The 72,089-nt window shown below is 40.5% G+C and overlaps 2 long non-coding RNA genes across 2 annotated transcripts in view; one reads left to right on the top strand and one right to left on the bottom strand.

Moving 5' to 3' along the window:
- Nucleotides 1–20,251: 20,251 nt before the first annotated feature.
- On the bottom strand, nucleotides 20,252–52,750 carry LOC111755445 (uncharacterized). The gene is made up of 5 exons (XR_010045852.1): nucleotides 50,268–52,750; nucleotides 48,913–48,967; nucleotides 48,006–48,241; nucleotides 36,477–41,994; nucleotides 20,252–22,036 (listed from the first exon to the last, which is right to left on the bottom strand). It is a non-coding gene; the product is annotated as an uncharacterized LOC111755445 (long non-coding RNA).
- A 13,686-nt stretch (nucleotides 52,751–66,436) lies between these two features.
- LOC134474931 (uncharacterized) overlaps nucleotides 66,437–72,089 on the top strand; it is a 20,611-nt gene continuing 14,958 nt past the window's right edge. Inside the window, exon 1 of the long non-coding RNA XR_010045863.1 lies at nucleotides 66,437–66,538. This is a non-coding gene — a long non-coding RNA (uncharacterized LOC134474931). The remainder of the gene's footprint in view (nucleotides 66,539–72,089) is intronic.

Here is a 72,089-nt window from a genome sequence, read left to right on the forward strand (position 1 = left end):
CTTAGAAAAGATTGGAAACCTGGCACTAGCAGGTTCCTTATGAAATTCCAGCAGATTAATTGGCACATGGTCTTTGTTACAACCTCCATATTTGCAAAGGCACTTTATTGGTCTTAAAATTAAATAAATTCTGTTATAAATGCACTTTGGATTCCTGAGTGTTTTTGTACTTACAAGAAGAGATGGTACCTGAATTTTTGCCATTCTGCATTTGTGTTACTGTACTATCACTGTGAGAAAGTATCTGAAAAATTCAGATACTGGAAATGATATATTTTAGTGGAGCTGTATTTTCGCTCATACATTCCAAAGATCAGACCAGGGTGGGAGTATTAAACAGAGCACAAGAGCTTAAATCATATTGGTAAGATATAGAATAATACTCAAAGTAGGTACTTCAAAAGAGAAAGGGTCCAAGCACACTAAGTGTGCCTGTGTGTCTCTGTGTGTCATTCTTCCTGTCTAGGTGTCTGTGTCTGTGTATGTGTCTTTGTCTGTGTGTCTATGAGCACGCAGAAATTCTACAGTCCCATCAGGAATCCCCTTGCCATTCTAACTCTGCACGGATCATGGCCTGTGTTACAGTGCAGCATAGATCCTCAGTGCACTAAAGCTCAATATTCTGTATTCAGATGGTTTTTCTGTCTCAGTGTATACTGATCACACTCACTGTGTCTCTCACACAGTGGTACACAGCAGGGTCCTCAGGGGCACAGAGGGCAGCTGCTACAATACAGGCTCTTTGACTACTCTCTGGAGTTGAGTGCATGTATTGAATTAAAGCCTGTAGTAATCACAAACTCCAGAACCTGTGTGCACAAATCATTTGGACCCTAAATTGTTCAGGAGTAACAAGTAGGAGACAACACAGGATGATAACTTACAATGTTATATAAAAAGCTAGAATAAAATTAGTGCCTACTGACTAGAAATGCTCTGTACTGCTGCCTTTATCCAAGTTGAGCACTCTGAAATGGGATACCTGACATGTCTTAGATCTAACTCAGATGGTACTATGTCCAGCTCCCACCTAATCTGTCCTCTTTTTGTCACCTATCCATCATTCCCAGGGAATCACCATGATTGGAGTGTTGGGATCCAGAGAAAGCCCAGAGTCATTTAGCAGGGCATCCTTGAGAAGGAAGTGGCCTCTACAGGGGGTTTATGCCTGGCTTTCCTGACATAGTCTCAGTGTCCATTTTTTTGAAGAAGTGTATCTATTCTGGGACACAAGGCTGACATAAGGGAAAGCTACTTTTATGGGGCCCTACAGCTTCTTCTGCTCTGTGCCCTCCTGTTTCAAAACCAGTGTCCTCAGGGCCTTTCTTCATGTAACTGCAGTCCATTCAATGTGAGAATTCAAAAAAAACACATGAAATTGTAAAATATTTTAAATTGCAACCTGGGTTTCCTACAGTGTGCACTGGGGTCCTGGAAAATTATCATCCATCTGTGAAGAAAATGACTTCTCTAACTCAGACTCCTGCTTGTGTTGCCAAAAGAAAACTAGAACATTTGTGGATGAAGGAGTCCTATATTCCCCTGATTGTCCCTACCAGAGCTCCTATAGAAGAAAGATAAACGAAGGATTGCCATCTTTACAGGCTTCTAATTTTACATCATGAAAGGATCCATGTCCTGGAGGCACATGTCCATTTTTTGGAAGCAGCTCTTGATTGAGGTGCAGGGCAGGTCCAATGTCAATTTCCCTTATGCTCTCCCACATAGACCAGGACCTGTCTTGTTCTTATGCATGTCATAGAGTGTCTCCTACACAGGGCAAGAGGTGACTGAGTATCAGCATTTTGGCCCACTGACCATGGTAATGTGGTTTCAGGGTCATCAATTGGATGTAGCAGTTGCCTTGTGAAAGAGTTCACCTGCATGTAGGAGACCCACACTCTACAGGACACATTCTAACCAGGAAGAACACAATGCTGGTTTGGTGGGCTCCGGATACTGTTCTTTTCTCTTCATGACATTAGAAATTAATATAGACCTGGACACAAATATCCTTGAGTCTGTCAAGTGTGTGATCAGTTGGTTCAAAGAACATGTCTGGCAGATGTGTTCTTCTGGGTCTGTGACTCTAGCTGCATCTCATGGCAAATCTGGATGTCCCAAATACCCAGATGAGAAAAATCTTGCAGTGATCACCAAGGGGGAAGGGAGAAATGGGCTTGAGGCCTTGGGGGCTCTGAGCATTTTGAAGGAGATGGTGGAGGCGAAGGTTTCTCAAGGCTGTCCTGTCCTCTCTTCTGTCTCTGCTGCTGTCTGCAGGTTCACTGAGTTCTCTCAGATGAATGTGGGTCCTGCAGCTCTCTCTGCTCTTGTCCTTTTTCATTACACTGTGTTCCAGACACTGTGGGTGGGATTCAGTATTTGCTAGGATTTCCTATCATGTGACACTCACAAGAAAAGTCTAGGGATTTGGATTGTTATCATCTGACAAACATTCCCTTCTGTGGGACAGCTCATTTACTTTCATTTATTTCACCTATAAACTATTTTAACACATAAAGATGATATTTGAAGGCTGGGTGATTGTTTTCTACTTGTTATATTTTATCACCATATGGGCTCTATTTCTGGAAATGTCCTTCCTGAGCACCTTCCATCTGGTCCAAAGTCTGTATCCATTTCTCAATGATCAGCCCTGTCCTTTTCCTGTCAGGGCCCTGCATGATATTTATTAATAACCCCCTTAAGATTCTGAGAGATTCTGGAGGTAACATGTGATCTGTGTGGTGCATAGAAGCATGATGTGACCTTTTCATGGAATTCTCCTCTCCTCCAGTCATCCATCATCTCCTTAGCAGTGTTCCCTACTCTGGTTTTGAGGCTCCTGCTATACCAGATGGCAAGACTCCACTGGGGTTCTGGATATCCCAACACTCTTTGTTAATGGGTTAACATTCAGTCTGCAATTTTATTTCTCTCGTTGGTTAATTAAATGAGCAATGGTGTTTTATCTAGATTCTTGTAAATTTGAATACGGGAGTAATAATTTTCTATTCATTTACAGGTTGAAGCAAATGCTAGGTACAACTGCAGTAGCAAAATTTGATCTCTTGTTTGAATCAGGGTTCTAAGATCAATAATGGAAAATGGCATTTGCACATCCATGACTGAACACACAATAACAGAGAAAGAAACAATCGGAAATTCATTAAAATTTTATACATTTCAGGGATCTGTTTTTAGCTGGAATTAAGAAGATCCATCAAAGGGGGTCTGGCTAAATCTCAGGTGATGATCTGCTTTGGAAGAAGTCCTTGTTTTGGCATGGAAACAACAGATGGACCTGAGACATCACATCAGGAATAGGAAATTCTGGTCCTTAACCAAAGGACACATCATTGAGGATGCTTGTCCAGCTGAGGTGCAAGGCAGGGAGGGGAAGTGGAGGTGCATCTGACTTCCCAGGATAAATGTGACAAGAGAGTCCATGGTCACGTCAGAGGGACAGTGGCAAGTGTGTTAGAATCTTATCTCAGCTCTGATTTCAGGAGAAAAGCAACTGGGGTTGTGGGTGTGCAAAGCTGTTGTTCACTTCATTAGGAACCTGGTTGAAAGACCATAGCCTTTTTTTTTTTTTTTGTCTTTTTCATTTTTATCGTTACCAGGGATCGAACTCATGACTGCCTGCTTGAAAGGCAGGCACTTATGCCACTGAGCTAAATCCCCAGCCCCGAAGACCATAGTCTTATGAATATTACTAGCTATATAGTTACATTTGAATATAGGAATCCTTGGATATATATGGCTGATAAATACAGAATTAATTGAGGCAACCTGAGATAAAGTAAAGAAAATACATGAAGGAAAATGTATGAGAATCTGTTTAAGAAATAGTTAATGTCATGATACTGAAGTATTTAATATTGAACATGATGCAGAAAGAGAGAGGGAGAGGGAGGGAGAGAGGGAGAGAGAGAGAGAGAGAGAGAGAGAGAGAGAGAGAGAGAGAGAGAAAGAGAGAGAGAGAGAGAGAGAAAGAGAGAGAGAGAGAGAGAGAGAGAGAGAGAGAGAGAGAGAGAGAGAGAAATGCAGTGAGGCAGAAACCGAGACAGAGACAGAGAGAGTCAGAGAAACATGCTGCATTTATGAATCCCTAATTTCTAAAGTCTAAAAGAAATTTTCAGGCCAAAGTCCGGCTCAATGCACTGTCGCAGGATGAGAACACTGAACCCCCTGGACACTGCCCTGACTGTAATCATGGTGCCCCCTCCCATCCTTCCTGAGGTCTCCCTGTGGTGCTGGGGCTGAACTGGGGACCAGGTCTTTTGAAGATACTGAAGAGAAGGGAGGGCTGCAACTTCTCAGAATTTAGGACCATGTCAGATTTAATTTACTAAAACGAAGCATTTATGCCTAAATGAGACAAGCCTTTCTCATCCAAAAAAAATATAGTGCATTCATTTTTGGTGATGACTAATTGCCCTATTAAACACAGCAATTGTATGTATGAGTCTAGAGTAAAGCTGCTAGATTGCTGGGGAGAAATCTTTTTCTGCACAATGAAAGAGAACTCCATAGCCTTGGAAAGCCCAGGTGTAGTTTGTGCTCTCTAAGAAATATCCCACCTTACTGTAGAGCTTTCTCAGGAGGCTGGTGTGTCCAACCCAGTAGTAACTGGAGACAGAGGCCCTGGCGACAGTGCGTGTGAGGGTTAGGGTCTCCACAGCTTCAACAGGCTTGCTCCTGACACAAAAAGTATCAGATCAGACAGCATATATGAGGACAAGGGAAGTCATGAAGACTCTTCCATTCCCACACATAGACCATTAAAATATCTAGAGAAGCCAGGACCCTCTCCCAAGGGAGTAGCAGTCAAGCATAGAAGGGTCCATAGTGTTTGCATGTCGCCTGCAGGATGAATACCTCCCCAGTAGCCTACCTGGTGATTGTAATTTATTCTGCTAGCCTCTAGCCTAGTTTGAATGTATGTGTTGAGGGGGGACATATAGGATGCTGACATATAGGATGACAAACTGGTGTCCAAGATCTGGCATTACTGTGTATGGGAGCTGCCACACTTGGCATTGCTCATGTGAGATTTATCCCTGTCTAAACTGTACTGTGTTCTGTGGCTTTGCATGGGTGGTTGAGGCAGTTGATGGACATGGAAAGAAAATGTTGAGGCTTTCCCTCCTGACTTCTATTGTTGCAGAAAATACAATTTCAAAGCAGATAGAAAACTCTGCCCTAGTGGATCTAGCAGGCAACTTTAGAGATCTCAAAGTGATTGGGCTGGGAGACTATAGTCTCCAAATCACCAGTCAGGAGCCAGCTTTGAGTTCAGATTAAATAGTTTGCAAGCAGGAATACAAGGCAGATAACTGGTTAATACATGATTAGTTACCTGAATTGAATTAGTCACATATTGTTAGGCAAGTTAACTCAAAATAGATTTACTTAAAAGCAATCATTTAATGTTATGTAGGAACATCCTGGGGGCAAAGAGACGGGACTTGAATGGGGCAAGTAAAGTTAAAAGTATCCTTGATTCTGTCACTTTGTTCCACCAAAGTCCTTGAAACAAGTTGGAAATAATATTCATGGCCTTTGAACTAAGGGAATCACAAGCTAGGAATAGTCAGATCAGTGCACTGTCAGAAGAAATAAAGTCAAGGGTGAGTGTATTTAGCAGGGTGGTACATAACAAGCAGCAATAGCATAGGCAGAGGCCACTATTTAACTTTTGACTTGCTATCAGGTCTGTTATATTGCTACACTTACTGTGCCTTTACTAATTTATAATCATGCTCTTACACTGTGCAGCCATCAGGCTGTGGCTGCAATTGCAATGTCCAGAGAACACTTCATGCAGGTTCTTTACTGGTGGATGTGCAAAGAGAATATTTGCCCGTCTGTCTGGGACTATAACAGCCTACCTACATCAGATAAGAGTTTACAGAATAAAGATTGATTTCCTCTCCAGCATCTCCATCATTCTGTTTATCATATGTGCTCCACATCACTTGCATTGCTCTTCTATATTCTGTTTAGGTCTGCTTTTTAAATTGTTTAACCAGCACCATGTCTTATTACTTATGCCTTCTGGCATTGTGCCAGTTTTCAGATTGAATGACTTTGTTATCTGTCCTAAAACCACACTGATTGATTCCCTTTGAGGCTTTTGGATTGTTCGTCAACAGTGCCACATTGATGAGTTTTGGGAGAGTTGGGAATTCTGGGAAGAATTCCATTTGATTGCCTTCTTATGTTTCTATTTATGTTTGTTTTGTGTAGAGAGTAGTTAGTTTATTGCAGGGGACTATTTATTGTAGGCATGTCTTTGGTTAATTTCAGTTTTTCAGTGATGTTCCCTGGATGTGGTTAACTAGCATCTTTTGCCTCTGTCCCAGGATTCAGCAACATCTGCCTAATTGGTATATGAGGGTATAATATGCTGGGCCTTGTACACAGGTCTCCTGAAGTGCAGCAGAGTATTATTAATGACACCAATTGTGTGTAGATACTTGCATGTCAATGAAAGTCAGTTCATAATAATAAATATGTTATTTTGGTGCAGTAATTAAATCATTTATTATGTCATTAAATGAAAATGAATATTGACTTTAAGGACCAATAAAGTATTACACTTATTTACAGAAAAGAGATCTATATTTATGGTATGGACACTAAGAGAAACAAAATATTCACCAGCTATTCACCTAAAGTAAATATCTACTAAATGGAACACAATTACCTCTATAAACTAGAACATTATTCAATGGCAATACTGTAATGTACACTAAGGATATCAAATTTAGTAGGCTATATTGGTTAAGGAGGAGGTGTGTGAAAGTAGAGAATGAAAAAATCAATTAATACTAATAAACAGTATATGAGAAATATTAGTATTTGGAAATGTAAATATGGAGTGGCGAAGAGGTCTTGAGAACCCGATCATAGCTTGATCACCCTCTTATGGAACAGTGAATTAGTAGGTTGTATGTGAGGAACTTCATCATAAGAGGGGTATTTTGGTGGCCACTTAGTTTTTCAAACAGGATGCCACCACTTTATGTAGACACAGTGTGACATGCTCTCCTTAAATCAGCACAGTCTTGTGTTGAGCACTTGAGTCACTGTACAAATGATTACAATGAATCCTGATCCTTTAGAACTTACCCTGTTACACACATCCTGTTGCCACCACAGGAAAAGGAAGCAGATACCTACCAAGTGCCATCAGTTGGAGAACATTTTCCATATAAAATTGCAAGGGTGGTGACCCCCATTCTCTTATTGCATTAATGTGGACAAAAAAAGTATGTATGATAAAATTATTATCAACTTCCATTTCCCCAAAATTACAGATACTTGTTCACTGATGAGTTTTGGACTAAACCAAGATATTAATGAGTTGGACAACTGTGTCACAGTGGAGATTTTAGAGAGGGAGGCTCTCAAATAGTTGGGCCAAAATATATACTCTCTGGCACGTACAGGTAATTCTCCCTCTATGCTAAGTAATCCTTCAGGTAATATTTCTCTGATGTTTTAGATTCTGTGAATAATTAATTATAATTCTTCCAAAATATTTGGCCTGTAACTATGATTATGATGTGCTTTGTGCACATCAGGAATTTGTCTCCATTCTCTTATGGATTTTATGTCACTAGAACTACACTTATGCATTTTCTCTTCCTTGCCATTTTCTCACTTCTAAATGTTATAATTAATTCTTTTCCAGGAAAAGATATCTTCTTAGGAAGTGTCCTGCTTATTTGAGGACACACACTAAAGCACTGGGTGAATTGCTCCACATATTTCCACCAAAAAGTGATCCTGCAGTGAGCAAGACAAAGACACAATTATAAAGGATATTTGAATTCAGAGTGAAAAGTCTGGAAAAGAAGACACTTTAGAAGTGTGTCTCTTACACAGGATAGGCACAGAAATGTGGCTGTGGGATTGGAATGAGGTTTCCACCTCAGAGAGGATCTTTGTGAAAAGTAAATTTAGTTACTGTCAAATAAGAGAAATTGTGTTTTCAAAATAACATGCTGTTTTGAAGTGTTTCTTTATAGTGAAACGCTGCCACTGAACTAGTTAATACCCACACTATGTGCTTAATGTTGTAGAGTTTTAAGAATTTTCAGACATAAAACCAAGGAAATACAGTGCTCAGGAAGTGCATGTATGACATGATAGAAATCTCTGATCCCCTCTTCCCACAAAAGTGCATCAGTGCCCAACTAAGACATAACTAGTGAAGGATGCCATGAGAAGATGGGACTCTAGGGGTAAGGGGTAAGACACCACCAATGTGATGCCTCTGTCCAGGGATGACTGCACCTCTAATAACATCTTGAAATTAGAAATCACATCAAAAAAAAAAAAAAAAAAGGAAAGAACATTGTACTGTCTGAAGACCAAATGACACAAGGTGCACCTGTACAGGCCTCCTACAAAGTATTTCTGAATTTTTTAATATAAAACAAATAAAAGACAAAACCCAAAATGAATGAAAAGTAGAAGAATCAATTTTAATGAAGAAGAACTTTCTGAAGTTTCAAAAGTCAAAAAACAGAGTAAAACTGTAGGTCCTGACATAAGTAAACTCTCAAGGAAGAAATCACACCACATTTAAAATCCAAAATGGAATGAATGGCATTATTATCAAATGTGGATGAGAAGAGAATACACTATATTTAATGCAATGTAACCATTGTTCTATGTTTCAAAAATATAAGCAATAGCAAATATTTTTAAAACCGCAAGGGTTTCATCTATGTGGAATTCGCTGGTGCTGAGTTTAAGCAATATTCTTGTGCAGAGTGTTGGTTTGTGTGTGGATGTGGGGGTGTGAAAAGAAGCACAAGAATGAGGGCAGCCTCGATCTCCATACAGCACAGGCAGGGTACTGCAGAAGTCACAGGGAGGAGCATTCACTCAAAACAGATTCTATTCAAATTCACAAGTGCATGAATTAGAATTGACCTCTGCTCCTCACAAGTGCAGCTCCAAGAGCAGAAGCCCATTGCCTTGATGCTGGCCCCTTGTGAAGTCCTCACAACACATTGATTTTGTCATCTGGCTCTTTGTGACATGCTTCCAAATATGGACAATCTGCCACTGTCAGGACTTCTTACATGTCTCCACACAAACACTAGTGTGTAACAGAAGAGTAGGAAAATGATTTGAATAGAAAAAAGACATTTAGGGAGCAAAGTGTTCTGGAATAATGTGTGTAATTGTATTCAGACAGTAAGAGCAATCTCAGTTTTTCAAGTGAAAGCACTATATCAAGAGAATTAAGGTGGATAGAAGAGCTAACAAATTGACTTTTTTCTGAGAATAAAAAGTATTGACAACCATCTGGCTAGCCTCATCAAGAAAAATAAAGAAAAATCCCAAATTCATACAATAAGGACTTAAAAGAGGAAAATTACTACAGGTCACATGGAAATTCAAAGTATCATAAATACATACTTTGAAAATCTCTACTCATATAGAGAGAAAAACACAGAAGAAATGGGGTAGATATATGAACTTCCAAATCTCAGCCAAGAAGAAATAGCAATTTTGAATACCCCAATATTAGCTATTGAAATTGAAAATGTAATTAAAAACTTACCAACAAAGAAAAGCCCAGGTCTAGATGGGTTCAGGGCTGAATTCTACAAGAAATTTAGAGAAGATTTGATGCCAACACTCCTTTAACTCTTCAATGAAATTGTAAAAAAAGCAGCCCTCCCTAAATTTTTCCTGGAGGCAAGAATTACTCTCATACAAAACCCAGAGAAATACCCAATTAAAAGGAGACTATCAGCCAATCTCACTAATGAACACTGAGGCAAAGATACTCAATAAAATACTGGCAAATAGAATGCAGCAAATCATCAAGAAGATTACACACCATGATTAAGTGAGATTCATTCCAGAAATGTAGGGATGGTTTAGCATATGCGTAACAATAAATGAAATACACTACTCCATCAGAGCCAAAAACAAAAACCACATGATCATCTTAAGAGATGCAGAAAAAAATCTTTCAATAAAGTCCAACATATGTTCATGCTAAAACCCCTTGAGAAACTCAGAATACATGGTGTCTACCTCAATTGCACATGGCCATCTATAACAAGCCAACAGCCAATGTTATACTAAATGGACAAAAACTGAAAGTTTTCACTATAAAATCAGGAACAAGAAAAGGATGTCAACTATCACAACTCCTGAATTCAATATAGTTCTGAAAACACTTGCCAGGACAATCAGAAATTAGAGACAAATAAAAGGAATAAAGATATGAAAGGAAGAAGTTAAATTATCACTATTTTAGATGACATGATACTCTAATAGAAGACCAAATAAACTCCATTAAAAGACTACTAGAGGTAATAAACAAATTCAGCACTGTAGCTGGATACAAAGTCAATGCTCAAAAATCAATAGCATTACTGTAAAAAACAAAAATCTCACTGAAAGAAAACTTATGGAAATATGTCCCTTCACAACTTCATCTAAATAATGAAATACTTGAGAGATAACTCAACTAAGAAAGAAAAGATCTATATGCTGAAAATTATACTGCACTGAAAAAGGAGATTAAAGAAGATATTAGAAAAGGGAAGGAGATTGCTTGCTCCTGGCTAGAAAAATACCAACATTGTGAAAATGGCCGTACTCCCAAAACTCTTATGCAGATTTAACACAATCTCAGTGAAAATACCATTAACATACCTCACAGATCCAGAGAAAATATTCCTAAAATTCATTTGGAAACAGAAAAAAACCTAAAATACCAAAGGCAAATATTGGCAACAAAGGTAATGCAGGAGACATTTCAATTTGTGACTTGAAACTATACTAAAAACCGAAGTGATAAAATCAGCATGACATTGGTGAAGAAACAGACCAGAGGATCAATGGAACAGATTAGAAGGTGCAAACACAACTACAAAGGCACTCAACCATCTGAATATGACAAAGGGGCTAAGCACGTTCACTGGAAGAAGGATAGCCTCTTTAATAAATGGTGTTGGAGGGGGGCTGGGGATTTAGCTCAGCAGCATAAGTGCCTGCCTTGAAGGCAGGCAGTCGTGAGCTCGATCCCTGGTACTGATAAAAATGAAAAAGACAAAATAAATAAATAAATATATAAATAAATGGTGTTGGAAAAATTGGTTGTTCACATGTCGCAGACTGAAATTAGATGCATGCCTATCACAATGCAAAAATCTAAAATCTAAATGGATCAATGATTTAATATTAAAACAGAAACATTAAAGCTACTGAAAGACAAGATAGGGAGAAAACTTAGAGCCATATGGAGTAGTCAGAGAATTCATGAACAAAATGTGAAATACATGGGAAACACTTGAATCAACAGCTGGTATTGTATAACATTAAAAAGTTTTGCACTTCAAAAGAAATCATGAACAGAGTGAAATAAAATCCACAGAATGGGAAAAAATTTTATCCAGCACACCCTCAGACAAAGGACTCATATCCAGAATATGTAAAGTATTGAAAAACATCAAACCCTCCCTAATCCAAAAATGGGCATCTGAGATGAATACACAGTTCTCAGATGAAGATATACAAATGGCAAATAAGTACATGAAGAAATCACTGGTCATTTGAATAATGCAAATTAAAACAGCATTGAAATTTCATCTCACTCTGGCAACAATAGCTGACAGCAAGAAATCAACTAATAACAAGTGTTGGTGAGGCTGTGGGGGAAAAGTAACACTTCTCAACTGTTGGTGGGAGTATAGACTGGTGCAGCCGCTATGGAAATCAATATGGAGATTTCTCATAAGACCAGGATTGGAAGTTTCATTCAATACAGCTATTCTCTTTCTAGGTATTTTTCCAGAAAAACTGAAAAGATCATGTCATAATGACATATTTATAGCATCACAACCTGTATTAGCTAAATCTTTGAAACAACCAACATTCTCATCACCTGCAGAGTTGATAAAAAGATGTAGTATTTTTATACAATGGAATATTATTCAGCTATAAAAAGCATGATCTTGAGGCCTTCATAGGTAAATGGATGCAACTTGAGAGTAGCCTCATAAGTGAAGTAGATAAGAATCACATTTATAAATATCACATTGTGTCTCAAGTGTAAAATGTAATAAAAAATGTTAGGGTAATACAACCCAAAATGTGTATTGCTATTGTAAAAAAGAGAGGGAAAGAAGGTACTCTAAAGGTTATAACTGCATGTATTTTTAAATGTGTAAGATAGATAACCATATTACTAATTTTTTTGGATCATTGAACAGAACTGTTCACAGTCTCATTGTTTGAATGACCACTTTGTATGCTTTAATTTTGTAACTTAAACAATTATTTCTAAGATGACAGTGTGTAATATACCAACCAGTGATTTCTTACTGTTTATTTTTTTGAAATTCTGTATTATTTCCACCCTTTTTCCTGTTTCACTTTTTAAAAATCTCTTTAAATAATATTAAAAAAAGAAAAGTGCAAGTTCCAAGGCTCTTTATTCAAAATATATTCAAAAACAAACCACCAGGGTTTCATATGCATGGAATTGGCTGGCGTTGAGTTGAAACAATGTTCTTTTTATGCAGTGTTGGGTTTTGCCTGGGAAGGAGTGGAAGTGACAAGAAGCAACTTGGGCCAGTTGAGAAACTCCTTGAAGCAGGCAAGGGTATGCACATGGGGTCTGTGTGCAGCACTGACTGCATTTCCAAGTGAAGGTGTAGCGTGACGGGTTCTGTGGAGGAACCCAGCATAAAGCAGGTCCAGGGTGCAGGGAAATTCATTTCTCAGTTGAGAGAAAATGGGCTCCTTAGGAATCAAGAGTAAAAAAAGGTGAGGGTGATTCCTGCAAATACCTAAGTGACAGATTTGAGAGAGTGTTGGTGAAAGACAGAGGAAGGGCAGTTAGTGTCACCCTTGTGTCTGATGGATAGTGGCATCTACCTAGGGATATATGGCCTTCCATTTATCTCTGGCATTGAGCTCTGAGATCAGTGCACATGGGTTCCACCTGCAGGTCACATATGAAACTGCATAGAGGTTTATGCATGGACTCTCACTGCACTCTCTTTCCTCTGTCTTGCACAGTAATACACAGCCCTGTCCTCAGAGGTCACAGAATTCATCTGCAGGGAGAATTTGTTGACTGTGTCAACTGTGATTGAAGTGTGGCCCTGGCAGCCTGCATTGTATTATGTGTTCCCTATGCAGTAACCCATCCACTGTACAGCTTTCCCAGGAGGGTTGACGGATCCAACTCCAGTAGTCGCTACTACAGGTAGAGCCCCCAGTAACAGTGCAGGTGAAGGACAGGGTCTCCTTAGGCTTCACCAAGCTGGCTCCTGATTATCAAAGTGTCAGCTCAGACAGCACACCTGAGGACAAGGGGAGGCATGGTGAGGTTTTCCTTTCCCATATCCTGGTTTCCACAAACAAGCAGGCACCCTGGAACAACAAGGGAGCTGCCATTAGACAGAGAATGTTGAACAGTATCTCCATGTTACCTGTACGATGGAGATCTGTACTCCCAAGGTGCTGGAAACTGAGATTTCTTCTGCCAGCACCTAGGGTGAATTGTATGTGTGTCTTCGTGGCTGTATAAGTGGCTGAGCCAGGACAACACTGGATCCTCACATCTGACACTGGGTGGTGGGAACTGCTGAATGTGGAACTGCTCATGTGGAATTCAGCCCTGGAAGATCTGTTCTCTGTTTTGTGGCTTTACATGGAGAAGTGCTGTATATGATGATAATGTAAACACTAAGATTTTCTGTTTGGCTTCTATCATCCCAGCATTCTGTGTCTTTAATATTAATTTCTTGAGAATCCCTTTAGGAAGGTGCTGTTCCTGCTGGAGCTGCGGTCTCTATCTTGGCCCGCCTGCATGGACCTCTGTCATCCATGTTAGTCAGAATTCATATTGATATCTTCTCCAAGGTTTCTACCTACAAAGTGAGTACTGTGATGTGACCTTGTGCATGCCAACATTTTAACAGGATCTTGTTCACAGATAGCTCATATCTGAGAAAAATTTGCATCAAATCTTAAGGCAGGTGACAGCATGTGAAGCAAGGTAGAGGTCATAGCTAATGTATGTGGACTGAGGGCACTGGTGTTATTCAGGCTTGAGAGGTGAGGCCCGCAAGAAGGAGCATAGCCTTGTCTTTCATTCAGCACTGACAGTGCACTGCAGACATCACAGTGAGGAGCATTCACTCCAAATGGATTCTATTCAAATTGACCAGCGCATGAGCTAGAAATGACCTCTCCTCATAAGTGCATCTCCAAAAGAAGAGGACCGCTGCCTTCTCCCAGGTAAAGTCCTCACAACACATTGGTTTTGTCATCTGGTCCTTTGTGACATGCTTCAAAATATGGACAATCTGCCACTTTCAGGGCCTGTAAAAGAAGTCTCCACACAAACACTGGGGTGTACTGGAAGAGGAGCTAAAAGCTTTGAACAGAGAAAATACATTCAGGGAGCAGAGTTCTGTATAATCTGTGTATAACTGTATTCAGACAGTAAGAGTGATCTTAATTCTTCAAGTGAAAGCACAATGTCAAGAGAAGGAAGATGACTGAATGAGCAAAAGAACTTTTTTAAAATTAGAAAAAATTAGAAATTAGAAAATTAATAAAACCAAAAATTTGAGTGCAAGAAACTATGTGGCCATTTCAGAGCATGGAATGGACATATTTTTTTAAATCATTATCAAGAGTATTTTATTATACTTTTATACCATATTTCTTTATTATTTCATGTACTGAATGACACTTTTCTTTGCACTAATGGGCACTTATGAGTTAGCAGAAATAAATCATTTCATGCTCATGTTTTTCTAATATAACTTTTTTATTTTATTTGTTTTAATTTACTTTAGATGGAACCTAAAATCATGCAGTTTATACCTACCTTAGTGATAACATGTGATTTGTCAATACATGTTAACCTCATGCTGAGTCTAAATCTAGAGAAGCACTTTTCACTTTTATGATAAAATCATCCCGACTCTGTTCTGCTAGCTTTGTGAAATTCACAGTGCAGTACTGTCACTTATACTGATCCTAATTTGAAAAACCAACAAGAGCTTCTTGTTGCACAGAACAGTCCTCAGTATTCATCCACCAATATCTTCCATCTTTCTTTTTGTCCCCTTTTCAATCTGTCAGATAAACACCTGAAGCATGTTCTTCACTGGGGTGTGCTTTCTGATGAGGTCTGGTTTTGCATCGCAGTATCTTCTCCGTGGTTCTGCCTTCTCAAGCTCCAACCAGCAAGGAGTGCGAGTTTCAACTGCTCAGCAGGTTAGCAAGCTGGTAACTTCTTGTGAGGACTGGATTCACTGAGCAAAGCATTTGGTGGTTTCTTGATGTTTAATTGGGGTTTCCATAATTAAAGTAATAGCAATTTGGCATTCACATGACTATTTGCCATCTACATATCTTGTTTAATAATGTATTACTCAGATAATTTACTTATACTTTTGGGGACTGTCAACAGAATAGCTTGTGATTGAAAGGTTTGGCCCAGACAGGACACTGTAGCCAGGAAAGCCACAACCGGAAGCAGGAAGCCCCATCTTGCCCTGCCCCTAGGAAGTTACCTGTGATGCCATCTTCCCGCCCCTGGGAATTTACATATGGTGCCAAACCTAGGACCAATGGGCTACCTGTGTATCCCTAATGCCCGCCTTAGGTTCCACCCCAAACCGAGGTTATTTACAGGCCCCCACGCCGCGTGTCCGCCGGAGAGATCGCTGGACGCCAGCGGTGGGGTGCCGGTCATCTCTCTCCGTGTTCTCAGAATAAAGGCCGCTTTTTATTTTATATTTCTCATCTTTTGTTAATATTTTTCATCTTTTGGAAATAACTCTATCATTTGTTGCTGTGACTCTATCGGCAGGCAACTGACTGTTGGGCCACATACCCAAAGTCTTCTAGCCGATAGCCAGATAACATCCTGGATTAATCCCGAGCTTTTTCCTCTCCCGAGATGTTCCTGTTGCCAGCCGCCTGCACTCCGCATCGGCCAGACTGATTTCAGGTGAGCACTCCCCGGGGAACTTTTCGCACTGGGCAGCCCCAGTGGAATGTTCTCCCCGTCTGCGTGGGTCTGTGCATTTTCACGTCCTTAGGACCGCCCAGGGCAGGGTTCTTTCTAGGCAAACCTGTGCCCACAAAATCTCTCACGTTCTTTGGGTTCGGATAGCCCAAAGCAGAGATTTTTGGGACCGCCCACACTGAAAGAATGCCTCACTTCCCTTAAAGCCTTGCGCTTTCATGGGCAAAACTGTTACTGACCCCACGTAGACTCCATTCGTAAATCTCTCAGTGACGACTGGAGTTTACGGTTTGGAACCGTAGCCGGCGCGTGGTACCACAAATAAGTGACGACTTTTTTCTGGACCTCCGGTTTTTTTTCTTGCCTGAATCAGTCATGGGGAACGTATTTTCTAACTCCCAAAAGACGCCTTTAAAATGCCTAATTTCCAATTTACGTACTCTAAAAATTAAAGGTACCATAAAAACTAAACAACTAACTTTTTACTGCCAGGAGGTCTGGCCAACCTACCCGCTTATCGGCAAGCCTTGGCCTCGGCAAGGAACATTTGACCCCTGCATTCTCAGGAACTTGTATGATTTTTGTCAAGCTGGCAACAAGTTATTGGAACTCCCTTATGTCCAAGCCTTTCTTATTCTGAGAACACGCCCATCTCTCATTAAGTCTTGTGCTCCAGCTGAGATACTTTTAGCTAAGTCTACTGCGCCGCAAACTTTTCCGTCCTGCTCTCCGTTTTCCCAGCCGCCGCCTGCCTACCACCAAACTCGTTCCCTGCCGTTACCTCCTGCCAGACCACTCTCTTCTTCCCCTATGCCTGATTCTCTCAGCAGCTCTAATCCCTCTCCATTGCAGATACCTCCCACTGTACGATCATCTCCCTCTCCGCCTTCCAGGACCCATAATTCTCCCAGCAGCTCTAATCCCTCTGTGTCACAGTTATCTCCCGATGTTCCATCCTCTCCCCCGCCTTCTCCTGGGACCCATAACTCTCCCAGTGGCTCTGATCCCTCTGTTAGTGCTTCCTCACAGTCTCCGACTTCTCCTGAGAATTCTCTATCCCTACAGCATTCTCACCGCCTGCCCACCATACTAGGTCTCGGTCGCTATGTCCTTCCAGCAGGTCGCGTGATTGTTTCAGCTTGCGCGGGGAACAGTCGCCATGTTGCAACCCTCTGCCACGTGGCATGGTGCCGCCATGTTCCGGAGGGCCACATGGCGACAGGGCGCCACCATGTTTCGGGCCATGTGACAGGGCGCTGCCATGTTCCCAGGCACCGCCATGTTTTGGGTCACGTGACAGGGCACCGCCATGTTTCCAGGGCCCTCACTGTCAACAGGCATCTCCTTGTGGCTCCTCTTGTGGACTACAACAGCCGCCCTGTTGCAGTGCACATGACACTTCATTGTGCTGCCAACAGCAGTCCTCTAGCTGCAAGGCACACAGTGAGACGCCATCTGCTCGTGTTTCCCAGGGTGACCGGCAGCAGCTCTGTAGCCGCTCTACAGATGATTGCTCACACGCGCCTACCGGAAAGATGGCTGCTCAAAAGCCCTCTGCTCTGGAATCTCCTCAGGCTCTGCTACCGCTTCGGGAGCAAGCTGACCCCAAGGAACTTGTTAACATCCATGTGCCTTTTTCCCTTTCTGATCTATCCCAGACTGCCCATAAATTAGGTAGCTTTTCTGTTGACCCACAGAATTATATCAGGCAATTTGAATTCATTACTAATTGTTATGACTTACGTTTTAAGGATGTTTATGTGATTCTAGATACCTCTCTCATCTCACAAGAACAGAATCAGCTGTGGCAAGCAGTTCGAGAAAAAGCTGATCACAGACCTGAGGTAAACACCGCTGGTAATGACTCTAGGCCTATAGCTATGCCAGAGCAGGACAAGCATACTAACTATAACAAACTTTTAAAACAGGTCCAGGAAGCTAATCAAAACCCAGCTGTGTTCCTAAATTGGCTTTCTAATCCTCGAGCCCTGCAAGCAGTTCCAGCTTTGCGCACTGTGTCAGGCTGCCTCCCAGGCCCTCCCCCCTGCGCCGTCCCAGCCCCTCCCTCCCCTGTGCGCCATCGTCGTCCTCGCCGCTGCTGCCACCTTACACGTTTCCGGGGGCAGTCCGAGCCCGCCCCTGCGAGCTACATCCCAGCGCTTGCCCCACCCACTGGGCGTGCTCTGCCGGAGCGCCGCAAAACAGCAGCTCAGCGGCTCTGCTCAGGCATGCTTTTTTTTACAATTTGGCTCCGCTTAAAAGATGCTTTTTTATTACAATTCTCAAACCATTTAATCAAGGTTATTGGCCACCTGATAATTTTACCAGCCTTGTTTATCAATCAAAGCCTTCACCAATCTCCTGTTTAACAGCTAAGGTTATAAATTCCTTTTTGCTGGGAACCACTAGCTCTATTTCAAGACAAGGGTTTTCTTCTAAGTTTTAATTTTATTTGTCTTGGTTCATACTACTGCAAATAACAACTTTAAAAGTAAATGTGTTCAGAATTTGACAGTATTAGATCAGTTTTGATAGATTTAGTCATAAGATTGCTAAACCTTTACTGCAAAATGTTTCCATTAAAGCCTTTTTGGGCAGATTAAAGCTTTGTTAATTCTACATGTCACCCTATAAAAAAGCAATGTGCCATCCAGATAAAGCCTGCTTTCTAATCTAAAATGCCAATATTAAATTCCTGCATACTTACTTAATTCTACTGTAGTCTAAATCCCAAACAAAAAGGCAAAACTTGACCTTCAAACCTTAGAGAGATCTTAATATGGTTTTTTATATTTTTAACACTTGTGACACTTGGAGTTCTGAGACAGGTAAACCTACACAAGGTGGAGCTGCCTGCCCCCTCCATGGACCACGCTCAAATGCAGCAGAAGACATTGGGCAAGAAAATGCCTCTTCCTGGCATTCTTTGAGACCTTACTCCAGGGCCGCTGGACTGTCCTAGCCACCAGAGAGTGGGTAAGCCATCCTAAGTTCTAGCCCTCATAGGAAATGTCGACACTGCCAGATTCGTCACCGACAGAAAATCGCTGCTGGAGGCTGAGGGGGTTCAGGGCAACAACAGCCCCCTTTAAGGTGTCCGTCTCAGATTCCAAGTTGCACTAAAGTCTCAGGTAAGACATTCTCTATATTTGTGGACATAGAGGCCATATATACAGAGGTCTTCCTGAGTATTCAGGCTGCTATATTAAGTCCTCAATCTCTGGGGGTATTGATGGTCAACCTATGCCATTTACAAACAGGGCCTATTTTGTGCAGGTCCCAGTCTTCTCACTTGGTTTATATGTTTTCAGGATACATAAAAGCCTTTCTCATACTTGCTAAAGTTCTGTTACAGCAAATCATTCCAAGGACTACAACCAGGTTACAGTGACCCATGCCTAAATCAAAGTTGCTGGACTGCCATCCTGGTTTCACATTGCTCAGGCTAAGAGGTGCCCTCCCAGCCCTAAATCTGATCATTCTGAGTGGTCATCTCATCTTCTGTCGCCTACCCGTCTCCGTCTCACAAAGGCCTCGCAGCCACAGTTAACAGGCTAAGTCATGTTTTGTTATCCACTTTGGTTCCTAATTTCTTTTCTATTAATGATCATTTTTACAGCAGGACTCTTGGCAGTCTTTCCTAAAGACTCCCACATCATGCGTAAGATAATCTTCATAATGTTCTATATGATAACAGTTGCAGTTCTTTCTACCCTCAGCTGTCTGGTTAAACGTGACATCCCTGAAAGCATAAGCCCTTACCTTCCCTATACGGGTACAGCCACGGCCTTCCCTGCTCCCCCTATTCTTTCCAGTTCAACTCCTGGACCGGAGACAAGTTTTATACACCTACCGTCTTAACTTTTATGTTTTCAGATGGGGGAGTAATCACCTCTCATAACTCCACTGCTCCTAACCCCACGTTTAATTTTCAGAATTCTGCCTCACCATGGAAATGTTTCTACCTCAACATGGTCCTGATAGAATGATATGTCTAAATCAAAGGCACCTTTCCCTTTACCTCACCTGGGTCCTTAAATATGACAGTGCCATGTCTCCTCATAACATTTTGTCTCTTTGTTTTTCCAGTCTGACATACGTGCATTCACCAGTGAAGCTGTCCTGGCCAAAACACCTGGCACCAGCGTCTACCTGGGCATCAACCTTCATCCCGTCGACTCCCCTAGGCTCCAGTACAGTGCCCTTTGCCAGCAGGAAGTAGTTAAAGAGAGAAATCTTCGCCCCTTTTCATAATAATAACCATAAGACGGGATATGAAAGGTTTGGCCCAGACAGGACACTGTAGCCAGGAAAGCCACAACCGGAAGCAGGAAGCCCCATCTTGCCCTGCCCCTAGGAAGTTACCTGTGACGCCATCTTCCCGCCCCTGGGAATTTACATATGGCGCCAAACCTAGGACCAATGGGCTACCTGTGTATCCCCAATGCCCGCCTTAGGTTCCACCCCAAACCGAGGCTATTTACAGGCCCCCACGCCGCGTGTCCGCCGGAGAGATCGCCGGACGCCAGCGGTGGGGTGCCGGTCATCTCTCTCCGTGTTCTCAGAATAAAGGCCGCTTTTTATTTTATATTTCTCATCTTTTGTTAATATTTTTCATCTTTTGGAAATAACTCTATCAGTGATTTGTAGTAGTTTTTCAAAGTTCTGTTCAGAAACTTGTGCTCTAATTTTCAATTGCTTCCCTCAAAGTAGTTATGCACAAATGTATGTACTCCAAAACAATGACTTGAATATACATGAGCATGATCAGCCAATTCTCCATCCACAATATGAGTACTGTATATCCACAATATGCACATATATCCACAATATATATACTGTATACAAGGTACATGCTAATAAAAATAAACAAAAGCTATGGAGTATGGTAGAACATTCAATTCTAAGTAAATACACTTATTATTTTAAAGTGTAGAATTAAATTAGTCTTTTGACATAATCTACATTAAACCTTTACAATCTGATTGAAATAAACTTTTAGTGGACAAAACAAAATAACATTTTTTTGAATTAAAAAGAGACTCAGTTAAAAATTGTGAGTTACATTATGGTAGTTACTGTTAATTGTGAGTTATGGTGAAATACAGTGTTGCTTACATTGTTCTGATCTGCTTTGTTACATCCTCTTTTGTCTTAAACTCTTTAAAATAAAAAAGATTTAAAAATTGTGACTTAATTAAATGTCATGATTGGTGATTTATGTGAAGGAAGAGGAGCCTACCAATATGAGTTGCCAATAGTAGAGAAAATTGGTGTGGGATATGAAACATCTCTATGTATTTGTTAATGTTTCTGTGTATTGGTGCCTGTTTAAATAAGTGAACTTAAACTGAATTCATATTTGTTCACTTTTTCGAATTTGCATTCAATATCTTGAAAATACCATTGTAAATGGCACCTGCCATTTTTGGAAATGGATGGAAATGAACAAAATCTGAACTAGAAGACTGTTCTGGTGGAAATTTCCTGAAAGGTCATGAGCGTGTCAGGCAGCTCTTTCCTTCTGGATTATGCCCAGGCTCTGGCTTACTGACATGGTAGCTAAAGACAGGGTGTGGGTAGAATACAAGTGGTAAAGAGTATAGCGGCTGCTCTCATGCGTCCCCTGCTGTTCTGAGTTTCCCTGCAGGGAAGTTTATTCTGGCCTGATGTCCCCACACTGTTTCTTGCCCAGCAATACATGGCCTTGTCCTTGACTCTCAGGCTGCTCAGCTCCATGTAGGCTGTGCTGGAGGACATGACTGAGATGAGCATGCCAGTGCCCTGAAACTTCTGAGCTTATCCAGTTTCTCCATCCTCTGGATGAATCCATCCCATACACTCCAGGATCTTACCCTGGTCTCTGTAGCACCCACTGTATGAGGCAGTCTGTGAAGGTGTAGCCTGACACCTTACAGGAGACCTTCACTGAGGCCCAGGGCTTTCTCAGATTAGCCCCAGGCTGTACCAAATGCATTTCAACTTCAGAACCTGTGGAGGGAGAACAGAAGTTGGAGTCAGTGTCCCCTGACAAGCTCTGGTCTCTTCCTCAGCCCTAGCCCTTGAAATGACCTTACATTTCACAGCTGTCACGAAGAAGAGGATTCTGCATGTCCAGTCCATGGTAAGAAACTGTGCTTTGGATGATTCTGCAGAAGAGAGTGATGGCTGTTGAGTGATCTAGCCACAGACTTACCCATATTTACCTCAGGCAACTTGAGTTATTTGCATATTAGCAATCAAAAATTAGTTAGCTCTTCACCCAGACCCAATCCAACCTTAAGGGGAAGTAGTTTTCCATGGGCCATGCAGCAGTGTGCTATGAGTATCCATGTGTTTTTTCTGTATGAGGAAATGCAACTCCTGACACTTCCTAAAGTCCTGTGAATACAGTCCTCACCTCTCTGAGAATCAAGGCACCAAAGAAGGTTCTGCCCTCTGAATCCACCTCTAAATGAACTACAAACCACCTGCACTTCTTTGACATCAGCATACTGATGCTAAATGTGTGCATTGATCTCTGTTTCTATCATTTATGAACAAAATTCATTGTTCAATTTGTGAGAGGGACACTGTCCATTCCAGGCAAATACTCAGAATGAATCATGGACAACTCTGATTTCAGCCAGGGAAGCTTGGAAAATTTCCTCAGGACCTGTCTGTTAATTGTCTGTAAATTCAGAAAGCCAAATTCATTCTTTTTTCTCATTGCTGCTGTCATTAATTTTTATTGCAGAGACCATATATTGTACTTTTCTGTCACCTCCAAGCCTTTTTCAGTTAGTTTATTATGCTATGGTAGCATGGTCTTGTCTGAACACAATTTTTTTTGAATACCCGTAAAGGCAGCTGCTTATTTCTACTGTGTGTACACTTGGCAATTCTTTCATAGCCATTCATAAGATCCTGGAATATGATAGAACCATTCCATGGCAACAAAGTCATTAAGAGAAACTAACTATAACCGTATGTGTCCTACAGTGTGCCCCAGGTTTGTGGTTCTGCAAAACACAGAAGAATGAAGTTGTCAACCAAAGAAGGAAGTTAGGAAAGTTTCATTGAAAAGAGCTCATTGGTGTTCAAGAAGGATCCTGCCTAGGTTGCCATTCAGCCCCTCAATTTACATTTATTTACAGGTAAACAAGGCCCAGGGATTGCTAGGTAGTTTAGTGGATCCCTCTCAAGGGCATTTCTGGAAGGTAAAATACTGACCAGTTGTTAATTAGGCCCAATTCCTTTACATAGTATTTGCAGTCAATTGAGACCTTAGAAGGTTACAGTTATTTTTCATTATAATTTCTTCAAACTCTTTAGGAGGGGCTGAGCTGTATTCTATTTCATAGAAGAAACTCATTGTATTTTATCTCCTCACTATTCAGAAGCTCAGGATGTGGTGGTGCCTCTCTTTAAAGTGGAGGGGCTGTATTAATGTTGGTTGAGAAACATTCATTCCTGGCCAAAGTCCTAGCATATTGTGTATCCCCACAGAAATTCCTACTAGTATGACTTAGTTCCCCACTGTCTTCAGCTTTTATTGCTTTCTGTAACAAGCTGGCTCACTCCTTTCCTAATGAAATAAACTAGACTCTACCTTTCCATATCAGAGCTCAACGTATGTCAACTTCAGATTAACAGATTTGAGGTGAGAAAGAAAGGGTTATAGAAAAATCATGGCATGTTTTAAAATGGTAATTCTGTGAGGAAGGCCACCTAGAAAATAGACAGTAAAATAAGGTTGTTAGACATCACATCATAAGCTGACTGATGTTTACAGATATGAGGAGATCTGCAAAGAATATTGACAAAAAACATATTTTTAACAAGTATATGTGGAATGTGTTGCAGGAAAGATTTTTAAAAAAAATTTTTTTAGGTTTTTTAAAGTGCATGCCTGCATTGCACAATGATTGCATTCTAAGTGGGGAACTGATACATGAACATGAAATATGTTAATTACTTTCAACCCCACCCACATATCTTGACCCTATCCCCATTTGAATAACTTTTATCTCCTTTATTCCTATTACCTATCTTTAACTGGCTGTTTAGTTTGGGTTACCAAATTTAAAATGTTGTATTGGTACATGTTGTGAGTACATAATGCTTACTTTTATTTCAGAAAGTAAGGATATGCTCTTATCATACGTTGATTCCTTTTATTCCCCTTAGCCTCCATTTCTCCCTCCATATTAGGAATCAGGGAGAAATCCCTTCACATGCACTTGTGGATATCTCAGTATATATATATAAGAAGAATGGGAATGATACCAAGAATCTATACCAAAATTAAATAAATAAGCAATGATAGAAATAATACCAAACTGAGAGGGAAACTTAGTGAAGACAGTGCTATGTCTGGAAAGAGATCAACAAAGTGGCTTAGGCTTCATCTTGGTTGATTCAGGTGCATGTAAAGGAGGATCAAATTACAAAATCTAATTTAAAAGTCAAATACCTCTTTCTTTTCTCACTGGAAACTCTTACTAAACAACATAAAATGAAAGATGAATAATAACAGTGGAAAGGAAAATCTATGTATGCACATAAAATGGAGCCAAGTTATCTAAAGCACATGCACTGTCTATGAGATATGAAGGGAACACATACACTGTCAATACCATGGAGGCATACTGATAGCACCAGGATGTAAAATAAACACACCAAAGCATCAAATTTAAAGTAAATACACTTGCATGTCTGGGCTCTAGCGGGAAGATGCTAGCAAGTATGAGTCAAGTGACATTGATAAGCCTTTGCTGTACAGAGCCCTATGAAGTCAGCTTTTAAGGATCTGACAGATCAGGTGACGCTCTTAGAACCACTGATAATGGACTTTGAGAGATTATAACATATTTTTAAGATACAGCTCATTTATTGTCTTATTTTTATTTGATGTCTACCTGCTCTACACTGTTGCTTCCCAGTTCATATTCTGTGTTTGTATGTGTATTACTCCTGATCAGCATTTTGAAAAATTTTCTTTTGTTAGACAATCTAATGTATGTGGATCTTAGTAGTTACTTATGTTGCTGAGTATTTTTTTAGAGAGAGATTCTCACTATGTACTTCCTTAGACTCACTATGTAGTACATATTCGCCTCAAAGCCTCAGCAGTTGTCTAGCCTCAGCCTCTCAAATTCTGGGATAAAGAAATACACAACCATATCTGATTGGATGTCACATTTTAAAAATGCAATTTATGCCACAATTTGTTTATAATTTTAAATCACACAACACCATTTTGAAAAGAAATAGATAAAATTTTCACATACATTACCAAAATCAGTTGCCTTATTCTATCTTGGCTTATGAGGCAAACAATGGAGGGAGTGGAACACACCACATGGTCACATTTGTGATGTTCACTAGTACCATCTGATGGACATTGCCAAGAGTAGTTGCAATGGATGTGCAGAGAAGGCCCTTCCTCACCATTTCACATTCAGCACTCATGAGGGGCAAGTGGGGATGAGGACAGTTACAAAGTTTCAGAAGCCCTTGATCTGTAAAGAGCTCCAAATGTCTGTCTCCTGTTTCCAGTCTGGTAGTGAAAGGTGAGTTGAGACTTTGGATGTGATTTTTCAAACATTGGATTCTGCCAGCAGATTTGGAAACTTAGTTCATTATGAAATCACGAGGCTCCAGGAGCAAGAATCTGAGAGGATGAGGCAGAATATCTCAGTCTTGGGGAAGGACCAGTATTTCTGTACAGCTGTGGACAATTCTGATTTTAAAAAGCCAAGAGTTGTGTGAAATGGAGCTATATTGACTCTAAAAGTTGACTCCAAATTAGGATTCTATGAGGACCTGGAAAACAACTCTATAAGTTGTGTATGAAGACTACACCCCAAAATCAATTAATACTTTTAGAAAATTCCATCGTGGAAAATGGACCAGTGTTGTATGGAGTAGAAAGAAAGATTAGTCATACTTTTAAACATTTTTCTCCATCTTCAAATAGAATCCCACACTCTTATCTATCCCATTCCAAATGTCTCATGAAAAAGGTAGGCTGTGTTGAGTTTTTCCAGTGTAGTTAAGAGACAAAGAGTAAAAGAGATAAGAAGGTCTTTATTGATAGCACAAGAGGGCTGCTGAAAGAATGCATGATTCCTCTGCCAAGAACAAAGAAATGGAAGAAATTTTATCAGGTCTGGCTGGGGGAATAGATTGGGAGGTGTGCAAAATGGTATGTCAACAGCTGATTTGAGGTTGCATCTGCGTGTGCAAAATGGAAAACAGAAATGTTTAGTGGAAGTTGAGGGAAGAAGAAGAATGTGATAAGGTATTGCATTGGAAACTTATTTGTGCTGAGCTGTTGCCATGATTATTTGGTGAATTTTATGTGGGCAAAAACCCTTTATTAATTAACAGAAATTACTTTTAGAGAGATAAGTCATTTCTCATGGTCCAGGGTGAAGTCCTATTAGAGTTAGGAAGCTCCAATCTGGCAGAATCTATCAATTCCATTTTTTTGTTGTTGTTGTTTTCTGGGTGAACAAGGACTGCGATCATTTTAGATGACCTTTTGCTGGTGAGCAGCATTATGGTAAGGGCTATTGCAGGGATTATGTTTGATAGGCCCACCTGAAAGCTGGTGCCAGGGATCTCAGCCAGGACAAGGAGCACTCTAATAGTGAAGATCCCTATCCTGGATTGGATAAATCTTTAAAAATTTCAAAAGAGAGGATGGTATAAGTAATGATATGACTAGTAGTGAGAAGGTACCATCAAGTGGAGGAGATAGGACTCCTAAGCCCTCAGATAAAGTCAGATGTAAAAAGCTTGTTTGAACCAAAACCAGGACAATCATCACTCTCCCACCTCTCACCACTCTTTGGCTTTATCATCTAATACTGCCTAAAATAAATCCCTCAACCGTACTCTCTTCTCCTAGAATTCTACTCATTCTCCTTCTAGGATACTACTGATAGCTTCTCACTATTTCTCTCCTCAACATACAGTCTCTCTGTTACATTCTCTGTCTCTGTCTCTGTCTCTCTCTCTCACACACTCTGTTTCTTTCCTTAATCAAACAGTTGAGATTTTCTCTAGTAAACATAATATTACATTAAAATCATACTGAAAAGTGGGAGAACAATGATTACTTTCATGCTCTGGGAGAGACTGTCTAAAGTATGATAGCAAAGATTGGAATCAAAGGTAAAAGATGACAAAGAGTAAAGGGAATAACAGAACATTGGGACTATGAATGGTTGAGGCAGAAGCAGGTACATTTTATGATGTAGAAGTGTTGGTAAATCTGTTTGTTGGTCTTCATCTGTAGTGTGTCATTAAAGTTCATGGATTGGTAAATATAGAGGAAGTAAGTGTCTCTGATATAAGGTTATGTACAAAAATGACAGTTTGTAAGTGACTTGACAAATGTTTTTTAGACAAGGACAAGTGGTGACTGGAATAAGAAGATTGTATAGAACTTGAGCACATACAGCAAATTAGTTGTGTAGATTGGTGATAATGCTAAGGCTGGTTGACCTGGCAGGAGGAACTTTGATCCCTGGAAAGACCATCTCTGGGATTTTTGCCTGTAAGTGGGCTTGTGAATTAGTTATAATTGTGTAGGTGAGTATTGCAGATGAAGGGTAAAACATGGAAGGTGTTTGGCTTTTGTGTAGCACAATTCACCTGTGTGTCTACAAATGTAAGTCCCCCTCCCCCCACACTTTGCACATCTTTTAACAGGTTCTGGACTTTGTGCATGTAGGACACAGGCTCTATCCCTGGGCAACACTATCAAGCCTGTTACTCTCATTATTTTAAAAAGTAGGCAATGTTAATTGAAAGGAAGTAATGTTTCTGACTTAGAAAGACAGAAGATGGTAGAACAATGGGCTGCCTCAAAGCTCATCTTTAAACAATATGAAATGATTTTATATGTTAATTAGTGCCTTTGGGATATTTTGTTACATTTGTCAACTGTGTATTGATGAACCCAGGGCATTTAAATTACCTGTCTTATCTAACACTGATCATGATATGTAATGAAAATATTGTTAGCCTTACCTCTGTCTATTCAGGGTTATAATGGTACATTACTGTAAGCTGTACCAAGCCATTTGTGTGAAAACACAGCAGGAGTCATTCCCTCTGTCTGCTGGGACTCTCTTCCTGGGGATCAATCTCCACCTTTCCCATCAGCCCCACACATCCTGGTCTGAGTCAACAATTGTTTCTTTCTTTTTCTTTGAGACCAGCTACTTAATCTTCTACATAGCAGAGACGTCCTGAAGTACCTTTCCTTCTGTGCCTGGCTTTGTGTCTCCCAGTGTGTGGGTCTGCTTTCTCTCAGCATAGAAAGTCCCAAAAATAATTAATTTATAAAGAGAAAGTAGTGGTTTTGACTCATTCTTTTCAAGCTCCCATTTTCAAGCTCAGCAGTTTGAAGAGCTTTGGGTCTTTCCTTCCCTTTGGGGAGATCCTGGTTTCCCCTAGAAATGCACCTATTCCTGCACAGGAGAATGATGTATTAGTCCCCTGCTTCTATCCAGTCCAGCTCAGTATGTACATTCTTCCAAGGTGTTCCCTAATGTTCCAGGGCCTTTCAGTCAAATTGTACTCTTTGGCATTATGTGTTCTTGTTTGTAAGTTGTTTGTTTCTTTGCAGTAGCAGTATAATGTGTCAGTAAAATGTGACAGTTTCCTAAACAAGGTGTCTCTGTGTTTGCAGATGTCCAGTGTGAGGTGCAGCTGGTGGAGTATGGCAGAGGTTTAGTGCAGCCTGAAAAATCACTGAGACTCTCTGGCTTATCTCCTGGATTCAACTTCAGTGACTACTGGATGAACTGGATCAGCCTGGGTCCAGGAAAGGGACTACAGTGGCTTGGGTAATTAGCCAGAAAAGTAGTAACATAAACTACCCAGGCTCTGTGAAAGGCCAGTTCATCATTTCCAGAGACAATGACAATAATACCCTGTATCTGCAGTTGAGCACCCTGAAGACAGAGCCCTGTATTACTGGGTGAAACAGTGAGGGGACATCAGAGTTAGTCCAGACACAAACCTCCCTGCAGAGGCACTGAGCACCAGCGGGGGGCGCTGGGGACAGAGAGTGAATCTATTTAGTCGAAGGGGAAAATTATTTTCCTCTTAGAATACGAGGCTCCTTTTTAGTATAATACCCCCAGACACTCCTCTCTCATACGCCCGTCCTTACCTCTGCTGTGTCTCATTAGACATACTAGTTTAAATGGGATAATACGTTCTCATCTATGTAAAACTCAATGGGACACTTGAGTTAAATTTTTTTCTGAACACTTTTCCTAAATATGGTCCTGCTGTGGCCATCAGGACCAGATCCCTAGAAGACTCAGGGAACCTGGTAAGCTCTGGTAAGAATTTAGAAACATTGTGAGAAGCCATCTGTCTGAGTCAACTTCTGAAGGGATCAGAATCAACAGATCATGCTTAGTGGAACCAGGAAATGCTCAACCAAGTACTGAGAAGCACATTAGAGCATTCAGAGTAACCAGGATGCCCAGGACCAGACTTTCCAGTATCCCCAATCAGGAGCAGGCGCACTGAGGCCCTGGGGCCTGCATTGTCCTTGCTGTTCATCCCCTGCTGTGTCATTTCTCTCCTTTTATTCAAAGGGAATCATAATGTGTTCTATAGATATTTCATTTCAGCTCTGCATTTCTGCTTCATTCAAGCTTTTATATATAGTCTTATATAATATTTGTAATATTTTTAATATTTTCTAAGTAGATTTGTTGAAATTCTAACAAATTTATTTTAAATATTCCTTTCAACAACAATTTCAACCATGAAAAACAAAATTTCCATTTTTAATTGGTACATTCCCATAAAAACATTATAACCATCAATACAATGTCATTATAAGACATTTTTATATTGCCAAAGCAATACCACTCTTTTTTAGCCATTATTTGCAATTCTTATTTTTCCTTGTCTTTCTCTGAGTTAGAAGGGGACAAATCCACTTCCTAAGAATTCCCCTTCTTGAAATTTCTTCAAATGTTTTAAAGAATAGAAAGTGTGTACTTTTATCAAAGTACTCAATTTAAGAAAACAAGTGATGAAGTACTATCAAAGTCCTTCATCAATTTAAGAAAACAATTTCAATTTTATTCATTTTGTGCTAATTTGTATGGCTGGTATAAAACTTACAGAGATAACATGTACTGATGAGGACATGGAAAAATTACATCTCTATATCCAAACACAAAGGCCTCAAATTTTGACAGTTGGTAATGCAACTGTCAAATATCATACAACTTGTCTAAAAATAGTTTAATTGATTCTGAAATTTTCAAAATAAATTCATATGATTTCTGTCATTAGGAAATAAACTAAGAGTGTTGACACTCTTCCTTTACACAAAATCATGCAATCTGACTTCCTCTATAACTTATAGTGGTAACCAACATTTAGAAATTATTTAAAAGTGTGTCATTGCTTAAATGCTGAGCAAAAAGTATTATTGGTATATCCACATGTGGGTTATCCTTCAACCATAAAATTGATGGCATTCATGTTTTTGTTTCTGCCTGAATGTTCATTAAAAACTATTCTCACAAATACAAAAAATTACTATGTGTGACACTGATGACTTTCAGTTTCTACCTTCTCCATATCCAAACATGAAGAAAATAGAGCTATATCTTCCAAGAACTATTAGAGTAGCATAATCATTAGATGGTGAATAACTGGAAACAAGCTTAAGTTTCCTTCAGTCTACTGTTACACTACAATGAAAAATGATTTAATATGGAAAATCACTTTCAATTTTTAATCCTAATTTCTGTGGATAAAATTCATTCAAATTGCCTTTACAAAATCATAAAACAAAGCTGTGATATGTAATACCACTCAGGAAAAACAAACACTCCAAATAAAAAATTAACTTTAAAACTTATTGTAAATTACAATATTATACTGAAATTTATTTGTGTAAGTTTCTAGAAAAATGAAAATTTCATAACAAAATATTAGAACAACAGTTAACAAATCACATATTTTTATCTTGTAGTTACAGATATCTATAGAAATTTTAGCTTGTTCAGAATACAACATATAGGCACTAAAATTTCTGTAATTGATATTAACTCAAACTTGACTTTTCAGTCAGCTAAAAGACACTAGTTGTATAACTGATTTGCATTTTTTGGCCATTTTCTTTCCATTTTTTCCCTCTCCTCTGCCCTAGGTCTTTTCTCCTCTTTGCAAAATTTCTTCCCATTTCATAATATTATAGTGAATTTTAGACCTTATTTATAATTCCATTTTCTAACACAAGACAGGCAATGTGATGTTTACATTGTGATGTCTGATTTCTTTTCACTTATGAATATGGTCCCACCTTGCAATGCATTTACCTATATAAGATTCAAGTTTCTCATTCTTTATGGATGAGTGTGCTTAATTATGTAAAAATACCACATCTTTCTATGTTGATGAGCATTTGATTTGTTTGCAAGATTCAGCAATTACAAATCAGGCTGCTATTAACTCAGGTGCACATATGTCACTGTGGTAATAAGTTTTTAACTCTGATGAGGAGACACCTAGAAGGGGAATATCTGGGTCAAATGAGACCTCTAATAATAGTTTAAAAAGATATCTCCCCAGAGGTTTCTATAGTGGTATTTTTATATGATGGAGTACTATTCAGCTATCAATTAGGGCAAATTGGATACTTTTAAATGTAAATGGATAGAACATGAGTTCATACTCCTAAAAGAAATAAATCAGTCTCTCATGTGGAAATTCTGTATTATCTTCTTAATGTAAGAAGCTTGAAAAGTAAATAATCCAAAATTTATGATAGATATTGCAAAATGAAAAGAAATTGTTCAAAGAAAGAAACTGGGATGAGAAAAAGGAGTTTAGATGAAATGTAAAAGAAAAAATATATGCACAAAAAATAGGTAAGATAGTTCTACCACTAATTGCAATCAGTTAATTTAAAAGAAAGCTTGATGCTTGTATTTTTTCATTAATTTTTCACTTCTATATCTTGTAATATGAATGACTATTTTGAAGACAGAAATACTCTCTGACAATCTTAGTTTGAAAATTTGTACCACTCTTATTTTCTTTAAAATAAAAATTTAAAAAATGAAAACCAACAAAGGAAACTTATAAAATGATAGTAATAATTCAATATCTTTCAGTAAGAACCAGTAATGTACATAGCCTCAATTCTCCTACCAAAAGACACAAATTGGCACAATGGATTGCTATAAATAGTCCAACACTCTGCAGTATTTAAAAAGCCATATAATTCAATTATAAATCCATGGGTTTAAAATAAATTATGATAAATTATGTTCCTTTCAATAAAAATCTGGGAAAGAATGCCAAGCTCCATACTTATTTCAGGCAGAGTGGATTTTAAGCTATAACACATCAGAAGAGACAAAGAAGTTCTCTACAAATTGTTTAAGGGAGCAATTAAATAGGAAATAAACATAATTATAAATGTAATTTGAAAAGCACCACATTCTGTTTTGCCAAATGTCATAAAACAATCATCATTGGACATGAAACATTAGGTAATCTCCAAAACAATTCAATATCCAGGTGTTACAAACACACCCAGCACCTTCAAAAATCAGGAAAATGAAAAGTGATTGCTTGGTCTGTGGAGGAGCTCCAGCCTTCACCTGCAGCTTTGACATCCTCTCCTGGTGTTATGGTTTATGTCACGTTCCCTGCCCCCCACCCCACCCCATGTCTCATGAAGTCATGGACATGGCTGAATCAAGCACTTGTGATTTGTTCATCATTCATCACTTGGATTAGTGGTATGAGTGCTACACATGCCCAGGGGTTGAGCCAGCATTAGTGTAAGAGCTTGAAGAAATTGTGTGTTCTTTCTCTTTTGCTGGTCTGTACTTTGATCCAGGAGCAGCCATGAACCACTGCCAGTCCTCCATGCAATTTTGCCTTGGAGCCAAATGAGTATGGACTGAAATCTCCAAACTGTAAGAAATAATCTTTCTCTTCCTGAATTTTGGGCATCAGGTATTTTATTTCAATAGCAAGAGAGAACAGTAACCAAGACACATGGATTTTAGCACAAATTGTTCAGCTTTCACCTGGGACTCTTCAGCCTTCATCCCAGACTCGTCAGCCTTCCTTCATAGATCCCTCAGTGGTCTGTCATAGACCTATTGAATTTTTGATACAGACTAGCAGAAGACACTGAAGTAAGCTCAGCATTTGAGTTGGACATTTTGGCCTCCAGTGTGCAGACACCCTGTACACAATTCCTTATCTGAATCTTTGGCTGAGTACCATAAGCCAATCTTGAAATTTCCCATACATTTGTATGTCTTGCATTTTATCTGTTTCTCCAGAAAACCCTGAATGACACAATCACACTTGTTCACAATGCAAGGATAGAAAACTCCAACCTGCATCAGGTGAATCCTTCTGTGGTCCCACACTGAACTAGATGCAGTGTATTCAAATCTTAAGGGAGAAAAGGCCCAAAATATGTTCTAAAGAGCATCAAGACCTACACAGAAAGCATGATTTGACACATGATAATTTTGACACTTTCATAATTTTACAACACTGCAAGGAAAACATTAATAGAAAAACTACATGACCTGTGCCCATGCATAAAAGGGAGAAAGGAAGAGATATATACTCAAAACACTATCCCAGAGTGAGCAATCATGATATTTGAATGCTGTCATTTTAACCAAACTTCTCCAGCACACCTATGTTTTGTGTGGTTGTTGACCTCTCTGAGACATCTATTGCCTACTTAGGTAGTAGGGTCTCCCTCTGCTGATGAGAACCAGCCAAGGCCTGATTCTGCAGTTCTGAAGTGCAACAAGACCTCAATGATCTGGTGCTCTGACTCACTGGCCAGAAATGAACAAATACCATGGAGATTATTCTGACTTGGGTTCATGTTTTACATGTTTGTTTATGAAGAATAACAGGTGCTAAGTGTGTAAGTGGGCATGAGTAGGATAAACTACTATGTGTGATTTTCAGGAGCTTGACTCTCTGTTTGCAGGTATTCAAGTGAGTTACATTTGGTAGAGTGTGCAGAGCCTCCAAGAAGCCCTCAGGTTTGAAGAATCTCCTGTGAAGCTTCTGGATTCACTCACCTTCAGTAGCTAAGTGTACCACTTCTTCCAGGCTACATGAAGACCTGGTCTTGCTAATTAGTAAGTGGTGGAGAAAGTATTTATTACATAGACTTCATGAAGATTAAAAGGCCATCTCCAGAGAAGGCCAGAGCACATAGTAACTACAAATTATCAGTCTGAGAATATAGGACATAGTTATGGTCTACAGTTCAAGACAGACAGTGAAGGGACATCAGTGCAGGCCAAACACAAGTCTCCCTTCAGGAGCCCCTCCCCACGATGAGCAGGGAACACTGAGGATCCACTCAGCCCCAGGAAAATTCTCAGAAGCAGGTGCAAAAGTGGAAGCTGAGGAAAGAGGACTTGTTTTCAGGCTCTGTGGTTTGCTCATTGTCTTAATATCATATGACCTGAGGGGACCCTGCAACACATAAGCTACAGATGACATGTAAAGAAACGGAGTTCCAAGTAAATATTCTCTCAAATTTAATGGCATAAGTGTGTATTTAAAGGATTACTTTAGTGATCTTCCAAATAGGAATTTTACTAGATGGTGGAATATGATTTGCATAGACTTCAAAACACATTGAAGATTTTTTGAGGGTAGTTTTTTATTGAATGTGAAGTTATTGTGATATAAGAATTTATGTAGCAAATTTATCCCCTTGGTGAAGAGTTTTCTCATGTTGAAATAAATGCTTTAGATAAGGGGCATAAGTCCTTCACATTCCTCTCCACAGGGTCTGAGAACACAAAGCTCTGCCTTATGCTACACATCATCAGGAGTTTTGCCAACAAGTCAGTGCCAGAACCAGCAACAGGGCATTGTGCTCAGGTAGGAAAGGAATAAGGGCGACCTAACTGTACCATGCCAGAGCTCAGTGAACTCTTTCAGTTCATAGTTGCTGAACAGGCATAGAGACTACACGTTCTTTGTAGAACTTAGAAACAGGTATCATAAAACCCATGGTGACACTATCTTTAAGGTATTTTGTGGTCTCTCTCTGTGTCTCTGTCTCTCTCTGTGTCTCTGTCTCTGTCTCTCTCTATCTCTTTCTCTCCCTCTCAGTGTGTGTATCTCATCTTGCATCTACATGTCCTTCAAAGACATCATGCCTTCATCTATGGGGCTTTTGAAAGGGGGCGTGGACACAGGGCATGTTAATATGGATCAATGCTGTGTACTAATGAAATAGGCTTAGCATATTTCTGGGTGTAGAATTTGGACACCTCAGCCTTGTGGCACCAATTAGTAGGCTTGTAGTCTCAATAGAATACAAAGGAAAAGATGAAATCAAGCTTACTGTTACCATCTTGTCACACTATGAAAATTATTTCTGCTACCATGCCCTTTGATGATAATGCCCTGGATTAGAGCCAACAGATTATGAACTGAAGCACTTACAGACTCTTAATTTATGAGGTTTAGGCATTTTGTCCCATAAATCTGACAGTAACCAAGATCTATTTTCTTTTAAGAGTGTGGATGTGATTTTGACCTTACCTGACAATGATGTTCATGAGTCTTTGAAACTGATTTTAAGAAAGATGTTGAAAAGATTTGTAAATGCCTGCTGAAGAAGCAACCCTGGATTTCTGTATGCTGAACTTGATGGGAAGAGTGGAACATGCCTCTCTTCTCAGCACTGGGGATATTGAGGCAGTAGGGTTGTATAAGGTTCAAGGACAGCCTGGGGTATTTAGAGAGTTCAGCACCTCATTGGATATGGACTTTCTCAAAAAGACAGAAATGTAAACACACACACACACACACACACACACACACACACACACACACATACACACACACACACACACAACAAGAAATTAATGGGAGGTATTTATCAGAGATCAGAAGTCCAGAATGATGAAAGTGCATCCTTTAAAGATTAGGCTCAGTAAAACTCAGTTAGCTATAAGGACTACATTACTTTGTGGACTACAGACCATGAGTGTACTGCTTGGGAAGAAAATGTGTTGGTACTTGTGGTTTTGTCCACAGACTTTCATAAAGGCTGAGATTAAATCTACTTGGGACAATAAACCTGGCAGAACAAATTTCAAGGCCATCTAATATTGCGGTGGTTGTATGACTACAGTTGGGATTTTAACCACATTTATTTTGTGAATCAAGAACAAATGGTTCAGTGAAATGATTAAAAATTATCTTTTATTTTTTTACTTTGGACAGAACTGAAAGTTCAGTACATTTAAAGCTTGAAAAATGGAATAGAGAATAACCTGGTTGTTAAATATGAATAGGATAATAGAAAAAATGGCATTGAAGAAATCACAAATATTAGAAGTACTGCACACTCTGCAATCTCAAATTTACCAACCTTTACTTTGAGAAGACAGTTACAGTTCATCATGTTCTTTTAGGATGGTGGCCCAGCAAAATTGTTCCTCAGACTGATCTCATAGCTGTTAGAAATCGAGACATTTGTCCCCTACAAACAAAAAAAGAGAAATTGACCATTATTCCACTTGGTGGTTTACTTGGCATCTTCCAACTTGTATTGAATTTTGGCACATGCAGAATTCAAGAGTTTTGAAGTCAGGAAGGCTCTCAACCAGATTTCAGAAGAAGGCTTTGGATAGCAGGAAGTGTAATTCTGAGCAGACAGTGTTTGAAACTGTACAGGAAGCTCAATCCCAGTGAAGAACCAAGAATGTTCTTGGAGAAGCCAGAAATATTTTTCCCTAGAAGCTACACAGACAGAGCAAACGTGTCTCAACATGGAAGACATGGAATGTACATTCACTCTCATTTCTGTAGTTTCACAGAATTCAAGCCCCTGAGAGTTCACAACTTGCTACAGATTGTAACACAACCTGGATGTGTAACTATGGAATTTAAAAGATTTTCCTTCTGGGTATTAGAGTTGATTAAGTTCCATTCTTTTCTTTTTTCTCTCTGTATCTTTTTGGAACATTTACCTTGAGCTATTGTGTGTTAAAGGTGTTCTTAAAATGGTTCACTGCTTATACTTCGGTGGAAAATTTGGATTTAAGAAGTCAACATTGCTGAAAATATTAAGATTTTGCCAACTCTTATAGGTGGACTAAATGCATTTAAATTGTTTTGCACATGAATGCTTTGGGGACCATGGATGAAATGCTATGACTTGGATCTAGATGACCCCAAATACCACGTAAGTATGCTTACTTATGTGGGGATATATGGCTTTGGGTAGCCAAAAGTGAGAGAATATGGGTTAAAGTCATGTGCTAAATGGATTTGTCACAGTTCTGAGTGTGAATAATGGCAGGCCCACCTTGAATCTGAGTAGCACCAACAAATGGACTTGAAGCCTAGATAGAATACAAATGGCTAGTTGAAAGTTAAGGTAGGTTGTTTATGCCTGTCATTCCATGAAATATTTACCATGTTCCAGACTCCTCTGTCATGTAGTCATGACATGGAACCAAAGAACTATGCACTGGAATATCTATAAACTGTTATTTAAATAAAATTGTCCTCCTTAAACATCTGTGTGTTTTGTGTTTTGTAACAGCAATGAGATACAATCTCTTTGTGTCTCTTTCTCAGTCACTGTCTCATCTGTCTCTCTATATCTCTCCTCCCCATACCATTTTCTCCCATAGATTTCAATCTATGAATCAGTAAAATAATAGAGAATATTTATGATGAAATTTACATTTTCATAACATACACTGTTTCTTTATCAGAGGCTCAAAATTTCATATTGATATTACTTATTTTAAGTCTGTTGATTCTGTATGTATCAGTCATATTTTATTACAAAACTTTCCTTAAATTATCAAGCATACCTCTATACTCTATTCTCTATTCTCATGGTGATTTTTTGCTCTAAAGTAAGAGTGAATTTCATTTGCTCACTTAAACAGTGTGATGAGAGTGGCTGAAAGATGAAGAGGCTACAGGTCCTCTGTTAATTTGAGCAAAAATTTGTAGAAGCCAAGGACCAGACTGCAGATAAGACAGGAGAGGGCAAGATAGCCCTGTCCAGCCTCACTCACAAATAACTGCTACACTCTGCTCACATCCTTCAGAGACTCAGGTTCGTTTTTTCTTCTCCTCTTCGTGTCTTATTCAAGGTTTGTTCTTTTTGTTTTGGGATTTGTGGAACATCCAGGCGTTTCTCTGCATTTGCACCTAGATTCACAGGCCAAGGATCACAAAACGGAAATTCCTGCCTGAGAATTCAGACTCTGTATCCATGTCTGCTAAGGGATCTGAGGACACAAGGGGAAGAAACAAGCATCCTGAAACCAACAGAATAGCACCATGACACTCCATTTGACAGGGTGTCCTGTAGAAGTTGGGTGTCCCTAATGGAGATTAAGCAGATAACCAGGGAGCTTCTGACCCAGATGTTTCCCTGGCAGTAACTCACAGGATCAGTGGGCAATGATGCTACCTCCTCGTGTGTTTTCTCTAGTGTCTGCATTATGCAGATCAGGTTCAGGAGACACCAAGAAACATGTGTCCTTCCATAGCTCTCTTCAACTGCAACCTTGGGCTCATATGACTAGTGGTGACTGAAACATGAGGTCCTGATACCACGGCTTAGGCAGTTGCTGGGAGGGAACTCAGGACATAATGAGGGTTTGAGGTAAACACAGTTTTTAGCACTTTGGGATACCCTGAAGGCCACATTGTGAAGTTCTCAGTTTGGATTCCTGATCCAAGTTTGCTAAAGTCACTCTAGTCCTCCTCAGGTTGAATGCAGTCCTTTCTGGGCCAGACAAGCTCTGGACCATTCTATGGTCCAGCCAGGCTGCTCTATTTTGGAGCCATGATTATTAACATGATGAATGTGTCCTGCTCTGGGTCTCACCTATCAGTTGGTCTGGGACAGGTACACACATGTGGCTCCACTGGGAATTCTAGGCCCAGGCCACACTAATTAGCCTAAAGCACCTTTGATCATGGTATAGATCCTAGGTAAATCTAATTCGGTCCCTTAAGATCTAGTGCAGAGTCATCATTCTAGTGTGCCTTGCCCAATAAACTGAGCAAGAAGTCCAACAAGATGAGTCCAGTAGAATGTGCCACAGGTAGGGTATAGAGCCATGCACTAATACATGTGCTGGGTGGGCTGACACTCTGCAGGCCATACCTTCTTCACCAAGGTGTTATATAGACCATGATGATTGGTTTTGGGACATTTGCAGATGGAGTGAAGCCTGCCTTAGATACAAATCATGTTTGCCCTCACTGAAAGATACACTGCAACTGGTTCAACTCTTTCCTGTGGGCTGGAGGCAGTGTATATAAATTTTTGTGACCCAGACAGGGACTAACCTGTGGTTCAGGAGAAGCTGGATTACTAGAATCTTCCATACACTTCTACAGTTTGGGAGCAGTTGTGAAACCTGGAGCTGTTTCCTTAGGATCTGAGACCTGTCTTATTAAAAATTCATGCCCAAGAAGAAGTTCAGGTGGTATATATTTAATTCAGAGGAGGATTCAGAGTGCAGAGCCTTTCTGTGTGCTTTGATTCTTAGAGAAGTGAGGGCTGTATGCACAGGACTTACAGAAGTGGCAGGATGTTCATTTGCTCAGACAGGATAAGCACATGGATCCTCACAGCACACTGCTGCATAGCCTATGGAAAACTACTTTGTCCTCTGGTTTGATTAGGGTTGAGTGAAGAGCTAAGAAATTTCTGCCATGTTAATATGCAAATAACTCAATTTTCCTGAAGTAAATATGCAATGCTTCATTTGCCTGAGGTAAATATGGATATGTCTATGGCTACATGATTCCACAGCCATCACTTCCTTCTACACCATGTTCCTCACCATGGACCTGGCATGGAGGATCCTCTTGTTGGTGGCAGCTCTTAAGTGGAAGGTCATCCTGAAGGTTAGGGCTGCAAAGGAGACCAGAAATTTTCAGGAGACACTGACTCCAACTTGTATCTTCCCTTCACAAGTATAGGATAGGATTTTTGGTGAAATTAGATGACAGAAAATGAAGTAAAGTGGTATTTATTTTTAAGGATGTGGTGAGAAACTCCATGACCACTGGGGCCTAGCATTCTCTGGCAGACATGTAGTCTGGGGGCATGCATATAGCTTTGGTCTGGGCTGGTGCCTAAACGGTCATTGCTGACATCCTAGAAGCCCATTGGAATTCATCTTGCACCACAGGTAAATTGTCTAGTGGTGGAGAAAATGACCTGAAGGTAAATGTCCCTTGGTCCCAACTCTCAATGCTGTAGTATCCTATCTAGGGTGAAATCTTTTCATTCTTTTTTTATTGTTAGGAAAAGGGCAAAGTTTTTCTCTCTCTTAGTACTTCCTGCTGAAAAAGGGTGCCATGTTTGGGTTTAGGACAGTTGATGGGATGATGGTTGATGCCCATGCAGAAGCTGGTGCCAGTGTTCCAATCAGGATAACTTTATCATTGGTTAATGCCTGCATGTTAGACTGGAAAAACAAAGAGATAAGGTGCTATGATGAGGCAGGCCACTATCATACTTAAGGACCCAGTTGAGTTAGAAGGAAATATGCCTTTGATTTAAATATGCATAATCATTACCATGGTGAGGTAGAATCATTACCATGGTGAAGTGGAATTCTGAAAACTTAAGTGTGGGGTTAAAAGAGTATAGATATGAGAGGTGATTATTCCCCTATCTGACATGGTAAAAGTTAAGAGGGTAGGTAGGTAGGACTTGTCTCTGGTCCACAAGTTGAGCTGTAAAGAATAAGAGGTGTGAGGATGGCCATGGCTCTGTCACTACAGGGAAGGTAAAATCCTAAGCCTTCAGGGGTGTTATGTTTGACCAAACAGCTGAGGATAGAGAGAACTAAGACAGTTGTCACATAGAACAACATGAAGATGATCTTATCCATGACATGGCAGTCTTTAAGAAAGACTGTTAAGAGTCCTGCTGTAAAAAGGATAATTAATAGAATGTAAGAAATTAGGAACCAAACTGAATTACAAAACATGTCATAGCTTGAGAGTTGTGGCTGTGAGGCTTTGGTGTAACAGAGATGATAGGATGGTTAGATTTAGGACTGGGAGGGTACCACTTGAGTGACGTGGAAGCAGGATGGCAGTTTAGCAACTCTGACCACTGTTGAGGATGCCAAGAAGACCATGTATGGGCCACTCCTCCTTGGTTGTACCCTTGGAATGATTTGCCATAACAGAACTTTAATAAGTATATTAGCAGTCTCCCGGGTTATAGGAAAGGCTTTTATGTATCCTGAAAAAGTACAAAGGTGACAGATATTTGAGAGTTTTGTGGCAGGGCATGTGTGTAAAATCTGTGAGTCTTGACCAGTGTTGTATCTGAGAAATTGATGAATAGGAAACAAAGGGGGTGTTATGTGTCCCTGAGGAGAGGTTTTATTAGAGATAAGAAGTGTAAGCTGTTGATACCTCAGAGCCTCTGGGTCAGTCTGCATAAACACAAAGGAATAAAAAAAGACATTTTTAAGATCTATGACAAAAATAACTATATCAGTTCTATGACTATGACTATATGAGTGGTAAGGCATGGCATGGGCAATGCAGGTGGGATTGGAGGTGTGTCAAACTATGGAATTGACCAGAGAAGAAATGAATCTGGGACCTGCATGAATAAGGCCCTGTCTATAAATACTGCATAGGCTGGTCATCAAGACCCACTGTAGAGATTGAGGACTTAATATAGTGACCTGAAAACTAAGGAACACTATTCATGGCCTCTATGTCCACAAGTATAGAGAATGTCTTACCTGAGACATCTAGTGGTACTTAGAGCTCTGAAAAGGACAACTTACTGGGGGCTGTGGGCCACAAGACACATTAATCTTCATCAGCAAGTCTAGCAGATCTGTCAGCCATGAATCTGGCAGTGGTAGCGTTTCCTGTGAGGAAAAGGAGTTAGAAGATTGCTTGCCTGCTCTCTAGTGGCTAGAACAGTTCAGTGTCCCTGGGGTGAGGTCTCAAAGGAATGCCAGGATTGGGACATTCTCTTGTGCAATGTCCTTCCTTGCTGCACTTGAAGCATGGTCTGGGAAGGGCTCAGGCAGCTCTACCTTTTGTCAGTTTACCTGTCTCAGAGCTCCAATTGTCACTGCTAAAAGATCAGATTGTTATTTTTTAATCTCTGTTGCTGAAAACATGAAAAGCCATATTAAGAAGTTCTCCCTGTGGGGTTTGAGGACCAAGTTTAGCCTTCTGTCTTTGGATCTGGCCCACAGTGGAAGGTATCTGTCACTTTTACATTCACAAGACATCTGGTTTTTTATCTTGGGTAGGTGTATCAATTAAGTCGAAAGGAGACAAAGGCAAAGAATCCCTTAATTATGCAGGAGTCAAATAATACAATCAACAGGGTATTTATGATTATTACTTTAGTAATGGCTTCTCATAAGGAGGATAAGGTCCAGGGAATTTTAGAAACTGACATGTCATTCATTTGACATATATAAGTACCTCTTATGCTGTTAGAATGTCTAGTGCCATCTGATTTTTGGAGGATGGCCTGTTTTATTAATTTTACTTTTTTACTTGGGAAAGAGATCAGCTACAGTGTCATTTAATGCCAGATGAGTATCATTAATTATGGCGCAGTGGAGGGCTGAGCCAGGGCCAGTGCACAGGCTGGGAAAGGCTCATACCTGGCCCTTGCCCCTGTGCTGGTCTCTTTGTTCTGCATGTATCATATAATCTTTTATTTTTTTCTGGAAAAGATCCAGTGGATCCTAGCAAAAGGAATCCAAAAGGAATTTATAATTATCTCTTAATTTCAGTTGTTGAACATTCAGAAAATTGATAACAATACAGTGCAGTATAGGCAGTAAACTTAACTGAGAACATTAAATGGCTGTTAACCATGGGTATTTTAATATTTGAGCACTGAAGAAGTTTGTGAAGCATCTCTAAACAAATGTCTAGATCTGAAAGAAAATACTTATCATAATTACATGAATTTTTGTTTAAAAATTATTATTTGACTGGTAACATCATGTTGGTCTGTTCTGAATCTCCTGGTTGGAAAATAAGAAAAAGTCAGCAAAAACAATCCCAATTTTATATCTGAAGGCATGAATATACTATCAGATGAGCAACAATGAATTGTCTTAGTCATATGAACTTTAGTTGTGGTATCTCCCATAAGGCTATGGAGATTATTGGGGACTTGAATTACTGACCAAGAGCTGGTTAAAATTACCATGTGGACACTTTCCTGTTTATCATTTGAAGTCCTGTCCAAAGTCTCCTCACCCCAAGGAATTTTGATTAACCAATTTTTGTATCATTGTGACCAGCTGGCAAACTAGGTGAAGCATGTTTTCTAAATCTATATCCCAAATAAAATTTGATTAAATGGTTTGAAAATTGCAAAAAGAGGCAAAAAGATTGGTGAGCTCAAATAAAAATGAACAGCTGTTTACAGGGCAGGCAAACGGATAAACATGGGCAGATGATACGTACATTATAAATGGACTGAACCAACAGACAACAAATATATAGACTGACAATATCTTATAAAATTAGAGTGCACTCAATTACAGTTGACCAATCTGAACTATAATACATTGACTAGTTTGAACCTTCTTGTAGTCCAAATAGAGATCTCTTGAAATAAGAATAGCAGAAAAGTAACCTAATTTATGGCTAATCTGAGATAGCTTAGAAAGTGAAAAATGAGTGCCAGGGGACCCCACCTTGCCACCTTGCTGGGAGGCCCTTGCCCCCCCCCCCCCCATTATCCTGTCACCACCTCCTCTGCACCGCTACCTGGAACCAAACTTTGGGTCTGACCAGAGCTGAGCCATGCACAGGGAATGGGACTGCCTGGGGGGGGGGGCACATGGAGCCCACAAGGGAGTGCAGAGCTGGCACATGGTGTGAGATCCCAGAGCAGCCTGCGCAGGCCAGTCCATGTGCACCATGCACTGTTGCCACCCGCCCTGCCTGCACACAGCCAAACACAGTCCATGTGCACCTCCCCAATTCCCAGCCACCTTCCTGCTCTGAGGAGGAATTGAGAAATTGGAGCCAGGTGAGTGAAGCAGGAGGTGAAGATGATACAGGGGTCTCTGCCTTTGGTTGAAAAAGCTACAGAATTTGGTGTTTGAGATTCAGACAAGAAACTGTAAAGAAAGGAGTGGCATTCTAAGTGTTGGGCTGGGGAGAGATCCTGAAGGAGCAGAGTAAAAGACACTTCCTTAAAGTGAAAAAGGCCTACAGATGAAGAGTTTCTGCTACCTTGCCACCCTTGTGATGAAAACATACATGACACATCAGCTTTCTGGATTTTCATAGCCTTTTAGAGGCCAAGAGCACCAAGGTTATGAATCAGGCACCTCAAAGTGTGTTTACTTGGGGAGAAGAAAAAGTATTTCCCATGATTGAATAAAATTAAAATGAGCCAAAAGTGAACTTTGGCTACTCCAGAAGCAGGTCGTCACCTAATCTTTTGGATGCACGGTTAATGGATTCCAACTCTTGCCCTCTAGCCATCACCAAAAGGCATTGGTGGAGTCCCAGGGGACTACAGTAATGGCTCTGTCTCAGATTGCTCAAGGAATATGAGAACCGCTACTTCAGTTCAGTGATGGAAAAGTAAGATCCAGTTTTGGACATGCCCAAAATTACGAAGTGATCCTTGGATGGGTGTTGACTCAACTGCAGTAAATGAATTAGGCCGGTGTTGTTTGCAGACCAGCAGCAACAAGTTGAGCATCTCCAGTGTGTTGAGAAATGAATTAATCCAGGAGGCAGTCCAGTCAATGAATCAGCAGGGGCCTCAAACTGCGAGGACCCCAGGAGTCACTCACACTCAGGTTCCTGGCCAGGGAACTAACTGATAGGATTTTTGCCTGAATTAGATGGCAGAAAATAAAGTAAAATGGCCTTTATTTTAAGTATGTGGAGAGAAACTCCATTACTACTGGGGCCTGGCTTTCTCTGCTGGACACATGGTGTCGGGCATATATATATATTGGCCTGTGGTGGTGCCTAAAGGGGCATCACTGACACCCAAGCACCCATTGGAATTCATTTTGCACCACAGGTAAATTGCCTAGGGGTAGGGAAAATGACCTCAAGGTAAATGTCCTTTGGTCAGGCATCTCACTGCTGTAGTGTCCTATCTAGGGCAAAACCCTTTCAACAAGTTCCTAAGGTGCCATCCATCTGGAGTTTAACTCAGAAAGCCCAGTTCCTCAATGAAGGTCTCCTGTAAGGACTCTGTATACACCTTCACAGACGGCCTCATACAATGGTGTGACGGAGGCTCTGGTCAGTGCCTGGAATGGATGAGATGGACTGATCCAGCAGGTGGAGAAAATAAATACGCTCAGAAATTCCACAGCAGGGGCCCCTCACCTCATACATCCTCTAGCAGAGCTTACATGGAACTGAGCAGCCTGAGACTCCAGGACATGGCCATGCATTACTGTGCAAGAGACACAGTGTGGGGCCATCTGTGTGAGCCCAAACATAAGCTTCCCTGTGGGAGAACTCATGAACAGCAGGATGCAATTCAGAGCAGCAGCCATTATTTTTACCACATGGAATCTCCACATTCCCCCCTTTTCAGCTACCACAACAGTGAACCAGAGCCTGGGAATAATCCAGAAGGAAAGAACTGCCTGACATGCTCATGACCTTCTGGACAATTTCAAACAGAATAGGTTTTTAGTTCAGTTGTCTTTCATTTCCATCCATTTCCAAAAATGGGAGGTGTCAATTACAATGATATTTGCTAGATATTGAATGAAAATTGGGAAAAAGTGAACAAATCAATTCACTTTATGTTTATTTAAATACATAGCTATCAATTAACGGAAACATTAACAATATACAGAGAGTTTCATTATCCAGCACCAGCTTTCTCTATTATTGGCATTTCATATTAGCATGCTCCTTTTACTTCACATGAAACATCAATCATGACATGCGGTTATTAACTCAAAAATTTTAACTGAGTCTCTTTTTTATTCTTCAAATGTTACCATACTATTTTGTCAACTAAAAATTTGCTTCAAGCAGATTGTAAATGTTTAATTTAGATTATTTTAAAAGAAAATCATATTACTAGGGCTTTTAAGATAATGTGTATTTATTTACAATTGAATGATGTATTATATTCTACAGCTTTGTTTCTTTTTATTAGCATGTGCCTTATATACAGTACATATTTTGTGTATGTATGTGTATGTATATCACACTCATGTATATATAGGTCACTTTTTAGGTGTACATACATATGTGCACATCTACTTTCAAGGAAGCAATTGAAAACTAGAGAACAAGTTTCTGAGCACAATCTTGAGAAACCACTACAAATCACAAGCTATTGTGTTGACATTCCCCAAAAGCATAAATATAATATCTGAGTGACACATTACTAAACAAGATATGTAAATGCAAATAGTCATGTGAATGCCAAAGTGCTATTATTTTAATTATGGAAACCCCAATTAATTATCAAGAAATCACAAAATGCTTTTTTCAGTGAATCCAGTCCTCACATGATATTACCAGCCTGCTAACCTGCTGAGCAGTAGAAACTCACACTCCTTGCTGCTGGAAGCTCAACAAAACAAAACTACATAGAAGACACTGAGATGCACAGCCAGACTTCATCACAAAGCACAACACAGGAAAAAATATGCCTCAGTTTTTTTTCTTACAGATTAAAAAAGGGACTGAAGGAAAGAAGGGAGAGATTGGTGAATGAATACTGAGGGATTGTTCTATGGAACAAGAGGCACTAGTTGCTTTTGCAAATTGATATCAGTATAGGTAACAGTACCACACTGTGAATTTCACAAAGCTAGCAGAACTGAGTTGGGATGATTTTAACCTAAAGGAGAAAAATTCTTCTCCTGATTTATATTCAGCATGAGTTTCACAGGTATTTAAACATCACATGTTTTCCCTAAGATAATTAAAAACTTCATGATTTTAGGATACATTTAAAGAAATTAAAATAAGTAAAATAAAACAAAAAGGTATATTCCACAAACATTAGCATGAAGTTACTTGTTTCTGCTTAACTCATAACTGCCCCATATGGCAAAGAATAGTGTCATTCAATATATGAAATGATAAAGAAATGTGGGACAAAAATAGACTGAAATGCTCCTGATAATGATGTGCTTTATTTTTAAAATATGTCCATTTTGCTTTCTGAAAGTCACATAGTTTCTTGACCTCAAGTATTTGTTTTTTCTAAATTTGATAAAAGTTCATTTGCTCTTCTATCCACTTTCCTTCCGTTGACATTGTGCTCTCCCTTGAAGGTGTCAGATCACTCCCATCATCTAAATATAGATACACACAGATTCTTCCAGATCCCTCTGCTCCCTGACAGTCTTTTTCCTGTTCAATTCATTTCCCTACTCTTCCATTATACACCAGAGTTAGTGTGGAGGCTTTTGTCACAAGTCTTAACAGTTGCAGAGTATCTATATTTTGGAGCATGACACAAAGGGCCAGATGACAAAATCAATATGCTGTGAAGATTTTGCCTGGAGATCATCATCAAGGCAGCAGCCCTCTTCTTTTGGAGACACACTTATGAGGAGTCTTTATCTCCAATTCATGTACTGTTCAATTTGAATAGAATCAGTTTTGACTGAATTATCCTCCCTGTGCTGTCTGCAGTACTCTCTCTGTGCTGCATGGAGATCAAGGCTTCCCTCCTTCCTGTGGGCCTCACCTCTCAGGCATCAAAAACACCAGCAAACCTCAGTCCAGATACATCAGCCCCATCCTCTGCCTTGCTGTCACTGGCTGTTACCTGCCCTAAGATTTGAGCACACTCTTCTCAGATATGAACTCTCAGCAACCCAAATCTTGCTAAAAATTTGGCGTGCACTAGGTCATTATCTTGTATCAGAGCCAGCACAGTACTCACCTGTGTAGATAGAAGATGTCTGGAGAAGATATCAATATGAATTATGACTAACATGGATGAAACAGTTCCATGCATGTGGGGCCAAGGTAGAGACCACCAGTAGCATCAGCTGGAACATCACTTTCAAAAAAGGTTTCTCCAGAAATTAGTATAAAAGCCACAGAATGCTGGACTGACAGAAGACAAACTGAAACCTTCAATATTTTCTTTATGTGATCATCACCTACAGCTTGACACTGTGTAAAGACATAGAACAGAGAATACATCTGCCAGGGCTGACTCCCATATCAGCAGTGACACATTCAGCAGGTCCCACCCATGAGGGCCTGATGTGAGGATGCCCTGTTGTCCCAGCTCAGTCCTTATACAGCCCCTGATTCACACATGCAAATCATCCTACATGCTAGCAGAAGAAATCTCTGTCACCTGCAGGTTAGAAGTGGAGGTCTTCATCCTGCAGGCAACATGGAGATGCTGTGGACCCTTCCCTGTCTAAAGGCAACTCCACTGAGTGAGAGTTCTGGGGTATCTAGTTCTTTGTAGGGGTCAGGATATGGGAAGGGAAAGACTCACAATGTCTCCCCTTGTCCTCAGGTGTGCTATTTGATATGACACTTTGAGAATCAGGACCCAGCCTGGTGAAGCCCCTAGAAACCCAGATCCTCACCTGCAATGTCACCAGTGACTCCATCACCTGTAGTTATGCTTAGAGTTGGATTCACCAGCCTCCTGGGAAAGCACTACAGTGGATGAAGTACTGGACATGGAATACAAAATAAAACTCAGGCTTCCACGACTGCATCTCCATCACAGCTGACACAGCCCACAATTTTTCCTTGCAGCTGTACTCTATGACCTCAGAGGACATGGTGGTGTACTACTGTACCAGATTTCAGGAGTTTCTCACCTGGCCCAAGTAGCTTCTTCTCACTCCCGCTCCTTCCCAGGTATAAACCAACACTCTGCACAATAAGAACATGGCTTAAAGTCAGCACCTGCCAATTCCACACATATAAAAGCACTGATTTTTTTATATTTGCTATTGTTTATTTGTTAAATATAGAACAATGGTTATATTGCATTAAATATGGTATATAATCATCCTATCACTCTTTGAATATAATAGCATTTATTCCAACCTAGATTTTAAGCGTGGTGTGATTCCTTCTCTAAGAGTTTATTTATTTCAGTAATACAGTCATACAGTTTTATTACAATTATACAGTGTTGTTCAACTTTAGAAGCTTGAGAAAGGTCTTCATTAAAATTGACTCATCAGCTTTTTCAAACTAGTGTTTTCTTTTTCATCTGTTTTATAATATTAGAAAATATAGAAACACTTTGTAGAAGCCTATTCAGATGTAATTTGTGTCTTTTGGTCTTTAGATTTAGTATAATGCTTTTTCCTTTCTTTTGATGTGGTTTCTAATATCAAGACATCATCATAGGCACAGTGGTTCCCAGACACAGGCAAGATAAGGATGGTGTCTTACCCTTTGCCCATAGGGTCCTCATCTGCTCATGGAATTCTTCACTAGTAACATCTTAGTTTGGCAGCAATGCCCCTTTGTGGGCAGAGTGGCTCAGGGTTTTTCTCTCATATCCTAGCCAGCACTTCCTAAGGAATCTAATTCCTTGGTTTAATGTATGAAAGACCTTAAATCTCCCTACAGTTTTAAGCAAAAATTGTGGGTGTTACCTGGTTCAGTGGTGGCAGATACACTTCAAAACAGCATGTTGTACACCACAAACACAATTTCACTTGTCTGTTAAGAACTAAGTTTGCTTTCTACTAAGATCTTCTGAGGTGGAAATCTAATTCCAATCCCATGTCCCCATTGCTGTTGAGAGACACACTTGTGTGAGAAACACACTTCCTAAATGTCTTACTTTCCATAAATTTCAGTCTGAATTCAAATATTAACAATTGTGTCTCTGCCTCACTCACTGCAGGATCATTTGCTGGTGGAAGTACATGGAGCAATTCACCCAGTGCTTTAGTGTGTGTCCTCAAGTAAGCAGGACACTTCCAAAGAAGATCCATTTTGCGGGAAAAGAATGAATTGTAAAATTTGGAAGGGGGAAAATGGCAAGGAAGAGAAAATGTGTAAGTGCAGTGCTAGTGACATAAAATCTGCAAGAGTATGAGGGTAAATTCCTGATGCACATAAAACAGGTATATGATAATCATAGTGACAACAAGAAATAAATTGAAATAATTATAATTATTCACAAAATCTAAAAGACTAGAGAAACCGTTACCTGAATGATTATCTGGTGTAGAAGGAAAATTATCTTTATGTGAAAGAGTATATATTTTGGCCAAACCATTTGAGAGCCTTCCAAAGAGGTGTAACTAAATTCTTTTTCCTGTGACACAGTGATCTAACTCATTAATATCTTTTCTTCATCCAAAACTCATTAGAGAACAAGTGGCTGTAATTATGCAGAAATGTTGGTTGATAATAATTTTACCTTCCCACAATTTTTTTGTCCACACTAAGAACGGCAAAAAAAGTATAGGTCATCACCTTCTCAGTTTTATAAGGAAAATGTCCTCCAACTCATGGCACTTGGTAAGTATCTGAGTCCATTTTCGGTGGCTGGAAAAGAATGGATGGAGCAGATTGAATAAGTTCAATAAGTTGAAGGATGAGGGTTCAATTGTCAACCTTTGTTATAGTCAGCCAAATGCTTGGCACAAGCCTCTGCTGATTTAAAAAGAGCACTTCACATTGGGTGTAACCAAACCAGTGGCATCCTGTGTGAGACACTAAGTGGCCAAGAAAATAGCCCCTCACCAACAACCTACTAATCCACTGTACCATTAGAGGGTGAATCAAGCCATGACCAGGTTTTCAAAACCCCAGCACCTGCCTATATTTACACTTTCAAATACTAATATTTCTTATATCCTGTTCATTAATCTGTTAATTCCTTTTTCCATTCTCTGCTCTCACACACCTCTATTTTGACTAGTGTAGCTACTGAATTTATGAATCTTTATGTGACTAATATACATTACAGTATTGCCTTTGAATAATGTTCTACATTTTAGAGGTAAATATATTCCATTTAGTAGATATTTACTTTAGTTAACAGCAGGTCAATATTTTTTTTTGTCTTGGCATTCATACCATAAATATAGATATGTTTTCTATTGATAAGTGTAGTACTTTATTGGTCCTTAGGGTTGCTATTCATTTTGCATTTAATGACACAGTGGCTACTGATTTAATTACCATACCAAAGTATTGCTATTAATTGACTTTCTTTGACATGCAAATATCTACATTAACTTGGTGTTATTAATAATATTGTGACCCATTATGGAGAAATGTGTATCAGGCCCAGCATGCTACAAACTTACATATCAATTAAACAGAAGTGATTCAATCTTGGGACACAAGGCAATGGCTGCTGGTTTACCCCTTCCAAGGAACATCACTGAAAATCAGAAATTAACCAAAGACATCTCTACAATAAGTAATACACTGTAATAAACTAACTATTCTCAACACAAAACAAACAAAAAACACAAATAGAAAAACAAGTAGGCAATCCAACAGAATTCTTCCCAGAAATTATAACACTCCCAAAACTCAACTGTGTGGCACTGATGGTAAAGAAACCAAAAAACCTCAAAGTGAATCATTCTACATGATTCGAGGGGCATAACAAAAATCTTTCAATTTGAAAACTGGCACAGGCACAGAAGGAATAAGTAATAAGACATTGGACCTGTTGAATCTAGTTATGAACAATGCTAAAAAATGCACTGAAAGAATATAGAAAAGCTAAGCTAATTATGTGAGGCACACATGATAATGATGTGACATGAATGAGGGAGATGTTGAAGAGGAAACCAATGTGAATTCTGAAAGACTCATATTTGATGGAGTTAGACCATTACAGTCCCAGATAGATGGGAAAAGTACATTGTGCACCTCCTCAAGTAAGTCACCTGCATGGAGTGTTCTCTGGACATTGCATTGGGAGTACAGCCTGATGGCCTCATGGTGCAAGGGAATGATTATAAAATAGTAAAGGCACAGTTAGCACAACAAACTTAAAGATGTGAGAGCAAGTGAAAAATCAAATTGTGGCCTCTGCCTAACCTCCTGCTGCTTTTCATATAAGCACTCTGCTACATTCAGGCATTCAGGGAGCCTTGACTGCTCCGCTGCTTTCTGCTGATCATGCACTGATCAAGCAGACTATTCCTAGCTGTGATTCCCTTAGTTAAAAGAACATATATCCTGTTTCCAACTTGTTTCAAGGTCTTTGATTTGAACAAAGTGATACAATCAAGGATATTTTAAACTTTGCTTGCTCCACTCAAATCCCTTCTCTTTGTTCCCATTGTGTTCCTACATCACATTAAATGATGGCTTTTAAGTAAGTGTATTTAGAGTTAAGTTGCCTGAAAATATGTGACTTAATTAGATTCAGGGGACCAATCATGTAATAGCTTAATCTACCTTGAATTCCTGCTTGAAAATTATTTAAACTGAACTCAAAGCTGGGTCTTCATTGATAATTTAGAAACAATAGGCCCCCAGCCCACTCGTGTTGAGATCACTAAAGTAGCCTGCTAGATTCCGCAGTGTGAAGAGCATTCTACCTCTTTTGACATTGGATCATGCCTAACAACTACATCAACCACACATGAAAGCCACAGAACAGAGGACAGCTTAGGCATGGATAAATGTCACATGGTCAGTGCTAGGCTGGGCAGCTCCCATACACAGTAATGCCTAATCTTGGACACATTGATAGTCACCCTGGCTCAGCATCCCATATGTTACCTTTCAACACATAAGTGCAAATTAGGTCAGGGGCTAGCAGAATAAATTTCTGTCAGCAGCTAAGCTATTGTGAGTGTCCTCATCCTGCAGGCAACATGCAAACAACATGAACCTTAGGGTTAGTCCTGAGGTCTCTAGATGTTTAAGGGGTCTGGCTGTTGGATTGGGCAAGTCTTTATGACTCCTATTGTCCTCATGTGTGCGGTCTGATCTGACACTTTGTGAGTCAGAATCGAGCCTACTGAATGAGATGAGCTCCAGTCCTTCACCTGCACTGCCATGAGGAGCTCTTTTGCAATAACTACTGGAGTTGGAGCCACCAGCCTCCTGGGAAAGCTCTACAATGGATGGGATACTTGTTAGGGAGCACAATCTACCACCTGGCTTTCCAAGTCTGCATCTCCCTCACTGGTGACACAAATAGGAACCACTTTTACCTGCAACTGAACTCCATGACTTCCAAGGACACCATCACATTTTACTGAGCAAAACACACTGAGAAGACCTCAGTGTAAATTCAGACATAAACCTTGGTTGCTTTTAACTGGCAAGAGGTTCTCCTGATCAACAATAACAACAACAATAACAACAAAAGAGTTTCAGGTGCATATGCTGTGTTGTTAAGGATGTCCTTATGATGTGTGACATGATACTTGCTACCCAAGCATTTCCAGCTCTGTGTCTCCACATCCCTCCAAGTCTGCCATGTAAGTATTGACAGGAATCACTGCTCATATTTTGCTACTCTTGTTTCCTATGGGTGTATCTTTAATTGTGCTGAAAAACAAATTTCTCCTCACCAACCTAGCAGCTTCACTCTAGATTCATATATACCATTGCTTTCTTAATATGGCAATTAATCATCATCTAAAATGAATGTATTAATTTTTTCTGGATAACAATCACTTTTATCATTGAGGAATAAATGCTTCACTTTAGTAAATTAAGTGCATCAAGTTCTTATTTCTAAGTTCTGAGAACTCAAAGTTCTCTCTTCTCCTTGGCCCCCTCAGAAGTCCTAATCACACACTTCAGCACCAGCAACACACAGAGACCCCAGGGAAGAAGAAAAAAAGGCAGCCTGGCTGGACTCAGGGCAGAATCCAAGGGCTTTCATGTTCTCTTCCTATGAGAGTGCATTGAGTGGAACTTTGGCCTGTTCTTTCCATTTAAACTTTAGAACTTAGGGAATCATTAATTCAGCAAAATACAATGTAGCCATGGTCACACTTATCCTGGGAAGTCAGATGCACCTCCACCTCCTCTGCTTGCCTTGCACTTGAGTTGGACCAGCATCATCATTGATGTGTCCTTGTTTTAAGGGCTGAGATTTCCTATTCCTGATGTGATGTCCCACGTGCATCTTTTGTTTCCAGGTCAAAACAAGGACATCTTCCAGAATGCATCATCTCCTGAGATTTAGTCAGATTCTCTCTGATGTATCTTCTTAATTCCAGTTAACAATACTATGTCTAAAACATTTCATGTATTTCCTTCTCTTTCTTTCTCTGTTATTGCATTTTCAGTCATGGATGTGCAAATGTCATTTTCAATTATTGATCCTATAACCCTAATTCCACTGAGTTCAAATTTGGCTGCTGAAGTTGTACATAGCTTTTTCTCCAACTTGTAAAGAAATAGAAAATTATTATCACATACTCAAATCTACGAAAATCTGGATAAATTAAACATCATTCTCTTTTGATTCACCAATGAAAGAAATACATTTGCAGACTGAATGAACACAAATTATCATAGAGAGACAGAATATCCAGATCCCAGGGAAGCAGTGCTTCCTGGTATAGCAAGTGCCTCAGGCCCACAGTGGAGGGAGCACTGATATCAAGATGCTGGATGACTGGAGGACAGGAGAGGACCATGAGAAGTTAACATCACATACTAGGTGCCACAGAGTCCACATGTTACCTCCAGAAGCTCTCAGAATCTCAAGAAAAATATTAATAATAATCATTCAGGTCCCTGATACAGGGAAAAGAGTATTGATCATTGAGAAATGGACACAGAACTTGGTGCAGATGGAAGGCAACACGAAGGACATTTTCAGAAATGGATCCTATATAGAGATAACATATTTCATGTACAGAGCTCAGAGTTCAAATATGATCTGGAACAATTAAAATAATTCACAGATGAAATAAATGAAAGCAAATGGGCAGTCTCAGAAAGGAACAGTTGTCAGGGGATAGTGATCCAAATCCCTAGACTTTTATTGTGGGTGTCACATGATAGGAAATCCTAGGGATCACAGAATCCCACAGCATCAGGCACACTGTGTGATGAGATAGGACTGGAGCTGAGGGAGCGCCAGGACCCAGGTTCACCTGAGAGAATTTAGTGAAGCTGCAAGTGGCAGAGGAGACAGGGGAGAAGAGAGGGCAACCTTGAACAGCATCTGCTTCCACAACCTCCATACCATGCTCAAAGCATTTTTCCCTCTCCCCTTCATGATCACTGCAATGGCTATCTCACATGCACATTTGGGACATCCAGGTGTGCCATGAGATGCAGCTGAAGTCACAGACCCAGAAGGACACACTGGACAGACATTTTCCTTCAACTAAGTAGCCACACACCTGACATACTCATGGATGTTTGTGTTCATGTCTATCCTGGTTTCTCAGGTCAACAATGGAAAAGCTTAGTATCTGGACCCACCACACTAGCATTGTGCCCATCCTGGCTAGAATGTGTCCTGTAGAATATAAGTCTCATAGATGGAGATGAATTCTCTCATCACGCAACTGTCGCCTCCAATTGGTGACCCTGAAACTAATCCACCAGGGTCAGTGGACAAAGGTGTTGATACTCAGTGACCTTTTTCCATGTGTAGGAGAAACACTAGTGCATGCATAAGATCAATACGGGTCCCTGTCTGTGGTACACAGAGCAGAAGGGAATTTAACAGGGGACCTGCCTTACACTTCAGTAAAGGGAAACTTTCCCAAAAAGGGACCTGTTCCTCAAGGATTTGGATCCATGCATGATTTAAAAGTAAAAGCTTGTAAAGACTGCAATTCTTTGGTTATCTATCTTCTATAGGGGTCCCTGAGAAGGACAATCTGCAGAAATACGGCACTACTTCATCCACAGATGTCCTTGTTTTCCTTTGACAACACCAGCAGTTATCTTGGCCAGAGGAGTTATTTTCTGCATAGATGGATGATACATCTTCAGGACCCCAGTGCAGAGGGTAGGAAATCTGGGTTGGAATTTATAGGTCTTCACAATTTTACATCCTTATTTTGCATTGCCACATTGAAGTGACAGCAGTACCATGAAGGAAGGCCTTGAGAATACTGGATGTGAAATAGGATGGCTCAGAGCCAAAGAAGCATTAGGGACCTATAAAAGTACCTTTTATTCAGTCATCCTTGTGTCCCAGATAAGAAACACCTGTCCAGGGAAAATGGACACAGGGAGGTGTAAGCAAAGGTAGGTGTAACCCTCCTGCAGGGGCCATTTCCTTCTCAAGCAGACACTGCCAGTGGACTAAGGGCCTTCACTAAATCCTAAAATGCCAATCCTGGTGTTTGCCTGGGGAATATGAGTGGTTAGTGACAGAGCAAGGATATATCAGGATCAGGATGGAGCTGGAGATAGTGGTGTCTGAGCTGGATGTAGGACATGTCAAGTATCCCATCTTTGAATGCTCAACTTAGATGGAAGGAAGCAGTACAGTGTCTCTAGTCAATAATTTTGTTTTAAATTTTTATATAACAATGTCAGTTGTATGTTGTATCCCACTTGTTACTCCTTAGCAATTTGTAGGGTTGGAATGATTTGTTCACACTGATGCTAGATGTTATGCACACTACAGGCTTTAATTCAGTATAATGCATTCAACTCCAAAGACCACTCCAAGAGCCTGTTTTGCAGCAACTGGCCTTTGTGATCATGAGGATGCTGCTGAGCATCACTGCGTGAGACACAGGGATTGAGATTTGAGTTCACTAAGATACAACAACCATGTGGAGACAGAAAACTGAGCTTTAGGGCACTGATGGGCTGAGCTGCACAGTGACACAGGTCATAGCTGTGTAGAGAAGAACAGGGGCTCCCATTGGGGTTGTTGAATCCCTGTGTTTTCACAGACATATAGACAGAGACACAGACACAGAGAGAAACAGAAACATAGACACACACACACACACACGCACACATGCACATAGTGTCCTTGGACCCTGCCTACTTTGATGTAGCTATATCATCTCTTACTCTGCATGTTGGTCAACATGGGGTGAGCTCCTGTGTTCTATCTCACATTTGCACCATGGGCTGATCTTCAGAATGTATGAGATAAAATACACCTAGAGGAAATTTCCATTTCTAATGCCTGGATTTTTCAGGCACTTTATCACAGTGATAGAAAGTTCATAACACAAATGCAGAATGGTAAAAATTCAGTTACCATCTCTTCTTATAAGCACAAAGACACTCAGGAATCCAAAATTCATGAATAACATTTATTTAATATTAAGACCAATAAAGTACCTGTGCCCTGTGAAGGCTGTCACAGACATCTGCAGGAATTTCATATGGAACTTGATAGTGTAAGGTTTCCATTTTTTTCTAAGGAGTGAATTAGGGCCTCAAATACATCAGAAGCTTGATGGTTAGAAACAGAATTTTATGCAATTGATGTCAGATAAACCCATTACAATAAATCTAGTTACATACATGATTGGTAAATAAAACTGCATCAGCACACTTATGAAAAGTCTGTTATTCAAGAGGCATTGTTATTAGGTGGATAGAAAGGCTATTATCAACAGCCAACCAGTAATCATTATGGAGAAAGTTATTGGACCTGTTAATTTGGTACAAACTGAGCTCAGGGAAACACAATAACAAGGAATGTAGTTGTGGACAAAAACAGAAACTTAGGAGAGATATTTTCCTTTTTTTACTAAAAAGTAAACAAGAAAGAAAATAATTTTTTGCTGTTCAATAAGTGGAATCCATGGAAAAGAGAAATGGTTTTCTATCTTACCTAGCCACAGGATGGTGTGCACACCCTACTACTGCACTATAGTAAATAAGGGACGGTGACAGTCATAAAAATAAGGGCTTAAAGACAGCAAGATTGAAATAGAAAATAAAAACACTTAGTTTGGAAGAAGGAAGAGAAATGACAGTCAGACTGCTACCTGTGAAAAGGTAGTGGCTGCATAATTGAGGGCCTATGTTCCTGGCAGCATTGATTAAAGAGACAAAAAAAAAAAAAAACCTTTCCCTGGAACTTGTGCCAGGCTCTATGATCCCAACTCAGGTACTATTTCCTACCGGCAAATTCCTACTTCAGCTTCATTAGGTTTTCTTTTATACTTTCTATATTTTAGATTTAAAGTATATAGATTGACTAAAAGCAATCTTGCACATGAAGTCAAGTCAACAATTATGCAAAAGGTTAATGAAAAATATAATGATTCTAGAGTAAAATATATACATACTTGCCAAAAATGTTTTCACTTACAGTCTGTTGTAGTTAGGGGTTGTAAATTGAAAACAATTAGAATCAGGACATGGAGTTTATAATATTATTTTTATAATGGTCATGAGGAGTTAACACAGGAAATAGGAGGAAATATATCCACAACACCAAAGGCGTAGAATATTTAGTCAAGGGCCTAAATCCCACAGCAATGTCCTACATGAATCCAGATAAAAACACAGAACTCAGGACAATGCTTCCCAGGAGTCCAACTGGAGGTCCAGAGCCCACAAGAAGGACTCATCCCAGTCTCTTTTATGTATCCATGCCGGGAAAACTCAAGGGTCAGTGGTGGAAGCCAGAAAGTCCATGCCAGCAGAATGAAGGAGCTGTGCTGGTGGGATGAGGGTTCTGCACTGTAGCCAAGAAGTCACACTCACAACAAAGACCAGGGCTGTCCTTGAAGGCACCACAGCCATCCCAGTGACACAGAAGCCCTGAGCTCCTCCAAACAAGCACAGTTGGGTACATGCTAGGAAGGAGCATGATGATTTAATCCTGGAGACCAAGCAGCACATGTCTTCCCCTCTGGAGCCAGGAAGCAATGCTTGGTGTGAGGACCAAAGCTTCTCCAGGAGAACCAACAGTTCAAACAGCAACTCATAGGAGAACCCATTATACCTCATTGCAGTAATGCCCTAATGCCTTAGCACCGCTTCTTCTCCACTTATTTATCCTAGCAACTTTCCTCAGGTGGAGCATCTTCGCTCAATGCCATGTTGATGTAATCCATCTGGCATTAAGTTGACCACCAGTTCTTAATCCATAACACAATCAAAAGTGCTTTTTTTATCCCACACTCAATTCCAGGAAGTGATCTAGTGGATCAAGTGTGGTACTCTCTTTCAGCAGTAATAGTGAATCTTATGCTTGGCTAGGATTATCTTCAAAACTTAGGTATGATTTATGGCACTGGATACAGTGTAAAGCTTTTCTGAAGCAGTTCGACTGTTTGATTTTCCTTTATCTTTACCTTTTCTCAGAAGTCCCTTACTGTTAATGTGCAGTTTCTTCATTCATGCTGTAATGGACTTCTCTTGGTAGACATCTAAAAATTAGTTTAATGCAAATGAGCAGACTGAGAGAGAGCCTGGAAACATCTGGGCAATAAAGCTTATGGCCTTATTCCTGACAGCAGCCCCTACCTATGACAAGTTGTCCCAGCCTATGCTTTACAAATAAGTTTTCTTTGTTCACAAGGGATTGGTTCTTCCACAAGACATTCACCTGGTTACATTTGGGACCCAGATTCAGGAGAGGGCACTAAACCTTTAAGGAAACCAAGGACAGCCATAAAAAGCCAAGAGTAAACTATGAATCCTGGCAGGTGAGGGTGACATAATAGAAGAGAGATGGGCCCAGAAGCCAATCATTCATAAAGCTGGGTGAAAGGAGGAGGGCTCATCCCAGCCCTCTTATAGTGTTAGGGCCGACGCCGCAGGGAAAGAGACCCCAAGGACTCAGCTCTTGGTGAGGAAAAGAAAGTTTATTTCCATGCGCATGGGGTCCCTCAGGCAAACGTGTGCGGAGGGGCCCCGAGGGGAATTTGTGTAGGGTTTTTAAAGGTACACGCAGGAGGCAAGCAAGTTTACAGAAGCAAATCGCATTGGTTAATTTTGAGCGGCGCAGGACCTGGCTAATGCTGACTTGAGGGTCTGGGGCTGAGTAACCATGGAGACCGAGGGTCTTGGGTTGACCTTAGAGTGCCAGGTGCTCCCTGGTCCTGTTTATACAGTACATTTTTTTGTCTATCTCTATCTTTATAAAGAACAGAACATCAAGTGGCTAATGACTAGCAGAGACATTCCCTTTGGCCCCGCTCTGACTATCTCTTGGGAAAAGGTTTAGGGAGTGAAGCACTCTTTACTGCTCTGTTTTGATAGCTCTGGGAAGTTAGGGAGTCAACTCTTCTATTCCCCGCTCTGGGGAGTTAGGGAGTTAACCCTTTTATTCCCCCCGCTCTGGGGAGTTAGGGAGTTAGCCCTTTTATTCCCCGCTCTGGGGAGTTAGGGAGTTAGCCCTTTCATTCCCCGCTCTGGGGAGTTAGGGAGTTAACCCTTTTATTCCCCGCTCTGGGGAGTTAGGGAGTTAGCCCTTTTATTCCCCGCTCTGGGGAGGGGGTTGTAGCAGGGGGGTCGACTCTCACATTCCCCCCTTTTATTTTTTTCCCAATGACTTTTAATCCTAAAGGTCCTGTATAGGTAAGGGGTCATATTGTTGACGTAGCACCATAACTTTTACCTGAGAGATCTGAGCCCTCACAAATTGGGTTACTCGGTTAATGAGGCAAGGGGCTATAGCCATGACTATAATGAATCCGGCCAGGCGTCCCAGTAAAGGGAGAACATAGGGCAGGATTGATTCCCAGAAGGAAAACATTTTGGCTTTACTTGAAGGGGGCTCTTGAGATTTAATTTTTTTTTTTTTTTTTTTTAGCTTTTTTATTGCATCTGTTTATAACCTTGTATGTGTCTTTAAAATCACAAGCTTTTAAGAACTTTGACATAGTTTATCAACTTGTTTATAACATAAGGCCCAGTAGGAGGATTAACAAAGGTCTTGTAGCTGTCATTAAAGCTGTTAACCAAAAGGAGAAAGAAAACCAACATTTAAATTTACTCTGTTTTACCATATAAGTAACAATTTTTAAGTCAGACAGAGGCCTCTTTGGGGTCTCTATAAAGGAGGAGAAAACAAAATTATCAGTTATATTAGACAATCTTAAGCTTTAAAGTGTCTTTGGAAGAAATGACAGTTTACTTATTTGTAGGCTGACGGTCTTTTGAAGTTGGGACTTGTCTGCATTGGGAACGTTGAATCTAGGCAGGCTTTTAGCTGTTTTGACAATCTATTGAGGCTTAAGAGATTTACGGTGAGGTCGCTCTCAAGAGATTTACAGTGAGGTCGCTTGTCCAGGTGTCTAGGCTCTTTAGCTGTAGTGGGCAGCAGCGAAGTAACCAGTGGATGGAAGTCACAGCTAGCTGAAAAGTCTGGGGAGACTTAATAAGATCTTGATTAGTTAAATTAGCTAATTTTTAGAAACCTCACATAAAACTTTAAAAGAGGAAATATTTGCAACATAGGGGGTGTATCACGCATGTAAAGAGGCAGAAGGAAAAGAGACTCACCCAGTTTTTGCCAGTTTTTAAGGCCATTAGTAATTATAGTCTTTAAAATCTAACTTATCTTTTTATCTCTCCTGAACTCTGAGGCTGGTAAGCCCAATTGAGTTTTTTTTTTTAATTGATCTGTAAAGCCTAGGTTAATTTGAGTTATTAGGCTATAAAAGCCAGGCCATTGTTGGACCCCACGGATAAAAAGGGAGACCAAATCAGAGAAACTGCTATCAGGGCTGACTCAGACTAAGTAGAAAACACTTATATTTTTGAAGTTTAGGCTTTTTATTTTTGTAAAATCTATTTTTTAGTGTTTTTAGGCATAGTCCCACGATAACCAGTGGTTTTTATTTGTTGCAGTACTTTTAGATTTACCAATTGGCACTGAGGGCATCTGAAGCTCACAGACTGGGCTAGCTTGATATTAGCCCCGGAATCTCTTGGAAGTTGAGCTGTCAGATGTTGGTCTTTTTAAGTGTAAATGGGCTCTTGAGAGACATAACTGTTTTTATCAGAGAAGTAGGATGGAACTCTAGACAGTAGCTTATCAACTACATAAAGTCGATGTTTCGTGAGGTGATCAATGAGGCAACGAGGGGTCATCCTTAAGCAGCAAAGTAGCCGAGTTTGAAGCTGTTGTTTTCAGAAATAGTGCCTGATAATGTATGGCTCAGGAATTAGACATTCATTAGTCTGGTGGGACCTTGATGAGAGTCTCCAGTGAATAGGAGGAAACAATTAAGAGTTTGTGTCCAAAAGTCAATTTTTAAGCCTCCTTTATGAGGGGGCCATTGAAGAAATCACCGCAGACAGGGTGGCCATCTGGTTGCCACAGAACCAAGTCTCTTGGAAAGGTAGACAACAGGCCTCTGCCAAGGTCCCAAACTCTGGATCAGTCCTGTGGCTCTTAGAAATTTTGTACTTGTCTTTTAGTCACAGGGACTGGAATCCGTTAGATGGCTCACAACAACCAGTGTAGTCTTTTTTTGTGTAGACTGGTTCTGATAAGGTCGGGGGGACTCGCATCAGAGCAGTTACTTTTTCGGCTGGCCTCTCTCATGTGATTGTTACTCTTTCAGCGGCCTGATCTGCCAAATTGTTTCCTCAGGTGAATAGCAGTAATCTGCGGACAGCCAGACTGCTGTCAGCAAATTTAGGATTTGTGGAGTCCTCTTTTTTTTTTTTTTTTTTTTTTTTTTTTTTTTTTTTTTTAAATCTTAGCTCTGGCCAAGGTTAAGAGACCTCGCTCTTAATAGATGGCTCTATGTATATGTATAGTAGCAAAAGCATATTTACTATCAGTATAGATGTTTACCCTCTTTTTTGTGGCTAGTTTTAGTACATCAGTCAAAGCAATGAGCTCCGCCTTTTGGGCAGAGGTGCCAGGCTCTAACCCTTTAACCCAGAGTACCTCCTTTTTGGTGGTCACTGCTGTCCCGGCCACTCATCTGTCTCTGCCGTTTTGAATGAAGCTGCTTTCATCGAACAGTTGTCGGCATTTTTTAAAAGCTGGTCAGTAAGATCAGCCTGTAGGTTCCGCTGTAGTTTGAGGATGTCAGCACACTCATGGAGAGGTGTCCTTTGTTCCTCCAGGTCATCATCAGGCATAAGGGTGGCTGGGTTTAAAGCTGAAGAAGTCTTGAATATCATTGACTCTGGGTCTAGAAGCAGGGCTTGACAGTAGAATTCTGACATTGGAGAGCCTTTTTTTAGGAGGGGTTTTGATAAGAGTCTCTAAACTGTGAGAGGTTACCACAGAAATCACTTGCCTAAAGCGAGTTTTTTTGTCTCCTTAAGTAGCATTGTCACAGTAGCTAGTATTTTTAGGCAGGGGGCCATACTCCTGTTACTGGATTAAGTCTTTTGGAGAGGTAGGCTATGGGCCTCTTTTAAGGGCCAATGTCCTGAGTTAGGACTCCTTTGGCAATGTCCCTGAGTTTATCTATGAACAAGATGAAAGGCTTGGTAACGTCAGGGAGTCCCAGGGCTGGGGCCTCTGTCAAGGCCCGCTTGAGCTGTTGGAAGGCCTGTTTATATTTATCAGTCCAGTTCAGCGAATTTTGAGTTTCTCCCTTATGGGAGTCATATAGAGGCAAGCTTTTTAGTAAAATTTAGCCTACAGTATCCAATTGTCCCTAGAAACTCTCGTCTGTTTTTTTAAAGTTTTTTTTTTTCTCATAGAGCAATTTTAACATCTTGGCTATCTTTTTGTAAATTTTTTAGTTTTTAAAGACCTTTTTGTGCTATCTCTATTAACTGGCTGAGGGGCATTTTTTTTAAACCTCTCAAACCTTTGTAATTTTTGTCTAACATGTGGGGCCGACTGAGCTACAAAGAGAACAACTGGCGATACTGGGAAACCTCCTTACCTCTGGATGTCCAGTCAGGGTAGCACAAAAGGAGAACATGGTTTTGGCATTCCGGATCAGAGAGCCGGCTTTATCTGGATGGCACACTGTTTTTTGTCCAAGGGTGTCACGTGGCAGGCCATCATTTTATTAAAATTATATTTTTAACAAAAAGGGCTTTTTTATAGGTAACAAAATTGTGCTGCATAATCTCCCAGATGTTTACAGTACATGTAAGAACTTGTATCTTATTTGTAGTATCACCTATAATCTCATTTTAATGGAAACATTTTGCAGCAAAGTACAATCTTATGTATACTTTTATCAAAACTGATCTAATACTGTCAAATTCTGAACACATTTACTTTTTGTCAAACCTGTTATTTGTAGTACTATAAATCAAGACAAATACAAGACAAATAAAATTTACATCCTCTTGAGTCTTCTACAACTTACAATAATATCTCTCAAACTAAGCTTTAATCTTTTTTTACATTCTGGCATAGCCAGACACCTTTACTTGAAGACCACTCTCTTTGTCCCTCTTTTTACTATTACCAGTCAATTACCTTTTTTCTCGTTTCTCAGACAACATTAAAACTCACAACAGAACCCTTGAAGTCACCTTCTAGTAGTCTAAATCATATTTAATTATTTTATGTCTTTTTACCACATAAAAATGTTGTATTTTAAAAACAAAACTGTAACCTTTTAACTGGCTCAAATATATTACCATCTGGTTTTTACTTGGTAAAGTTGATATGATTTTTAATAACCATAGATATACATATATATGTGCACATGTTTACATTTTTACCAGAGAGGAAAAAATACTCCTTTTAAAAGGTATGCTGAGGTTGCAAGCAATCAATTGAAGTCTTACATATTAAACAAGGCGCCACAACATTAAAGACACAAACAAAGGGAGCTTTTTGTACAGTTTGGTCAGCTAAAGGAAATAAATTTTTTATCATGAACCTTTAATCTAATAAGCCATATGGATCCTGCAACAGAAATGGGCAACAAGCCCCTAAGTTAGTAACAAGTTTAAACAGGCAACCAAGGAGAGGGCGGAGGAAGGAAGGGTTTTACCCACGGTGGGGGCTCCTCCCTGAGGTCCTGTCATACCAAGATGTAGGCGATCCGGTCGGGGTGGCCCCCTCGTCCAGGGCAGAAGATGATGTTCTTAACTGCTAAGATGAGGGGAAGGTGGAAAGTCCCCTCCGGTGGCCAACCCACGGAGAATGTGGGCCACTCAGACAAGCAGAAAGTCTGCCATTTACTTTTTTAACCTGTAAGGAGAGATTGTGAGCCCTCTCTCAAACCTCTGACCAATGGTCGAGGGTGAGGGACAATGGGGACGATGTCGTTTGTCCCATGGTGTTCTGAAGACAAAGAGTGGTTAGCGTACGCGCGACACAACAAATAACTGATCACAACAGTCACAACACACAGGACAAACAGGCCGGCCACCTCACTCTCACGCATGAGTTTCACATCAAATGAGTCACCTTAGGGGGTGCCTCTAGATTGGCCCGGACGGACCACAGATTGGGAATGAAATTCCCCAGATTGGCCCAGACGGACCACAGATTGGGAATGAAATTCCCCAGATTGGCCCAGACGGACCACAGATTGGGAATGAAATTCCCCAGACCGACAGGAAAACCCTATCGCAGACGGTGAGTCACGGAAAACCGTGTGGGGCGTCCCCCGGTCACCAGAGAACAGAGAACAGATAACAAAAACAGGTAACAAAAATTGCCCGGTTGGCTCGGGGCGTAAAGTACCGGTAGATTGATCCTCAGAGTAAAAATAAGAAGCGACCGGTCGTACTCACCCACCGCAGAGCCGTTGAGGTCACCTCCCGTGAGACGTGCTATCTCGGTGGAACCTCCAAGATGTTAGGGCCGACGCCGCAGGGAAAGAGACCCCAAGGACTCAGCTCTTGGTGAGGAAAAGAAAGTTTATTTCCATGCGCATGGGGTCCCTCAGGCAAACGTGTGCGCAGGGGCCCCGAGGGGAATTTGTGCAGGGTTTTTAAAGGTACACGCAGGAGGCAAGCAAGTTTACAGAAGCAAATCGCATTGGTTAATTTTGAGCGGCGCAGGACCTGGCTAATGCTGACTTGAGGGTCTGGGGCTGAGTAACCATGGAGACCGAGGGTCTTGGGTTGACCTTAGAGTGCCAGGTGCTCCCTGGTCCTGTTTATACAGTACATTTTTTTGTCTATCTCTATCTTTATAAAGAACAGAACATCAAGTGGCTAATGACTAGCAGAGACATTCCCTTTGGCCCCGCTCTGACTATCTCTTGGGAAAAGGTTTAGGGAGTGAAGCACTCTTTACTGCTCTGTTTTGATAGCTCTGGGAAGTTAGGGAGTCAACTCTTCTATTCCCCGCTCTGGGGAGTTAGGGAGTTAACCCTTTTATTCCCCCCGCTCTGGGGAGTTAGGGAGTTAGCCCTTTTATTCCCCGCTCTGGGGAGTTAGGGAGTTAGCCCTTTCATTCCCCGCTCTGGGGAGTTAGGGAGTTAACCCTTTTATTCCCCGCTCTGGGGAGTTAGGGAGTTAGCCCTTTTATTCCCCGCTCTGGGGAGGGGGTTGTAGCAGGGGGGTCGACTCTCACAATAGAAGTGCTCACTGAGAGTTCAGTGCTGAGTGCCTGGAACTGAGCTCACATCAAGTTTCTGTGACCTCTTCTTACTGAGGACTGGAAAGGATCCTTGGATATCCTCAAGCATAGCAATGGTAACTTGATGTTACTGGAGCTGGGAATGGGATGGAATTTTGGCAGGTCTGGATGGTATTGGGCAGAACCCCTGTACACCCAGAGTGTCTTTTGCACAGCCTCAGGCACAGCTGTGTTTAAGGAGTGCAGTGCTTTGGAGGCAAACCTGAAGTCTGTCCTCAAAATGAGAAAACACTATCATTTGAATTCTTTATGTGAGACTTCTACTCGCAGTGATGTTATGGCACGAACAGAACTCATAATCTCATGGCACTGTGTGTTATGAGTTCTGAAACCAAAATAAAAATGAGAAAGCTCCTTGACTTCGGGAATGTTTCCTATGTGGGTAGACAGCCTTGAGGATACACCTGGCTCTATGGATTTAAAATATATCTCTGTCTTTGTTTCCTTTTTTTTCTTTTATGTTTTATTATTTATTGTTTGGATACAGAGTGTATCTCTGTAGTCTGGCCTGCCCTTGAGCTCCAGGCCATCCTCCTCCACCAGTCTCCAGGGTGAGGAGATTACAACCCTGAGTCACTGCACCCAGAAAAAGAAATACTTTGAGCTGAGGTTCTCCAACCCTTTTCTTCAGCCTGTGGGGTCTACAGGAAACAGGTTTTAGAGATAAACTGGATGTTTGTTTTTACATTTCTGTTACCTCAGGAGTTTAGTAATTAGCACCTGCAAGCCACTCTGGTAGACTAGAATCTGCAATTTATTGTGAAGCTCAAAGTCCTAGGTCATGGCCCATTCTGATTTTAATTCTTATCCCAGCCACTACTTTTGCAACTTTACCTCAGGCCATTTCCTTAGCAAGTGCCTTATTTATAAGCTAAGTAGATAAATAACTTTTTTACAATTGAACTACTGAAGCAAGTGTTTTCTTAAAGTTTAGAATGTTGTGAGGTATTTGGGGAATGGTGATGCACTAGCTCCTGAGTGGAAATTTCTTGCTGAGAACAACTTCCTGTAGGTGCTGCCTGCTAATCCCACACTGAGAAAAACAGCAAACTGGTGTCTACAGGGATGTAGAGATCTGATAAATATGAGAGTGGAAATGGAAGTAGATTTCAAAACTGCAAACATTTGTTACATTTGGGTTGTGCTTTAGTTTGACCTGAAATTTGAAGCACTGAGTAGGGTGTGGGTGCACATGCACTTAAATCCAGCACTCAAGAGGCTGATACAGGAGGATCCTTGCAAGTTTAAGACAAGCATGGTGCATGAAGTGAGTTCCAGGACAAGGCATCCTGAGTTACATCATGAGTCCTTGTCTCAAAAAGAAATTTAAATGATGAGATGGACTGTTTTACTTAAGCAGAGGTATCTACACATGGTCAGGATCTGCATGAGTATTAAAGAATAATGACAAAAGTTTTAATAACATGTGCCAATATGATGGAAAGGAAATGGGAGAGCAGGGGCATGTGGAGGAAGGCCCAATCAGCAGCCAGCTCAGTAAAGCACTTCTGAGGTGAGTTTGGCCTATTGTGACAGCACTGAAGGATTGTCTGCTTGGTAGATCTGAGAGTAGGAAAAAGCTCACAGGCCTATAGAAAGGAGGGAAACTTAGTCATGGATAAAATCTTTTTCTATGTCTATTGATCAGCTCTCCTAATCATCTCTGAGGTAAGATAGGTAGTTAGGACCCCAGTGTTGAAGGTTTGGAAATATGTTGGACATCACAACTAAAATAACATGGGAAGGAGTTTCTTTTGGACACCAAAGATTTCAAGATACATTTGTTGTTTCTTATTGTCCAGTGACTGACCTTAGAAATCTGGTCCTTATTAACATCCTCCAAATTTTGAAAAAAGATTTAGTTAATAAAAACCTTTTGGCATTTAGAGATGAGGTCTTACTTCTTTGCACATGGTTGCAAGAAGAGTTGAGTCTTTGCCAGCACTTTGACTGCTGAGTTTGATATAGGGGAATGAAATTGTCTACCCTCTATATGTGCAGCAGAAATTCATGTTGTTTTAAACTTAAGAATGAATTTTAGGTACAACCAAGGTTAAGAGAAGAACTATTTATTGAGTGAAAGAATGCTCCTGTGAGAGAGACAGAAGGGGTCCCATATAGATTGCCAAAGACTCTCATTTTCTAGGAATTTTTATAATGCAAAACAATGAGATGAGGCAAGTCTAAAGACAAATCAATAACTCACAAGACAAGCAAGCAAGAGGTGGGCAAGAGCTATGGTAAAACATTCAGTTTACTTCCTCAGGAAAAATTGACTAAATCAGAGACAAATGGGGAATTGAGTCACATAGCAAGCTAGCATTCTTTATGGATCAGTGACTTTTTCTGTAGCTGGTTAGAATGGTAACTCCTATCTTCTCAAGGTGATCCATACTGTTAGACCGGTGTCGCGAGGAAGACTCCAAGGGCCTCGCTCTCATGTAAAAACAATGGGGTTTTTATTATTCCGTGTACACGGGGTCCTCCAAACAGGTGGAAACGGAGAACCCTGAGTTGGGGCAAGGCTGGTGTTTTTAAGGATGAAAACCGCAAAGCAAGTAAGCATTGTTACAGAAGCCAATCATAGCAGTTAGAGCAGAACAGTTGGTGATTTGTCCATTTGTGATTGGTCAGATCATGAGGGGCGACCAGTGGGTCAGAGTTGATTAACTGTCTTGTTTTGCACAGCTTATTTTTAGGTCACCTAGCTCCTGTGTGGCTTGGTTCTGACATACTTTCCAATCTTGATTAGCATAGTCAGCAGACTTTATCTCTGAGTTTCCTGACATAATTACCTTACTTTAGCACCACAACCTTTCTATTTGTAGAGGGCAACAATGGTTAACATATCAATTGGGTAAGATTTTACAATTTTTTACAGAAGAGAGCATTGATTAACATATCAATCTTTTACCCAGGGGAAAAGGAAGACACACATTTACAGTTACAGGTATTACTATGATATAAACGAAGCTATTTCTGTGAAGAATGTACAATCTAATACAATCTGATGTAATTAACACAATTTGTGACGGGGCTACCGGATAGGGAAGACCCAGGATGTCAGGAGCTAGTACCTCAGGCCTTTGTTTTATGGCCTTTAGGAAGTTAAAACTTAACCTAGTTGGATTTGAAGGGAGAAGGGGAGGGGAAGCAGCAGATGGAACGAGCTTTCTTCGTCTCTTCATTCCCCCCTTTTTTTTGGGGGGGGGATGACCTCTAATCTTAGAGGTTTGTTGTAGCTAGGGGTTTATATTGGTGACGTATGACCATTAATTTGACCTGAGAGACTTGTCCCCTTATGAATTGGGTAATTCAGTTAATGAGGCAAGGGACAATGGCTAGGATTAGGATTAAGGTCACTAATGGTCTTATCAAGGGAAGGAGATAGGGGAGAATTCCGTTTTACATTTTTTAAAGGGGGCTCCCATACAAAGATCTTTAACAATTGTTTTTTTTTTTTTGCTTACAAGGGGACCAAAGCCGCCATGTAAGGTCGGCATTAATGTTATTAAAATCAAAACAAGCAAGCTAAAACAGTTCATGACCAGCATAATCTAACTATGTTTTAGTCAATTTTTAACTTTAAGGGTTATCAGTCTGTTGTGTAGTCCACTGAGTATGTCCCTCGTTGTCTGCTGTTTCCAGTGGCTTTATATGAGTGTAGTGAATTCGCACAGTTTTTCCTGCTACCTTGATGGCAGTGGGGGTACTGAGCACCATGGTGAAAGGTCTTTCCCAGCAGGATTTGAGGGAGTCATGGTGGTGACATCGAACCAAGACTGGAGTCCCTGAGGCCTTGGTCTCTGAAGGCAGGTCCAAGTGTTTTTGTCTAAACAGCTGGTGGATCCAGGCCAACACAGGTTGGAGTGTCTGTAGGGACTTAAGATCTCGATTAGTAATTTTAGCTAATTTGTCTTCTGACAATCTTGGAACCAATGGCGGGGGCCTCCCAAACATGGCTTTAAAGGGGGAAATTTTAGAAACATATGGGGTATATCTAGCTCTTAACAGTGCAAAGGGAAGAAGGCTCATCCAATTATTGTCAGTTTTTGAAGACAGCTTAGCTAAAATGTCCTTGAGACTTTGGTTCATACGTTTTACTTGCCCTGAGCTTTGTGGCTGATAGGCACAGTGGAGTTTTAATTAATCTTTAATGTCTGGGCTAACTTTTGGGTGACTCGGGCTATGAAAGCCAGGCCATTATCGGACCCCATTGATAGTGGGAGGCCAAATCAAGGTATGATCTCATGCGATAGCCTTTTAACTACCACTAAGGCTGACTCAGACTTAGTAGGGAAAGCCTCTACCCAGCCAGTAAAAGTGTTTATTAATACCAAGAGATAGCGGTGTCCCTGTAAATTAAGTTTTACCATGTCTATGAAGTCTATTTCCCAATGTTCTCCTGGAACAATTTCTTGATGTCGGGTGGTCTCCAACGCAGAGCTCTTGGCTGAGTTGACTAACAAGCACTGTGGGCATCTGGGGCTCGAAGAGGTGGTCAGTTTGTAGAGTTTTGGAATAAAATACTGAGTTCTGAACAATTCTGCAAGGTGAAACAGCTCCCACCCTAGTGCCTCCAGTAACAGTACTTGTTTATTAGGTAACTGGTATTAGCCCCTTGGGGTGGGAGACTTTATTCCAAGTTGAGATGCCAACTGTAGGTCTTTCTTTGTGTAGACTAGTTCTGACAAGGTCAGAGGACTAGTATCAGAGCAGTTACTTTCTTGGTTGACCCCTCTGATGTGGTTGCTATTTTTTATATCTGGTTGGGTGAGCCTTGTAAGGAATAGCAACCCATTGAGGCAGCCAGACAGCTGCCAGCCAATCTAGAATCTGTGGAGCATTTTTAGATGGCTTTCCCGTATATGTACAGTAGCAAAGGGATGTCTTCAGTAAAAAAAATGTTTATCCTCTTTTTCGTGGCTAGTTTTAGCCTCTCAGTCAAAGCAACAAGCTCCGCCTTTTGGGCAGAAGTGCCAGACTCTACCCGCTTAACCCAGAGTACCTCCTTTTCGGCGGTCACTGCTGCCCCGGCCACTCGTTTGCCGTTTTGGATGAAGCTGCTTCCATCGAACAGTTGTCGGCATTTCCCAAAAGCTGGTCAGTAAAATCAGCCTGTAGGTTCTGCTGCAGTTCGAGGATGTCAGCACACTCATGGAGAGGTGTCCTTTGTTCCTCCGGATCATCATCAGGCATAAGGGTGGCTGGGTTTAAAGCTGAAGAAGTCTTGAATATCATTAACTCTGGGTCTAGAAGCAGGGCTTGACAGTAGAATTCTGGCATTTGAGAGCCTTTTTTTAGGAGGGGTTTTGATAAGAGTCTCTAAACTGTGAGAGGTTACCACAGAAATCACTTGCCCAAAGCGAGTTTCTTTGTCTCCTTAAGTAACATTGTCACAGTAGCTAGTATTCTTAGGCAGGGGGCCATACTCCCGTTACTGGATCAAGTCTTTTGGAGAGGTAGGCTATAGGCCTCTTTCAAGGGCCAATGTCCTGAGTTAGGACTCTTTTGGCAATGTCCCTGAGTTTATCTATGAACAAGATGAAAGGCTTGGTAACGTCAGGGAGTCCCAGGGCTGGGGCCTCTGTCAAGGCCCGCTTGAGC

Source organism: Cavia porcellus, unplaced genomic scaffold (assembly GCF_034190915.1).
Source record: "Cavia porcellus strain 051 isolate PalLab524CR breed Dunkin Hartley unplaced genomic scaffold, mCavPor4.1 scaffold_43, whole genome shotgun sequence".
In the NCBI taxonomy this organism is placed as follows: Eukaryota; Metazoa; Chordata; class Mammalia; order Rodentia; family Caviidae; genus Cavia; species Cavia porcellus.